Source organism: Narcine bancroftii, chromosome 3 (assembly GCF_036971445.1).
Source record: "Narcine bancroftii isolate sNarBan1 chromosome 3, sNarBan1.hap1, whole genome shotgun sequence".
In the NCBI taxonomy this organism is placed as follows: Eukaryota; Metazoa; Chordata; class Chondrichthyes; order Torpediniformes; family Narcinidae; genus Narcine; species Narcine bancroftii.
Window position 1 is genome coordinate 194,348,677 of NC_091471.1, and position 72,089 is coordinate 194,420,765.

Sequence of the window (72,089 nt, forward strand, 5' to 3'; positions counted from 1 at the left end):
TTCTACATCTGCACTGGGGGGCCACAACACATTTAAGTAAAAGCTTGTTTCTTTTCACCTGATGTAACATATTTTTTTTTAATGTAGTCAGTTGGAGAGAAGTATGGAAGAAACCAAAACTTGACTAATTCACAGGGAAGAGGGTCCATAAAGTGTAAGCAGAGTCCTAGGGGAGCCATAGCTGAAAAATGGTTGAGAATGGCTGAAGTAGATCATCTTTCCTTGATAAAGGTATTCTCTGCAGGAAGAAAAAACTTTAAAGATTGGCTTTTAAATTTTCACATAAAAATAATGGAAAATTACAATTACCCACCACAGAAAAATGTTGCAGGGAATGACCATTTCAAATTTCCAGCAATGGGAATGGTCATTTTATATTGATAAGGAAATAAAAATTGGTAGCTGAAATTGTAAAATTTAATGATAATCTAAGTGAATATAATAACTGTATTCACTATTGATGCTAAAACCACAACAATAAAGCACTAAGGCAGTTGCAAGTCTGGTGCACACATCTCCCAAACTATACCTAGGATATAATCATTCTATGATTTCCTTGCCTCTGCTGGACACTCAAGAGAGGAAGGGCTCCAGCCTGAAATGTCATAATATATCTTTACCTCCAAGGACCTACAAGAACAACTGAGTTCCTCCAGCATTTCTGTGTTTTAACTCAAGGGGTGAAAGTCAGTCAGGAAAAAGCATATTACTCTTGTTTTAAGGATCCTATTTCAAATTTTAAATTCTATTCAAAAATATTACATGCCATATATTTACAGTCATCTCTATAACTTTTTTTAATTTCTGCTAGTTATTAATTAGACTCAAAGAAAATGGAAGCCTCTTTGTGCTAATGCATTTCTGACACTTTCTGTGACAGTAAGTGGAAATCCCCAGGAAGGGTTTTACAGGAAATATATCAAGTGATTTATTTGAAAGTGGTGTTGATAATTTTCAGTATGATGGGCCGGGAAAGTTTCAGATTTATCTTCAACAGGATATTCTCTCTTCATTCTGTCAGGTCCCTGCAACCATCCTCCTTATTGCCCATCACTCAGTGCAAGCTGTTTTTTTCCTTCGGTATTCCACATTTTAATTCTTACACCTAGGCAGCAGAGCAAGTATCTGTTAGGAAATTGTCGTTGTGTACTTACTATGGGTGAGTGGAAATTAATCCTGCTACTGGACTGCAGTTAAAGCCTGTGAAGCTGGACTAAACAGGTCATTAGTTGGTCCCAGCAAGTACCATTTCTTCAAAAGAAAATGTGCCTTCTTACTTCACTGGATGAGAATTATCCATTATATTTTTGCAGACCTAGGCTAGATAATGTTGCTTCTTCATAATAATTAAAAATGAAATTTTATTCAATATTTTTTTCACATTTCCTTGAATTTCCTTTATTTCCTTACAATGTAGAAGGAGGTACTTTGGACCATCAAATCTCAGTCTGTTCTCAAAATGATTCCATTCCCACACTAACCTCTCCATTCTCTCTCACTTGCCTATCAACTCTCCCCTGAATTTTCTGCTGCTTCCCTACATTAAGGGGAATTTAACAGTAGCCAATTAACCTTCCAGCATGCCTTTAAGATGTGGAAAGAAACTAGAACTCCAAGGGGAAACCCACATGCATGCTTCTCATCACAGCCTCCTTACTGAAGTTGAGCAACTACAACACTCACCAGGAAAACATTTTGAATAATTGCACAGCAATTGTCGAGGCAGTATTGCACTGGAGACACTACCTAGCCGGATTTACCTTGCTGGCTGATCAATGTGCAGTTACTTTCATATTCAACAAGCAGCAGTGAGGTAAAATTAAAAATGACAAGATATTGAGATAGAGAATTGAACTTTCCACCTACAATTATGATATCATGTACCGGCCCAGGAAACTCAATAAGCCTCCAAATGCTCTATCCCACAGAACATGTGCCAGCGCTATATCCAGAGTGACCGGGGGGGTCCTCGTTTATGTGATGAGCTGCCTCAGTACCTGTTGACCAGAGGCATCACCATAAGCAGGACCAGTTATATCCCCTGAGGGAGCAGGCAGGTGGAAAGGGAGAATGCTACAGTTTAGAAGGCCACCCTCCTGCCCCTGCAGTCTAGAGGCCTTCCAGTCTCCTGCTGGCAAGATGTCCTTACAGAGGTCCTCCATTCAATGTTCTCCCACCAGTGCCACTCCACATGAATGAATGTTTTCCTTCCCTAGGAAGTCCGCTTCAGGAGTCATGCCGCCTGCCTGGCTGATGTCCCCAGGGCCAGTTCTGGAAGAATGTGAGGAGCCATATGTGTGACCCATTGATCGAAAGGGTCCACCTCCTCCATGCCAACCCCAAATAGTCCTATGTGGCATATCCTGATGGGCACTAGAACATGTTCTTTGTTAGGAACCTGGCATCCTCAGGGATTCCTAAAACCATTACTGATCATCCCACACCCCCTCTGTCTATCGCTACCCATGATACACTAGGGCCCCAGTGGATGGCATGCCAGGATCATCACCATATATCCACCAAGCCAACACCAACCGCTACATACAGACTTTCCAGGACTCAACACCCGCACCGCAGCTGGTACGACGATGGTCGCAACAGCAGACCAGACCACCTGGAAGACTTAATTTGTAATAAAACCTAATTCACTTCACCCCGCCAGACATTCTCTAAAACGAGGGGTGAATGTGGTAAACCATTCTCTGGACATATTCCTTTGGCTGACTGTACCTGCGACTCCTCCCACAGACTCCTGAATAAAGGTGACTGTCCCAGTTCAAGACAGTCAACCAGCATGGACGTACCTCCATTCTATTGCTAATGAAAGCCTGTCAGTTTTACCTAACTTCTAGTCTTTGGGAAATATTGATCAGTCCCCTGTGCTAGTCCTATGCTTCCCCAAAGTCTGCAACCCCTCAAGGTTACTGCCAGCACTGCCATTTAGGGCCCAGTCCTGCATGGTCACAGGATTTTAAAATAAAATGCTGTTGGCTCCTTTAACAGGCCATTTAAAGCTTGTACGGAGCCATCAGTAGCAGCACTATGGAGGAACGTTGTGTCTCCTCTCCTTGGTCCGCTCAAGGGACAGCGCTCCGGCAGCACCACCATTTTTTCTTCAATACAAATTCTAACCATTACAGATCCTCATAGGCAGAGGTGGAAACATAAATTGTACTTGTTTTCTGCATGCTGTTTTATTAAGAGGAGATGTTGCAGCTTGAATCTTCAACATTCCATGTGTTGTAAATGATTGATGGATCTTCAAGAAACTTAGAAATTAAAAGTCACTGCAATTAATTCATAAAACTTTCCATTTTGAATTTAAGTCGTAACTTTTGTGGAAACTAATTCGTTCTGGCAAAAATGATAATGTGCTCTAATAGGGTCATTATTAAATAACTTTCATCTTAAATGTCCATTTTAAGCCAAATGATTAATATTCTGTGCTATGTAAAATCTTACATTTCATCTCACGAACTGGAGGAGTTAGATTACATTACCATCCGTCAATGTTCAGAAAGTAATCCACTTTAAATAGCTTCCAGATTAAGAAAAAGGGGGAAAAATTTTGATTTGGATCTCTTCAGTTGTGCTCTAAATTTGAGAGAAAAATAAACCCAAAAACATACTGCTGAAATCTTTTTCACTTTTTCAAACAATTCCTTCAGGAATCCTCCAAAATTATCATCAGTAGAATTAACTAGAGAAGCTACACGTGACGACACAGTTGAGGGGGTTCTTTTGGCCTTGATGACTGACTGGCAATTAATTACAGTCCCATCTGGAATGCCTAAGCTTTGGGTAGAGAGTAACAATATTTGTGCCTGGTACTACAGCTGATGCCACCTTTGATTTCTGCCCATATTTACCTCTATTTTTTTTGGTAATGAAAAGAGCCCTGCTGAAGGCATCACTGCATCAAGCACGCTCAGAAAGATTTGCCTCCCAGGTTACAAGAGTGACCTCTAGTGTTAATTTGAATGCATCAAACAAACTGGTTATTTTCAACTCCCATGCTGGCTGGCTCTTTGCAAGCATTCACTTGAATATAAGTTCACACCCGTTGGCAAATGACTTCATCTGTTGGAGTGAAATTACTTATAACTCTACCTCTCTGGCTGCGGTCCCAGGACTGATAAAAGGAACTAGATTTTTGAACCAGGCTCAGTTAGACTTTGGTGACTGGCAAGATTATGTGATGAGTGCAACTGCAGGGAGGGAACTGAACTAAACAAAGTATTATTGTGAGTTATACAGATTTTTTTTTTAAAGTGGGAGGAACTCTCACCGTTCTGATCTCAGGGGGAAAATAAAGAAGAAAAGGAGGTCAAGGTAGAACAGAAATAAAAGGGTTGATCACTGACAAAGCTGATCATTGTGACAAAGAAGGCAAGCAAAGTGATTCCGGAATGTTCCATGCTCCCATTATCTCACCCACCCAGGTGTTTCTTTAACATAAACGCAAGTGTTCTGACAACATTTATGAGTCAATTAACCCTTTATTCAAAGCAAATGTATCGAAGAATGAATGGGATAAGCTTTGTCAATGTTACTGGGGTTTATTCTGAAGATTCTGAAACAGGAGGTGCAGGAAACATTTTTGAAAATACATTTGAGAAGGGAAGAATCAAGGAAAAAGAAAGACAGGCATATTGTACAGCTAAACAGCAACATTAAAAATTACTGCAATACCTGCATTAAATTAAATGAAAAAGATAATAAATACAATAAATTAGCACAATCAAGAGTCCCACATGATTTAGGAACAGTTGTTACCCCTCAACCATTTAACTCTTAAACAACAGACTCAATTAGAGACTCAGTTAAGGACTTCTACTTTGCCAACTATTTATTACTGCATATTTTTTTTGTATTTGCACAGTTGTTTACATTTCTTTTTATATTTTTTATTCTTGAGTACACTTTGCAGTTCCCAATAATTAGGAATTCTGCCTAGGGCTGCGGGAAAAAAAAATCTGTGTTTTATGTGATGTCATGTATGTACTCTGACAATAAATTTGAACTTTGACTTTTGACTGTGATATACAGTCTTCCTGTTGCCAAAGGATGGGAATCTCGGGTCCATATCACCATAAGTGCAGCACGGTTGGCGTAGCTGGGCAACATGGTTGACATAGCGGTTAGCGCAACGCCTTTACAGTGCCAGCGTTCAGGGCCGGGATTCAAATCCCACGTATGTTCTCCCCGCGTCTGCATGCATTTTCCCCAGGGGCTCCAGTTTCCACCCACTGTTCAAAACGTATCAGGGGTGTAGGTTAATTGGGTGTAAATTGGGACTTGTAGGTTGAAATGGCCTTTTACCATGCCATACATCTAAAAAAAAATCCATATTACATAGGAACAGAATTAGGCCTTTTGGCCCATTGAGTCATCTCCACCATTCGATCATGGCTGATTTGATTTTCCTTCTCAACCCCATTCTCCTGCCTTCTCTCCATAACCAGTAACACCCTTGTAAATCTCCTCTAGACTCTCTCCAACACCAGCATATCCATCTTTTGATATGGGGCCAAAAATCACTCACAATGTGGTCTGAATATTGCCTTAGAAAGCCTCAGTATTACATCCTTGCTTTTATATTCTAGCCCTCTCGAAATAAATGCTAACATTGCATTTGTCTTTTACTATTAATCCGACCTGCAGATTAACCTTCAGGGAATCCTGCACCAGGACTTTTAAATCCCTCATCAATTTCAGAATTCTCTCCCTTCTTAGAAAATAGACTTCAGCTTTATTCCCTCCGCCAAAATGCCTGACCATAAAACGTCCCCAAGTTCTTTCCACCTGCTACTTCTTTGCCCGTTCTACCAACCTACCCAAGTCCCTCTACAGACTCCCTACTTCCTTAAAACTACACGTCCCTCCTCCCATCTTTGTATCATCCACAAACATGGTCACAAGACCATTAATTCTGTCTTTTGCATACAGTGGGAAAATCAGCGGGCCCAACACCAACCCCTACGGAGTGCCACTAGTCACAGGCAGCTATCCAGGAAAGGTTCCTTTTATCTCCACCCTTTGCCTCCTGCCAATAAGTCTGTTTATCCATACTAAAGTCTTTCCTGTAATACCCTGAGCTCTTATCTTGCATAGCAGCCTTATGTACGGAACTTTTTCAAAAGCTTTCTGAAAATCGAAGTGAACTACGCCCACTTACTCTCCTTTGTCTATCTTGTTTGCTACTTCCTCAAAAAAATCCAACAGATTTGTCAAGCAAGACCTCTCCTGAAGGAAACCATGCTGACTACAGCCTACCTCATCATGTGATTTCAAATATCCTTCCACCTCAATTTTATTCATGAACACCCAAATCTTACCAACTCCTGAAGAAAGGCTCCCACAAACTGTACTCAAAATATAATTTAACAGCAATCTAGAGAGCATTCTACCACTCAATTATAGCGAACAACATGTTGTAGGAATGTGTGTACATTTTTAAGTAATGAAATGAGGCACTATGCAGTCGCCACAGAGACCTATCCCGCAGATTGAAGCTCGACCTCGCCTGATCCTGTCTCAAGGGCTGTTCATCATTTAACCATGTAGATGACATTGAGGTATTAATGCTAGAAGTACTCACAGCACTATGTAAATCGTGGAGACTATTAAAATGGACATAAGGGTAGATATTGGAGAGAATTTAGCTGCCCTCAAGTCAAAGCTACATAGTCGAAAAAACAATCACAGCTGAAAGAGCGACCATAGACACCAGTCTGAAATAAATTAAAAATACTATAGGTGAGATAGAACGTTCACTCTCTGGGTGACCCAATGACATCTTCTCGACGCAAATGAAAATTAAAACTCTTGCCACCAATAAGATAAAGCTAAAAAAACAGATGTGAAGATTTGAAAGGAGGTGTCAACGCAATAACATCAGAATAATGGATATTCCTAAGGAACCATGTGAGTACAAGCACAGTATTGGTTTTATTAAAAGGGGTGTTCAGCCTGGATAAAGAGCCACTGGTAGACTGGGCACACTGCACCCTATGGCCATTAGCGAGACCGGGGAGCACCTTCAGGCCATAGTGGCCAGACTTCATTATTACACCAAGTGCATGGATGTCCTACGCCTTGTCAGAGAACACCGAGAGGTAAAACCAAAGAGGATGAAGATCTCAGTTTTCCCCAACCTGACTACGAAAGTGGCCCAAGCCTGAGTGACATTCAACAATGTCAGACAGATGCTAGAATAATGAGATTAAAATTATAATTTTTTTTTGTTTTGAATTCTCCAAACCAGTGAAGTTTTCTCTAAATGAGTAATAGTTTTTGGAAAAATGCTTTTTTTGGGATCCTTGAGCATCATCTGAAGAAATCCAAATTAATATACAGTTATGTTATTGTGTATTTTATTTTTAGATTTTAGTTATTGGGATTAGTTTAGATTAGGGGGAGAGGGTTTTTAAGGGTTTTTTTAGTTTTAGTAGTTTTTTCAGTAGATTATTAGTTTTTTAAATTTATTTTTCTTTCTTTTCCTTTCTATATTATCACACAGACACTGCAGGATTCAGTCATGGTTTGGACTTCTTGGATGGTGAACAGGAGGTTCCAGGACTTAATGAAGTGGTACAGGTGCGTGTCTTTTTTTTTCCAAAGTTCATAATACATACTCTTTTTGGATGGCTCTCTCAATCTATGCATAGTTTCTTTGGATTATTCTAGTATAGTGATCTCTGATCACTCACTATTATTATCAGACTTTCAACTACCCAATCATCCCATTAACCCATCATGTTGGAGATCTAACTCTCTCTTTCTGGCAGATAAAAAAATGTTGTGAATTTTTATCAGACTCTATTAGTGATTTCCGTTGTCTAATCAAAATGAGTCGAACTTCTATTCCCTACTTTGGAACTTATTGAAGTTCTATTTGAGGGGTCAAATAATTTCATATTCAACTTCATTTAATAAGGAATGTATTGCATGGATCAAGGAACTGACCTCTGCCTCAGTGAAATGGATCAATGCTACACAAGTGATCCATCTCCAGAATTATACAAGCAGCGTCTTGATTTACAAGAGGAGTTTGATCTCCTGGTGTAAACTGGAAGAGTAGTTTTGCAAATCTTTAGCCACCATGATGTATTCTTCATTGCCCATAAAACGTTCTAACCACACCGACAATTCAGTGGCGCTCAATATGTTAAAGGTTTGGCACCAAATTAGATCTCATTTTAAGTGGACAGCTGCATCAGTTCAGGGTCCCTTTGGGCTTCACAGTTGGCATAGCAGTTAGCACAACACCTGTACAGCACCAGCGATCACGACAGGGGTTCGAATCCTGCGCTATCTGCAAGGAGTATGTACGTACTGCATGGGTTTTTGCCAGGGGCTCTAGTTTCCTCCCACCATTCAAACCGAACTAGGGTGTAGGTTAATTGTGAGTAAATTGGGTGGCACGGACTCGTGGGCCAAAATGGGTACTGTGCTGTAACTCTAAATTTAAATTTAAATAAAAATCACTTATTCTCATCAACAGTTACCGATCCTTTTTTTTAATGTATGTCAAGCTAAAGGTATTAAATATCTTCAAGGCTTTTATGCGGATGGAGTGTTTAGCAGCTTCACTTCTTTTCATACATCAAAACATTTACTTTGCTACTTTCAGATTCAACATTTTATTTCAAAGTCTTTCTGAAACTTCCCTCAGTTATCTGCCGAACAACCCTGAGAAGAGCTAGTATCAGTTAACTCAGGAGTGAGATGAACAATTTCAAAAATGTATAGCTCTATTCTGTCAATCAAAAGACAATTAATTTCCAAATTGAAGTCAGAATGGGAGCAAGAACTAGAATCAGAAATTGAGGGGAAACGGTGGGAAGAAGATATTGATAGAATTTGATCCACCAACTCCTGCACTCAGTTGGGACTTATTCAATTAAAAGTGCTGCACGGGGTCTACCTTTCTAAATCCAAACTGGCGGCCATTTATCCTGAAATCGAGGACAAATGCAAAAGATGTATTGGTTCCCCCGCCACCCAAGTCACATATTGCGCCAAAATACATGGGTTCTGGAGTGGAGTCTTTATCACATTATCCAAAATGTTTAAAGTTAATTTGCAACCCTGCCCATTGACTGCAATATTTGGAATCTCTAACAACTCCCTAAATTCTCTACAGAAAGAGATGGTAGCGTTTGCATCATTATTAGCCAGCATCTAATCTTGTTGGACCAGAAGTCTGATAAATGTCCTTCTATGGATTAAGGACGTCAGTTTCTTTATTAAACTGGAGAAAATCATATATAAATTAAGAGGGTCCGCTGGAATTTCTTTCCATAAATGACAACCTTTTAGGTGCTATTTTGCTAAATGACGAATGCTTACAGAACAAATGTCTAATTGCGAGATGGTTGTACTGGTACAATCGAGAATATACCAAAAATACTGCCAGCAAAGGTAGTCAGGGAGTGGGGAACCTGGGTTTGTACCTGAGGGAATGTTTGAACATTTATATATGTGTGCGTTGGTTTTTCTGTAAAAAAAAGGGAATAATGTAGAGGCCAACTTTATAATGCAAGCAAAGTTGTTTTTGATGCTCAATAAATATTTTTTAGATTTTAAAAAAATCATGGAACTCTCAGATTCTCCTCCTCCATTCCAACATGGATGTGTTTTTCTGCTGCCCTGCCAGCCCTTTAATGACAGATCTGAATGCTACATACTAATGTGTTGGCAGGTGCATTGAATTAATCTATTAGAGGAGACCCAACTTAATATTATTGCCACATGCATGTCAAAGAAAGAGCAATTCACTCCATGGCAAATACTTTGAGCAGAGTACATGATGTACCCTTGAGTTGGCTGTGGATTCTGCTAGAGTTGTTTTTTTAACATTTTTTTTTATTTAAATTTAGACATACAGTACAGTAACATCCAGCCCAGGAGCCCATTCTGCCCAATTACACTCAATCCTTGGATATTTTTGAAGGGTGGGAGGAAACCAGAGCATCCAAAGGAAACCCACGCACTCAAGTAGAACTCCTTACACACAGCACTGGATTAGAACCCGGTCGCTGGCACAGTAACAACGTTGTGCTAGCCATGGCACCTGTGTTCTACAGTATTTATAAGAGGATCTTAATAGAAAGTACAATAAGCACCTGTGCATAACTTCTGCTGTACTAGATATGATGCTCATGTTTATTTCTTTGTTTTATAATTTTTCTAATCTTTATTGCAAATTGTACTTCATTCAAATGTGGACCCTGGATTCTGAAGGTTTGCACTAAGTTTTATCCACAACTGTTAAATCAAACACAGGGTATTTTGGGCCTCACATAAATCTGTCTCTGAATCCACAATCTAAAAGCTCTTCAAAGATGGTAAAGCTTAAGAGGCCTTTAAGTGCAATGATATAATGACTTAGTTTCTCCATTTTTGGTTGCATGTGGCAAAGATAGACCTCTCCTACATTTCAAATAGCTGTGGGTTATAGCATTCTTCTAAATCCAAACCATCCGTTCAAATGAGATGTCTGTAGCTTTCTGGGAACTACCCAGGGAACAAAAGTGTGATTCATTTCAGTACATTTTTCCATAATAATATGGCTTTATTACATTCCCTGGCTCACTTATTCAATGCCTGCACACTCTCAATATTCTCTTTTAGCTCAAAAACATTACTGCCCTTGAACAACACCTCAGTCCTTTCCAAATAGAGTGTGAGTACTTCACCCAGTTTTTTTTTCTAATATGCCCATGCAGTCTGTTGGAGATTGTATCCAGTTTCTTTCTTTTCCCACCAAAATAATGATGATGATTATTGAGTTTATTGTCATGCACATTGTACAATGTACATATGCACCAAAATCCTTATTTGCCGCAGCTGAACAGATACTTCATTAAAAAAAGGCCACAATAATCTACATTCAATTACCTTGCAGAGATAATAAATGCAAAAGATAGATAGATAATAAATATTCACAGTTCCCAAAATGCAACAACAGAAGTGGATTTACAACCATGCAGCCAGTCCATTGGAGCTGTCGAATGGGATGTTTGAGAGCCCGATAGTTGTTCTTGAACCGCGGTGGTGCTAGTCTTCAGGCTTCTGTACCTTTTAACCAAGGGTAGCAGTGAGAAGCAGTTGTGACCAGGATGATGGAGGTCCTTTGTGATGTTGGCTGCATTCTTGAGGCAGCCCCTCACGTAGATGCCTTCAATGGATGGGAGGTCAGAGCCTGTGATGGACTTGCCTATGTTTGCTGCCTTTTCCAGCCTTCTGCATTCTTGGGCAGTTGAATTCCCAAACTAGACTGTGATGCTGCCGATCAGTATACTTTCCACAATGCCCCTTTTTCCACAAGTTTGATAGAGTATTCAAATATTGTTGCCGTACAACACATATTTTGTACTGTCTTGGTTGCCTCAAATATACTTCAAAAATCAGTTGGACAGCTTTAAAATTGAGATCTGCTTATTCAGAGTGAAAGACAACTGTCAGGAGTGGGTTAGTACAGGATACTATCACCAATGTATATATTTGTATATATTTACATATAGTGTTGTGATTGGCTGAGAGCCATAGCCACGCCTACTGGCAGGTCATAAAGGGCTGCTCCTAATCAGACTGAGGTCAGTCTGGATTGGTTGACCTCGATGTACTACGCTCCAGTCTTTTGCTAATAAAAGCCTTGGTTTGAGTCATCAAGTCTTTGAGTCATTTGACGTGCTACAATTTTATTAGCAAAAATTTCAATGGATGGAGTGAATGCTGTGACCAGAACACCTCAGCATCGACCCGCAGTCAGCTATTGCCCAGAGTGATTTCAGGCACTCTGTGAGATGCTTCGAGGCATACCTGCAGCAATCAGACCCCATCATGGAGGAAGACACAGATAAACTACTAGTCCTGATGTCCATGGTGACAACGAGGGTCTATGAGAACATCCAGGATGCGACCTCCTACATGTTTGCCATGAACGTGCTTTGGGGACTCTACGAGCAGCCTGTGAACAAGGTCTATGCCAGGCACATGCTAGCAACCAGAAGGCAGCAGCCCAGTGAGTATTGCAGAGCCTTCCTCTTGGCACTGAAGATACTGGGTAGAGCTTGTGCGTGCACCGACAAGTCGGCAGCCGGGATCACCGACGACCTGATTCGGGATGCTTATGTGGCAGGGGTCTGTTCCAATGAAGTGAGGCAACGAATGCTGGAGCATGGGGGAGACAGCCTGACAGAGACCATTCAAATCACTGAAACGATGGAAGCTGCAGACCTAAGCATTAACATCTATACACAGGGCTGGGCCCCACATTATGATGTGAGTAGAATGCCTTCATTTAACCCAGCCTCCCCACACCCCGTCAATGGCCTCACTGCCGCTGCCACACTACCCAATGCGGCCCCGAAGTGCTACTTCTGTGGGAGAGAGAAGCACAGTTGATCCCTGTGCCCTGCGAGGAAGGCCCGATGCAAGAAATGCGGAAAGAATGGCCACTTCGCCACCATCTGCCAGTCCAAAATGGCCACCGCTAAGCACAGTGCCTCATGCAAGGCCCAACCACCTTCTCCAAATTCAAATCACTCATCCTCAGATCTCTCATCCAATGAGAGCGAGGAATCGATCACGTGGTAATGCTTGACCCTCGCAACGCTCCACCCTTACCACTATGAATGCTCCACCCTCTCTGCTGTGACACTGATCCCCAACGTGGCCCGCTGCCCAACGGGACTTTCAAGCCAACAGGCCCCGTGGACTGCCTGCACAGCAACGACCGCCACCTCCACAGCCTGCCGCTGCCGCCAACTCCGACCGGGTCCCGGCACCAGAAGACCTTGTCGATCTGCCTGCACTGAGAGTATCACAGCCTCCACAGCTCACCGCTGACTCCAGTCAAACACTGCCGCCTCTGCAACTCACCGCCGACGGCCCACCCACGCTTATGATGTCACCGTGCGAGCGTAGCAAGCACCACACCAAGGCTCCACAACACACCGCCCCTACTCCAGCGATGCAAGATCCACCGGACGGCCCACCCAGCGACAAGTGACGTCAACACACCAGCCTCTACAGTCACCAATACAGGCAGCAGCCCCCCACTACATGTATCGGTTGCTGCATCAGTGACATTAAGCTAGAACCAGCCACACCCCCTAGTTAAGGCCATGGAAATGATTAAGGTGAAGAGCCAATATACTGTCTGTTTGATTCAGGTTCGATGGAGAGTTTCATTCACCTGGGCCTGGTCCATCGATGTGTGCTGGCAGATCACCCGATAGACCAGAAGATCTCACTGGCTACAAGAGCCCACTCCATGAGCGTCAAGGGGTATTGTGTGGTGACCTTGAAAGTTCAGGGCATCAAATTTAAGTTGTTGGTCTTATCTCAATTATGTGCACCTGTGTTGTTGGGATTGGATTTCCAATGTAATTTTAAATCAGTGTTACTGCATTGCAGGGGTCCCCACTCTCCACTCTCTGTCTGCCACCACTCTATCCCGGAGACGTCCTGCCAGTGACAACCCACACCAGTCCCCATGCCCCGACTCTCCACTTGCAGCCTCTCCACCCTCCGGGTTGCTCCTCCAGCTCTCTTCTCCAACTTCACCCCTGGCTGGAAACCGATGACCACTAAAAGCCAGCAGTACAGCTTCGGGGACAGGAAATTTATTAAAAGTGAGCTGCGCAGACTGCTGGATGAGGGCATCATCAAGCCCAGTGCAAGTCCCCGGAGGACACAGGTCGTAGTGGTGAAGAACGGGGAGAAGCTACGGATGGTGGTTGACTAAGCCAAACGGTCAACCGCTTCATGCTCTTGAATGCTTACCCTCTTCTGCAAATCACAGATGTGGTGAATTAGATCACCCAATATCATGTGTTTTCCACCATCGACCTCCGATCAGCCTACCACCAGCTCCCGATCTGCACGGAAGACTGCCCTTTCATGGCCTTCGAAGCAAACGGGCATTTGTATCAATTCCTCAGGGTCCTCTTAGGTGTCACAAATGGTGTCGCGGTCTTTCAGCGAGAGATGGACTGAATGGGAGACCAGAACAGCCTAACAGCCACATTCCTGTATCTAGACAATGTCACCATCTGTGGCCACTACCCGTAGGACCACAAAGCCAACATTGAGAAATTCTTCCAAACAGCGAAACAGCTGAATCTGACCTACAATTTCAAGAAGTATGTCTTCCGGACCACTCACCTCACTATTCTAGGTTGTGTGGTGGAAAACAGGGTGGAAAAGCCAGACCCCAACCACATGCACCCTCTCATGGACCTTCCACCGCCCAAAACCCAGAAGGCTCTCAAAAGCCGCCTGGGATTTTTTCCCTATTACGCCCAATGGGTCCCATAGTATGCTGGCAAGGCTTGGCCACTCATTAACCCAACTTCCTTCCCCCTGTCAACAGAAGCCAGAGAGGCCTTCAACCGCTTCAAGTCAGACATCGTCGTAACCACTCTGCACACCGTCAACGAATCCATACCCTTCCAGGTGGAGAGTGATGCATCCAACTTTGCACTGGCAGCCACCTTAAACCAGGTCGGTAGGGCTGTCGTCTTCTTTTCTAGGAACCCCCAAGGCACAGAAAGCCGACACTCGTCTGTTGAGAAGGAGGCCCAGGCCATTGTAGAGACCGTACATCATTGGAGACACTACCTCGCTGGCAGGTGCTTTACAATGCTGACCGACCAACGCACTGTCTCATTTATGTTTAGCAGCAACCAGCGGGGTAAGATCAAAACCGACAAGATCACCAGGTGGAGAATCGAGATCTCTACCTTCAACTACAAAATTCTGTACCGGCCTGGCAAACTCATTGACCCGCCCGACGCCCTTTCCCATGTGATGTGCACCAGTGTACAACTGGACAGGCTGCAGAGACTCCATGAGGAGCTCTGTCATCCAGGGGTCACCAGGTTCGCCCACTTTGTAAAGGCCCGCAACCTGCCCTCTATGGTCGAGGAGATACACTCCATGACCTGATTCTGTCCAGTATGAGCTGAGTGCAAGCCTAACTTCTTCCGGCCTGAGAAGACCCACGTAATTAAAGCCACCTGGCTCTTCGAGCGTCTCAGTGTGGACTTGAAGGGGCCCCTACCGTCGACGAAGTGTAACAATTACATTCTCAAGGTGATCGACGAGTACTCCCACTCCCGTTTGCTATCCCCTGCTCAGACATGACCGCCTCCTCAGTTATAGATGCACTGTACAGCATCTTCAACATTTTTGGGCACCCCAGTTACATCCACAGTGACCAGGGGATCCTCGTTTATGAGTGCAGAGCCGAGGCAGTACCTTCTGGAGTACGGTATTGCTTCGAGCAGGACCACTAGCTACAACCTGCGCAGTTATGGGCAGGTCGAAAGGGAGAATGCCACCATCTGGAAAGTGGTCACGCTATCCCTCTGGTCCAAAGGTTTCTCCACGACTCGTTGGCAGGACATCCTCCAAACGCCCTACACTCCATCAGGTCCCTGTTATGCACTGCCACCAACGCTACCCTGCACAAACGTATGTTCTCGTTCCCACGGAATTCAGAATTGGGAACGACCACACCGGCTTGGCTGACGGTCCTTGAACCTGTCCTGCTGAGACGCTATGTCTGCTACTCGAAAAACGACCTCATAGCCGACTGGGTAACGCAGTTACACACGAACCCGCACTATGTCTATATCGAGTACCCAGACAGGCGGGAGGACACGGTCTCAATAAGGGATCTGGCCCAAACCGGGACTAACATTGTCACGTTCCAACCCCAATCTTCCCTTAGGTTACATGCCGGGACAGCGGGACCAGCAGCAGCTCACGATTGACAACGGCACCAGATTGGACCAGCCCACGGCCAATGACAACTGTGGACTAGGCAAAACTGCACCCATACCCAGTGGCCCAAGCAACAATACTCTGCCAGCTACACCGATTCAGGCGCCACGATGATCACATCGGACAATCAGCTGACCACTACAGCGCGTGAACACTGCATGCTACAACCCCCCCCCCCCCCATTTTTTCTTTCTTTTTCTCTTTCTTTCCCTTTTACTCACCCCGGGGTCAATTCCTAAAGAAGGGGTGAATGTGATAGTATAGGATACTATCACCAATGTATAGATTTGTATATATTTACATATAGTGGTAGTGATTGGCTGAGAGCCGTAGCCACACCTACTGGCAGGTCATAAAGGGCTGCACCTAACCAGACCCAGGTCAGTCTGGACTGGTCGACCTCGATGTACTACGCTCCAGTCTTTGGCTAATAAAAGCCTTGGTTTAAGTCAACAAGTCTTTGCGTCATTCGACGCACTACAAGTAGTTCTTGCCACTTCCCTTTTACCTGATCTATGCAAAAGGAGAGGATGAACAGATAATGATGGGGAAAAGATCAAGGCTGGTGTGCCAAGATTAAAACTGGTATGTAGAATCTAATTGCTGGGGAAGAGACTGGATGACTAGCAACACAATGTATACATGGATCACTATTCAAATTCCCCAGGGCAGGTGAACCATGGGGTGTTTATTCTGATTTGTCAATCATGTTTTTTCATTCACACTGTGCAGCAAACAACTAAATATGCACATTCTATTCCACCTGGCAATATTGGGATCTTCCCCAAATAAATGTTTCAGGCAGTGAAAGTAAATACACTGTTCAAAAGTTGGGCCCTCATGGTTCATCTGTACATTGATGAGATCATACTGAGTATACTGTAAACACACTGTGATATGCTGTGGCGCAGCAAGCAAACATAAAACACAAGAAGATTGTACTACAGGCTGTAATCAGCTCAAACTCTGTACACACCAGTTTTAATATCTTTGCTGGCTCCGCATGTCCGATTGACCTTAGCAGGGGCCTGCTCGAGTTTATATACAGGCCAGTGATTAACAGCCAGCCAGATGGGCCCAGCCTCCCTGGTTGCCTACTTGCAGATACTGTGGTTGCCCCCCTGCAGTGGGCTGGTGGGAGTGCGGCCAGTGTCGTGATTGAATCACCAGAAACACAATGCTGGAGAAACTCAACCGATTAAACAGTGTGCTTTATGTAGCAAAGCTAAAGATACAAAACCAGGCTTGAGCCCTTCTTTAAGGTGTGATGACGGGTTCGAGTCTGAAATGTTGGTTCTGTATATCATAAAGAACACTGCTGAGTTTCTGCAGCATTGTGTTTTTACTTCAATCACAGTGTCTGCAGACTTTTGTACTTTACTCCCAAGAATACTGTGTGCCGATCTGCGTCACCCAGTTCTAGGAAGCACAGATCAATAATTTGAAAGGATTCGCCAGGAGGTTTGGTGGGATGAGAGGACTTGGAATATTGGGAGAGGCTAGTTAGGTTCGGTCTTTATTTCAAAGAGCATAGGTGGATGAGAGATGACTTCATAGAGGTTTATAAAACTAGAAAGGCCATGTTCACAGATTTTTTTTTCCACAATAGACAGTTTTTAGATTTAGATTTAAAGTGAGAGGGGAAAAATTTAAGAGAGACAACTTTTTCACTCAAAGGATGGTCTGTATCAGGAACAAGCAGCTGGATGAAACTAGAAACAGACAAAATTCTGACATTCAAAAAGACATTTAGTCAGGTTCATGGCTAGGAAGGCTTTAGAAGGAGATGGATCAAATGCAGGCAAATGGAACTTAGTTGCTATGGATGGGATTGGCCACAGAGCCTGTTCTGTTCTGTATGACACCACAATTCTATGACTCTATTTCAAAATTATCTTGAATTAAAGCCAAAATTTGCTCTGCTATACATAAAGCTTAATGTACAAATACTTCATTACAGGCATGAGTAAGGCCTTTTTTGGTCTAAGGCCAACCTGGCTTCCGACCTAACCTGCCAGAAGTGGCAATGATTGAGCAATATTTTCAAGTCAAAGACAGCTCTGTAAGAAACACATCTTTATCTAATTTAAAGTATTTTACTTAAACATTTTTAAAGAACGGAAAAGGGTGGAAAAACTACAGCATGCTGTTGTGCAGAGGGACTTGGGAGTGCTTGTGCATGAATCGCAAAAAGTTAGTTGCAGGTGCAGCAGGTTATTAAGAAGGCAAATGGAATGTTGGCCTTCATCGCTAGAGGAATTGAATTCAGGAGTAGGGAGTTAATGTTGCAACTGTATAAGGTACTGGAGAGACCGCACCTGGAGTACTATGTCCAGTTCTGGTCTCCATATTTGAGGAAGGATATACTGGCTTTGGAGACGGTCCAGAGGAGGTTTACTAGGTTGATTCCTGGGATGAAGGGGTTGACTTATGATGAAAGATTAAATCGTCTAGGATTGTATTCGCTCGAGTTCAGAAGAATGAGAGGAGATCTTATAGAAACATATAGGATTATGAAGGGTATGGATAGGATAGATGTAGGAAGGTTTTTTGAGCTGGCCGGGGAAACTAAAATGAGAGGACACAGTCTCAAGATTCGGGGGAGTAGATTTAGGACAGAGATGAAGAAAAATAGTTTTTCCCAGAGAGTAGTGAATGTTTAGAATTCTCTAACCAGGGAAGTGGTTGAGGCTGCCTCATTAAACATATTTAAAATTCGGTTAGATAAATTTTTCCATGATTGAGGAATTAGGGGATATGGGGAGAAGGCAGGTAGGTGGAGTTAGGTCATAAATTAGATCAGCCATGATCGTATTGAATGGCGTAGCAGGCTCGATGGGCCATTTTTGGCCTACTCCTGTTCCTACTTCCTATGTTCCTATGTTCCTAAACACTGCAACTCCCAATAAAATTCAAAGCTCAAGCCATTTTAACGAGACCACTATTGTTGAAGTTTCTTCACCGGTTTCCACATCCTTGGTTCTGTTATAGTTAATGCACATCTGAGATCTGCCTCAAATTAAATGTGGTTTTGTGCCTTTGTCTTCAACTGCAACCGCATTGAAAAGTCTGATTCACAGTGGTCGTGAAGGGCAGGCTATTTTGAAGACACTCCTTCACAATGTTGGGATAACTATCTGTCACTTTTGGCCAAAACTCAGAGGCAGACGGAATTTCAAACACATTTCTGCATCCTGAATTGTTTTTGAAGGTCCATGAGTTCATTTTGCAGATCATCAGGAACTTCATTGGCTTTAACCAGAAAGGGGTTTCTCAGCAGTGCCAGTCCTTCTCAGCTGATTTCTGGGAAGTAATGCAGGAATTTTTCTCGGAGACAGCCGAGATGCGAGACAACTTCCTTTACAACATCAGCATCCATTCTTTTGGCAGCTAATGCTGAAAGAGTTTCAAACATGGCAAAGTGTCCTCCCTCAGCCTGGAGTTTCCTGTTTTAAAGCTTTTGTACAAATGCATTGAGAGCATCAACCAAAGGGATGACAGTTGTGTCCTTGCCTGGAATTCAATTGATCAAAAATATCACAAGGTAGGCAAGGCAAAATACCCATAGCTTTTCATCGAAGCAGGTTTCCAGATCATACTTATTTAGTAGTTTCAAGAACAATTGCAACTCCTCTCGTAGATCAAATGCTTGCACCACATTTCCTGTTGATAGTCAAAGTAGCTTTTTCTAAAATCTAAAAAAGGGCATTATCTAAAAAAAATAAGTAACAACTGGAGGAAATTAATATAGAAATCATAATAAATACAAAAGTAATGTAACAAAACACTAATTTTATTGCAATTTATGAAGAATTCATCTTCCGAATAATTATCATACATAAATACAAGATCCGTTAGTTTATGTTTAATTATTTTCTATAGTGTCAGGATGTTTCCTTAACCATTAAAGGTTATTCATTTGCATGCAATAGCCAAGCAAACTTGTAACATTTTCTACCGTTACACAATCTTGTCCAGGGTAAACCTTTGATTTTTTTTCCAAAAGTAATTTATATCCAATTTTAGAGGAGAAATATATCATGTGTCTTGCCTTATAAACAGAAGCCTCTTGAGTCTTGTTTGAAGTGAAGAATAACAAGCAGTAAGAAGACAGAAAATGCACACTTCTGAATCAATCTGAATCTGTCTTGTGTAGAGGTCTAATAGAAACTGTGACAGAGCTGAGTACCAATTAACTTATATTGAGAGACAGCGGGTGACCTCACTGACCGACCGCAGTGGCAGATTTCTCGCCACTACACCCAAGGTCACCTAGGAGGACTGAGACTTGACCTCAAATCCACCCCGACCTCAGTGGGTTGGGAAGCTTCTATGGCCCACAAGCCTCACTGCTTGGGAACCATTGCTCTAAGACATGGCAGGTAATCAACATTACAAGTTATAAAGTGATTTGCCTGTGTCATTCAATGAATTAAAAAAAATATATTTTGTGATTTCACTTCAGTTTTGTTGAAGGTTTTCTGGCCAATATGGAGAATAACCAAACTGAATGCTTGTTCTTGCCACCCTGAGGTCTAAGAATTTTGAAGCCCAGGCTTCATCTTTATGGAGATGCTGTATCTTCAGCAGACAGAGAAGCTGAGGGAATCAGCAAATCCAGCAGTATCCTTGCATCTCGACAAAGAGCCCCAGATGGAACACTGACTGACCCTGTCAATTCATGGATGCTGCCTGACTTATTGAGTCCCTCCAGCTTTCTCTCGATTGCTCACTCTTTTGGTCCGATAGGAGAGTTGAGAAAAACAGACCAGATCACCAGTGGACCAGAATATTTTTGAGGGCTTTTAAAGCCTCAGTACAAAAGTGGAATCAGGGTGTTATGCAGATCATGGAACTTAGATTTGCATATTACAACACAGCTCTTCCCAAGAACTGGCAGACCTTCTCACCATCCCCTGCTCAGAATCAGAGGCAGAATTTAATGCCATGAGCAAATCACGAAATTTGTTGTTTTCCGGCAGCATCACAGGGCAAACATTCATACATAGATGGCTGTGAAGCTTCGTTATCCGATGAGCTGAACACCTTCTATGCCCGATTTGAGAAGGAAAACCAAACAGGGTGTAGCATAGATAAAAGCTCCCACACGACTGGAGGGAGAACAAACGCTTTGATTAGCTTTCAACAATGGGTAGGGTTCACTAGTAGGCTTCAGAAGGTGTCTGGGTTTAGGTGGGAAACAAGGGTTATATCTGGGTAAACGGCGGTGGAGCCGGGAGGCAGGGACAGTCATCAGTACAACACTCTCCCAGTGAATCCCAGTTCACTGCACAGTGCCTAATGGAATCCCTGCAAAGGCTGAGGACCCTATGATATCTGTCTCTGAGGATGACATCAGAACATCATTCAAGAGGGTGAACCCTCACAAGGTGTCAGGCCCTGATGGTGTACCTGGAAGGGTACAGAAAATCTGGGCAAACCAACTAGCTGGAGTGTTGACGGACGTTTTCAAACTCTCATTGCTGCAGTCAGAGGGTCCCACCTGCTTCAAAAAGGCATCAATCATCCTGGTACCCATGAAGAGTAGTGTGAGCTACCTCAATGACTATTGCCCAGTAGCACTCGCTTCTAGTCAGATGAAGTGCTTTGAGAGGCTGGTCATGGCCAGAATTAACATGTACCTAAGCAAAGGTCTGGACCAACTGCAATTCCCCTATCGTCACAATGGCTCGATAGAAGACGTAATATCACTGGTTCTCCACTCAGCTCTGGATCATCTCGAAAACTGCAATTCATACATATGGCTGCTCTTCATCAACTACAGCTCAGCCTTCAATACTATTATTCCCTCAGTGCTGGTCAAGAAGCTCAAACTCTGGGTCTCTGAATCCCCCCTCTGCAACTGGACCCTTGACTTGCTCATCAGAAGACCACAGTCAGTACGAATTGGAAACAATGTCTCCTCCTCACTGATTACCAACACAGGCGCACCCCAAGGCTGCGTGTTTAGCCTACTGCTCTACTCATTATACACCCATGACTGTGTAACCAGGCACAATTCCAATGCTATCTACAAGTTTGCTGATGACACCATAGTTATCGGCAAAATCACAAACAGCGATGAGGAAGCGTTCAGCAGGGAGATAGATCAGCTCATTGAGTGGTGCTCAACATCAGCAAAAGCAAGGAGTAGATTGTGGACTTCAGGAGGAAGTTAGAGGAACACAGCCCAGTCCTCATTGAGGGCTCAATAGTGGAGAGGGTCAAGAACTTCAAATTCCTGGGTGTCAACATCTCCAAGGATCTGTACTGGAGCCTCCACATTGATGCGATCACAAAGAAGGCTCGCCAGTGGCTATACATTGTGAGGTGTCTGAGGCAGTTTGGTATGTCTTCAAAGACTCTCATAAATGTCTACAGATGGAGAGCATTGTGGCTGGTTGTATCACTGTCTGGTAGGGAGGTGCCAACCCTCAGGACAAGAGGGTTGCTAACTTGGCCTGCGACATCACAGGCACCAGACTTCACTCCATTGAGGACATCCACATGAAGCGTCTAAAAAAAGCAGCTTCTATCCTCAAAGAGCAGCAGCTCCCAGGGCCATGCCCTTTTCACTCTGCTACCATCAGGGAAAAGGCACAGGAACCTAAAGATGAGCACTCAGCGGCACAAGGACAGCTTCTTCCCCGCTGCCATCAGATTCCTGAATAATCAATGAACCAAAGGCACTGCCTTACTTTTTGTGCAGTCTTTTTTGTTATTTATTGTTGTAAGGTGGTGTATATGAATGTTTGCACTACAATGCTGCTACAGAACACTGAATTTCATGACTCGTTCATGACAATAAATTCTGATCCTGATTCTGACAAAACTGCTTAATAGCAATAAATAAAAAATAGTGCATGAGAAGTGTCTTTGGTTCATTGATTATTCAGGAACCTGTTGACAGTGGGAAAGAAGCTGCCCTTGTGCTGTTGAGTGCTCATCTTTAAATTCCTGTTCCTTTTATCTGATGGTAGAAGAGTGAAGAGGGCATGGCCTGGGTGATGGAAGTCCTTGAGGATAGAGCTGTTTTCTTAAGTCACCGTCTCTTGTAAATGTCCTCAATGGAGTGAAGTCTGAGGCCTGTGATGTCACTGGCCAAGTAAACAACCCTCTTGAGTTTTTTTCTTGTACCGAGTGTTGGCACCTCTGTACCAGACGGTAATGCAGCCAGCCAGAGTGCTCTCCGTGGAACATCTGTAGAAGTTTTCAAGGGTCTTCGGTGACATACTGAATCTCCTCAAACACCTCACCAAGTGTAGCCGCTGATGATCCTTCTTCATGATTGCATCAACAGGGAGGTTCCATGTCTGGCCGTGCCATCATCATCTCACGGTGGTGAAATATGGGTTTCAAACAAATAAGCGCCATTTTGAAGCCTTTGCTGTTCACTGTACACTGAAATGAGGAAGAATACATTTTAATCAGTCTAAGAAAAATGTAGCCAGATTATTCTGACCAATTCCACCCCATTCTCCCGTGCCCTCCCCCCCTCCCCCCATTTTTCCCACACCCTTTCTAGAACTTCTGAGATTGGATGTTGATCTTGACTCCCAATGTTGATCAGTAAACCCTGAAGTCCACATTGGACAGCACATATGTGAAAGATGGGTTCCTATGCAATAATAAAATGGGCCAATTGGTCAGCAGGATCCATTTGGAGTTTTCACCTTTATTTTGTTAAAGGATTCCAGCCTCTGTACTTAATGTCTGTGGTTTGTGTTTATGATCCAGTGTTAAATCAGTGCAATAAAAAGAACCCAATCTCTTCTTATTTGCAATCCTTCCAGTCACTCCTTGGTGTTAAAACTCTGCTAGAATATGCCTGTTTGGACAGTACCAATATTTTTCGAGTCATGTTGAGGTTAAAGGATAAGAATATTTTTTTTATGTTTTCCAATGGGATTATTGAACAGAAATGGCATGAGTGACACGTGATCAAAGTGCAATATTTAGGGTGGGTAACAAGAATTCTGGGTACTCCCTTCTCTTTGTCATCACCATAACACTCGATTCAAAACCATGAAGGATCGCTTTAGACATGATTTAAACATCAAAGGAAAAGATCACAAATATTGTGTCACTCCATGAAACTAAACTGAGAGTTTTAGGTTAAAGTAAAATCTCGTTTGCTGAAATTATAAAATAAATTTGCAAGAAATACACATCAGCAGTTGAATTAAAGAAGATCAAGATCTTTCATTAGTTCTGAGACTCATCACTATGTTTATTTTGGCTTTCTTTTAATATGGGTTTGAGTAAATGGTGGGTAGTTGACAATAATCTCTTTATGGTATTTAATCTGTTTTGTTTTAACAAGTTGGATGAATGTACAATTTATAATGTTTCCACCCTATTAAATTTACTGCTGTAACTTATGACTGCTTCCACCTGCGCATCTTGCTATTCTTTGCATTGTTAAGCTAACAGAGCATAACTGCATATGGGTTGGATCAAAAGGCGAAGCAGGAATCCTAACTATATATTTGTGAGACTCTGAAGTAACTGCACCAGATATGCCATTTTATGTAATTTGAACAATCCCTGTTGAATTTAGATATTTCATCCCTACTCCAGTGGACCCAAGAGCCAATAACTGAAGTATAAATACTCCGGAGACGCTAACTGTAATTATGTATTTTCTTATGCCAGATGTTCATCATTTAATGCTGCTGGTTCCATCAGTATCATGACCAACCAAACTTGAATCTTACTGCATCTAAATTCTTGTTTGTTTAAATAAGCAGAAGCCTCCCAGAGCACTAATTAAAGTAAACCATTGAAAGGGCTAATAAAATATGTACTTGCTGATTTGGAGGTGAACGGCAATGGCATATTAAAAGTAAACGAGAAATACACATTACTTATGATTTAAAAGAGCTCCTTTTGAGCCATTGTTTAAATAAGGGATTAAACCTGAGGCAACCTATCATTAAGGAATGGGAAAAAAAACTTTGTTTCAACAAAACAATAATGATCTTATCTACCCAAAGACTGCTAAGTCCCAAATGATCTAAATTTCTAGATGAGTTAATTTGAAGTGTGCATTCTAAAGCTCAAAATATTCCAATTAGATTTTTTTTTGGTTTTCAATTTAAGTCCTACTTGCCTGTTTAAATATTGAAAAAAGACTCTGGATTCTTAAAGTCCTGTGGAGAATATGTTGGAATGTCAGCTGTGTGTCTGAATGCCTGCTTTTTTTGTTCATCCTCCACTGGAAGGAGCACTAATAAAATTTACACAGACAGCATAATAACCATCTCAAGCATTTTGAGTTGTCAATTCTTCTTTAAATCTTAATTCCCCAGCATTGACAAATAATTACAAAATGAGTTCTGAAAAATAAATCCCAGTGGGATCTCCATTATATTTTTTTCCAATTATCCTTCCTAATTATCTGCCAAAATATGTTCAATGCCAGAGTAGCCTATTGTCTAAGATAGAGCAATCTCCCAACATAGATTAAATTGAATCTACATTCTATATTCTATGTTTGTCTCTGCTGTTGTGCCCAGGATTTCACTGTGACATGTTTAGGCCCCATATTGCTGAGCCAGATACTTGCCCTGTTGACAATCTGCTTATCCTCTTGTTAGAAATAAGCCCTTGTGTCAATTGCTGGCAATAGGCACACGTTTTTTGAAGCTGGTGTCTCAGGCTCCACTTGGCCAAAATATCCCTGGATGCTTGTGGGAAAACATCTAAAAGAAACAGAAATTGACCAAACATGTGAAGCAACTATTTCACTTTAATATCCTTCACAAGTGGCCTTCAGTCAGATTAATGATTGTCACAACCTATTTGCAATCCTTGTTTTTTTTTAACAATGTGGCCTAATTTCCAGTAGTTAACTGCAGGAGGTTTCGCTTTGAAGTCAAATTTGATTTATGACCTGCTTGTATGGAGAATGCAGAAATCAAATCCACCATAGTTGACATGAAAGTGTTTCTCTCATTTAGAGTAAGAACTACATTTAAACTGCATTAGTTTATTCTCAATAAACATATATTACAAATACAATTAGGTTTGAATTTTGTCGCACAAAAGTGGGAAGAAGAGACAAAAGAGCAAGGTCATCTGTTGAAAGAAACCTATTAAACAGTACTTAAACTGATAAAAGTGAGATACACACTAGTAACTGTGGTAATTGTCTGTGCCTCTTCCATCCACAGCAAGTTTCATAAGAGCAAATATGCAATCAATATAAATACAGCATGTACAATAGAACTTAACTATTTGTTCATTATGTTATAGTAACCAATGATGGCCTTGTAGTGTATGCAGACTTTTGAATGCCCTAATAAAAGTGCTGTTTGTGATATTATATTCTGAGACTTTTATCAACAAATTTGAATCACTAACCAGGGGAAAGATCCAATTAAATTCATTTTGTAGCTGCAGATAAAAGGGTCAATCTTTATCTTGGGCTGGGATGTAATATTTATAGTCTTAGGTCTGCAGTACACTATTGACTACCCTTAGGTGTTCCTTTCAAGATTCAAGATTCTTTTATTGTCATGTACACAAGATACACCAAAGATGTTCTCATTTGTTTGCCCTGTAAAGACAAAGAGGTGCCCCTAGTCCAGTGCCATTATCAAGAGAAGAGAGAGAAGCAAAAGGCACCTCTTTTGATGCCACCAACTCCTTCACTCTCATGACCTCCAAAGCCTCACAGCCTCCTTTGCAGTCCAAAGGTAAGCCAGAGCTTGAGGCATCCAAGTCACCCTACTCAGCCCCAGGTTCCGCAAGGTCCTTTGGGTGCCCTTCCTGCCATTGACACCCTCACCAATCCCACTCCTGATATCTGGTCCTCAGAAGTCAGTCGCCAGCAGCAGAGTGTATCCTCCAACCACTGAGCCCTGTGCTGGCCCGACCTTGTGGACTCCTCTCCCAGGCTTATCCTTCTTAGAGGAGATGGTGTGTTCTTATCTTTTCCATTGCTTTAACGGTCCCCACACCCTCAAAGTCTGGGCTGCCTAGCATGGGCACTCCCATTTTGTTTATGGCCATCTATGGGTCTTCTATGCATTCCTGTGGCATAAGGTGATATGTAAACAGGAAAGGATAAAATTACTTCAAGAGGTTTGGTTCAGTATTTTTAAGTATGAATGATAAACTAATAGTGAGTGAATTTCAATGCTAATCTGGGGGCAGTATTGAAAACATTTCAAAAATCTAACTTTACCTTGCTTACAGATTTACTGCCCTTTCCTGAACCATGTTCTCAGCGGACCCCCTCCATTATTAACAGCAATGGGGAGAAGTTCAAAGTCTGAGAGTGTGCCAAGCAGGAAAAAACAGATAGACTTGCTGCTATATAGTTATGAAGTCAACACAAAAGAAAGCGTGGGCACTAAACTATGCGATCAATCTGAATATATACTGAGTGAGGCATATGTTATCACCTGGATTTGAGAATTATCATCAAGGTCTGTGACACAGAGAGAACAAACATGAAATAACTAGATCTATTTAAAATATCCCTAACTTTCCATCTTAACAAAGAATTTGTAATCCTTGTTCTTTATTTATTAACAAATTCTAGTTAATTCTAACTGTAGGGCATCAAGGTCATACAAAATATTAATGTATCTGGAACAAATGGAACTTTGCACCCCCAAAAATGAAGAAAAAAATGTAGCATTAACATTTACAGTTATAAATGTTGCCACATATCAAACTCTCATCAAGGACTTCTTAATATCAGGTCAATAAATTAGAGAAGTTTAACAGCTTAGTTTTCTTCACCTAGGCCTTATTATGTTTTTAATTTAATTTAATTTTAATAATATAACATAGTAGAAGGTCCTTCCTGTCAATGAAATCTGTGTTGCCCAATTAACGTACTGACCCCTTACTTTTTAGAGGAAACTGGAGCACCTAGAGAAAGCTTACACCAATCACAGGGAGAACTTATAAACTCCTTACAGACAGTGCCAGAATCAACCCAGGTCGCTGACACTGTGATAGAGTTGTGCTAACCATTACTCCAAGCATGCCGCCCAGTTTTATTAGTTAATTGTGGGGTGGACGCAGTTTTTTTTTAACCTTCATCTGATTTATCATAGAAAATTAACTATTAAGAAATATTAATTTTGATGCTTTATTTTCCATAGGGTTGTCAGGTGTTTCCCATTTAACCAGTAAGTGCCCAGATTATTTGGTGGAACAGAGGTAGGAACCACAGAAACCCTGGCATGGGAAGATTGTCTCATCAGCCTTGCTTCCAGTGAAGTCGCAGACCACGTAGAGTCATGGAGAGATGCAGCACGTAAATAGGCCCTTCAGCCCATTCCCACGCCCATGCCAACCATCCACTATTTTACAGCAATCCATTTTATTCATCTCATATTCCCTGCTCGTTCTCATCCCAAGAAAAGTTCTTGTGTGTCTTCCCAGAAAAAGAACTGACATTTTGTCTTTTCAAGACCTAGTCTATTTAGAAATCTCTCTCAAATGTACATCCATCTCCTGATTGCAATATGCACAACGTCAAATTAAATGAAAGGGAAAATTGTGATTAATCCAGTTAGCAAATATCCATTATTTTCTGAGAGGTGAGGGCTATCTTAAAATAAGAATAAAGATTTGGACAATGTTTCAAAATTTTTCTTGGATTCTCCAAAAATGGACATACAAAGGATATTATTACAATCATCAGCGGAGAATAATCTTAAGGACAAAAAATTCCCGAGTCCAATTACAACCTTTCTTATTGAAGGAAGATAGAGGTGAACTACTAAAGACTTTGATATTTTACCAATAATTGAATATGATTGGCAGAGGAGAGTGCCATGGGGATGAGAGAAGAAGCAGCGTAAGGGTTAGGATCACGAAAAAAAAGCATGATGATCTGATGGCCTCCTTCTCTGTCCTGTTATTCCAGGGCATCATTCCTAGGCAGAGAGTAGGCTGCACAATGCAAGTATTACATATTTCTAGACAAATAAATGCACAAGCAATTTTACTTCCTTAGAAGCTGAAAGAAATTTGGCACATTAACAATAACTCTTTCCAATTTTATAGATGCACCAGATAAGTGAGACCTTACTTGGAGAATTGTGAGCTGTTTCAGACCCCTCATTTAAGAAAAGATAGACTGAAGGTTGAGAGGGCTCAAAGGAGGGTCACTAGTATGATTCCGAAAATGAAAAGATAATCGTTTGAGGAGCACCTTACAGCTTTTGGCCTGTATTCATTGGAATTTAGGAGAATTGCTGGGGGCCGGGGGGGATCTCATTCAAACATTTGGAAAGTTGAAAGGCATGGACAGAATAGATTTAGAAAGGTTGTTTCCCATGGTTGGAGTGTCCAAGATAAGAGGGCACAACTTCAGTATTAAAGGGTGTTCACTTAGAAAAAAAATGCATAAGAATTTCTTCAGACAGAGTTTGATAAAGCTATGAAATTTGTTGCCACAGGTGGCTGTGGAGGCCAGGTCAATGGGTGCATTTAAGACAAAAATTGATAGGTTCTTGCTTAGCCAAAGCATCATAGGTTATGGGGAAAAGGCCAGGCAATAAGACTGAACAGGAAAATGGATCAGCTCATGATTAAATGGCAGGAAGACTCACGGGCTGAATGCCCTACTTCTACTCCTATGTGTTATGGTCTAATGGTATCAGGTCCAGCTGCATCACTGCTTGGTACAGGAATTGCTCTGTCCAAGACCACAAGAAATTGTAGAGAGTTGTGAACACATGTTCTATTCCTTCTCCCATTTTTTTTTTGTGGAACTCCAAATCCAATGGCCTCACCAATCCTTCCCAGAGCATTTCCTGTGCCCTTTCTGAAGCAGCCACCAAGAGCTCCTTAAACAAATGAAGCTACTTCACTACAATTAGAAAATGTGAAACACAGGCAGGTAGGTCAACCAACTTAGTAAGTGGTCAGTAAAATAGAATAATCTAGATTCTGGCAATTTCAACATTCATCAGCTCAAGTATCAGTGCTCCAAATTTAACCAAAAGTATAGTCAGGCAACCAGAGGTAAATAGTATAGATGTAGCATGAAGGATTGTCTGCAGGGAATCACTTTAAAAAGAAAAGGACACATTGCAACTTGAGCTCATTGTTTAATCTCTTCAACCTGAAGAGGAAGGCAAGCTGTCACATTCTGGTACCTTCTTTGTGTGGTTGGAACACCAACCATCCCAGTTAATTTAGGGCAAGTTTCAGCAGGTTTCAGCAAACTTTCCATTCTGAAGGCTTGAGAGTATTCAGATTCATTCTTGGTAACCAAACACTACCTCTGGTTTCCTGATCAATTCATAGTGCAGTTGACTACAAATTTGAGTTCTGATCTGTAAGTATTTGTCCATTCAGGTTGCCTGAGAAATGTAATGTGGCAACAGGTATACCAGTCATGTACTGTGTGCTATTATGTCTGTTTCTCGAGGACCAAGGCATCACTGTGCATTCAGTAAATGACTAACAAGACTTTGAAATTTCCGGTTAACATGTGCTCCTTTAAACACTGAGGCCATTCAATAGAACTTGTGTATTTCCAGATCCAAATCCATTTGAAGGGATTCATCTGAAGGTATTTAATTCACTGTTAGATGCATAGAACAGTACAACCCCTTTGGTCAACTATGTTGTGTTGACAGGTGTAAAGCAAAACCACAATCAATCCAAATTTTCCCTATTTTCTTGCATACATGTGCCTATCCAAGAGTCCTTTAAATGTACCACTTGTATCTCCCTCAACCATTACTCCCAGCTGTGAATTCCAGATAAAGACCACTCTCTATGTAAAAAACTTAACCAACCTCTGACTATCTACCCAGCAACTCATCAAAAAATTAAGAAAATGATCTCTGGTATTGGCCATTGCCACCCTGGGAAAATTGGCAGCTGTGCACTCTATCTACATCTACATCTCTATCAAGTCACCTCACCTCTCCATCACTTCAAAGAGAAAAACCTTAATTCTCTCAACATTTCATCATAAGATATGTTCTCTAATTCCAGCCAATATCCCAATATATCTTCTCTGCGCCATTTCTAAAACTTCACATCCTACCTATAATGAGGCAACGGAAACTGAGCACAATACTCTGAAGTGTGGTCTAATCAATGTTTTAGAGAGTTGCAACGTTACCTGATGGCACTTAAACTCAATCCCCCAACAAATGAAGGCCAGCACACCACAATCCTTCTTAACCACCCTAACAATTTGCATGGTAAATGGACCTATGGAATTGCACCCAAGATCTCACTGTTCCTCCAAACTGCTAAGAATTCTGTCATTAACCTTGTACTCCACCTTTGGGTTCTATCTACCAAAGTCTATCACTTCCCGCTTAACAGATTGAACTCTATCTGCCACTTCTGTACCCAACTCTACATCACATTGTAGCCTATGACAATCCTCCACATTATGCACAACAGATGCAAACTTACAAACCCACATCGACTTTCTTATCCAAGTCATTTATTAAAATCACAAAGAGCAGAGTCCCAGAACAAATCCCTGCAAAACACTACTTGTCATCAACTTCCAGTCAGAATACACTGCATCTACTGCCACGCTCTACTTGTCTGGGCCAGCCAATTCTGAATCCGAAACTATTATACCTACAAATAGTATTACATCTTGTCATGTCATCCAACCTATATGAAAAATAACAAAAGAATGAAAATCAATTACTTATAGAATGGATCAGGGATTTCTGATTCCTGATGTGACTGCTGTATTGAATTACTAAGCAGTTAAATGGATTTTGATCTGAAAATACAGAACTTAATTTTATCGAATTAACTTAAGTTTTTTGCAGAATGTTTTTAATACTTTATTTAAAATTTAAAACATGATGCATAAAATTAATAAACAATACAAATTATAAAATATTAATAGATATACATGACCTATAACAAAAGCCCCTCTAATCCCCCCTTACTAAGAAAAAACCCTCCCCTTTTATATACCCCTTACCTAAAACCACCCTCAAACACCCTCTCCCCAACCACCCCTTAAAAAGAAGAAAGAAGAAAGGAGATGTAAACTATAATGACATAGATAAATATCATGGATTGAGACATTTCACCACATCAGAGTAGAAGTATTCAAAATTTTAAATCCATATAATCCAAATAAGGGCTTTTCTGCAGAAGGTTAACCTATTTTCTTTTAATTCTTGCTGTGAGGATGCATTGAGGATGATAGAGTAGTAGTGGAGCACAGCCTGGAATTTTGTCTGCAGTGAAGATTTTCTTGTCAGCCACAAGTTGGTCCTCTGGGAGCTGACTCCCAACATACCTTTAAAAGAACCTTTATGAGGGGCCAGCCCAGTGATCCTTAATTTATCTACTTTTGGCTTATCCTTCAGACAACCCCCCTCTCCCACACCACCACCCCACCCACTAAACCCCTGGCCTTAACCAACCTATGTCCCATTGCACCAAACTCCACTTCTTCCCTCCACTGTCCACAGCCCTGGCCTGATTTATATTTTCTTGTGACATAAAGGGAACACCAATAAGTCTGTGCATTACCATCAGTCCTGTTCACCCATATATTTCTTTGTAGTTCAATCTCTCTCACAAACCCATTAACCCCTGCCATTAATCTAGACTAGAGGCAAATTACAGTAGCCAATTAATCTACCAGCATATATATGTGGGATATGAGAGGGAAAAGCATACTTGAATCTTTTACTCAAGATCCTTTTCGGTCTCAGCGCAAGAATAATTAAAATCCTGAAGAACCACATTCCTGGGTGATTGCACCTTTGATAATTCTATTGCCCCAGCTCGCCAGGCTGTCTGTAACCATTAACTCCTTTCACCGCACAACCCTTCTCAAGCAGAGCACCTCTGTTACCCAGGTCAACTGCTTGCTGACACTGGGGCCAAATTAGCTCCACCAACGACTTCTTCTTTCGTTCATATCATCGCCAAGTCTCTCAAGGATTCACCCTCAGCCTGACTGCCTTGCTCAAATTCACCTTGGCAGCATCATCCAAAGCTAGGTCCACATGTTCATTTACTTCTATGACTTAATCCACTATTAACCCTCAAGAGGTGTCTAACTCTGTAACCTCTTCACATGATATCCAGCGCATTTCCCACCCACCTCAACCCTGAAATCCTTATCCTTGCCTTGATTCCTGCTCCTTAACACTGTACTGACAATAACCACACCAGCGGTGCGAGTATAAGACAGCTTTAATAAACTATGTTCACTAAGAGGTCTTGTCTCTCTGCAAGACGAACCTGGAAGGCTAGACTGTAGCTCAGGACTGCTTTATATACAAGGTCACCGGGTTGACCCTTGGTGACCTAGTGATGAAATTACATATCACCGCAAACACATCAACCCTGATCCAGCATTTTCATGTCCAACTATCTATCTTCCTTCCTCAATAAACTTCAAGACAGCCATAAGCACTGCTCTAGGTATCCTGCCCTGCAACAGTTCAAGATTATACAAAATCAGATTAAACTTGATACATATTCCATTTTATTACAGTTCCATTTTTTTAATCACTGTTTTCAGGTTCTCCTCCTCAAAATCACTGGAAATGCTTCACTATAACAATGGCTTACATTAAAGCAGCATAACATCCTTAGGCACATCAGGAGAGGAATTATTAAATAGAATTTGACACTGAGTAGCATTAGGACAGATGACGAGAAACCTGATCACAGATTTTAAGAACCATCTCACAGGAGGAGAGAGGGCGGAAAGAATGAATTTCAGAGCTGAAGGATTAGTTGTGCAATTGCTATTCTTGCTGATGTGCCCAATGTTGAAATGGAACAAGCCACCCACGAGGTACATCAGGCTTGATAGTCGAAACCAATTCAGACTCACTATCGTCAGAAGCAAGTACTCCCTGCAGAGGTCACTGACCTTGATAATGCTGAGGCATCTGGCTGCTTTGTCTAATTCCAAAAGGCGACGAACAGATTTACTGAAAATTACTGGTTTCTATAGCCCAGCTCCACACAATCAAATAGATTAATTCAACCATTGGAAAACAGTTTGAATCAAAAACACTGTCACATGACTAAATAGAGTTATAGTGTTTCTGCAAAGGCACTGTGATCTTGATGAAAAATCAATGGAACCAGTCTGCATTCATGTCTCTACCAATGACCCCTTATCCTGTCATCAGAAGACATGTGAGAGAAACAATGTGAATCTACCCACAGTCACAAAATTCAAAAATGCCTTCTTCTCCTTTCTCAACAGAATGAATTGGAAAATTAAAATAAGCTTCTACGAACAAGGAAGCAGTTGAGGCTGCCTCATTAAATATGTTTAAGATGCTGATACATGGATGTTTTCATCGTAGGGGAATCAAAGGTTATGGGGAGAAAGCAGGTAAGTTGAGTTGAGTCCAAGGCCAGATCAGCCATGACAGGTTCGACAGGCCATCTCCTGCTCCTACGGCTTTTGTTCTTATAAGACCACCTATGGAAATTGTTGTAGGAGTCAAGGTAACTGAAGAAATATATTTTTTTATTATTATTATTCATTTACAGCAGGTTGTCCTACAGTTTCCTACTCTGAGTACACAGTCCTCTTTAAAATATTCAAGTTTGAAAGAAATCTTCATGCTGTGTCTTAATATTTGGACATAACATATAAGAGAGTTGGGAATTTATGAGAATGGAAATAACTAAAAGAAATACTAATTAAAGTGTCTAATAAAAACATTAAAAAAAAGAGCAGAGTTTATTAGACAGGCTTTACTAAGCTTGAAGGTTAACCCCATTATATTCCATGATTCAGGGAACATTTCCCTACTTCATTCTCACTTCTTTTGATCCCAAATCTATATTCCTTTCTTATCTCCAAACTCCATGTCACTGAAGACAATTCCCTGCCTTATCTAGATCTAATTTCATCCTGAGAGCCTCCCTTGCTTTATGTGCCCTTTCCGTGATTTTCCCTAACATCCACATCTCCTTGATTCAGGGACCCTTTTCTGCATTATGGTTCTTGTATTCTCAGAAATGTAGTGGCCTCGTGTGATAATAGACAATCTGTCTGATTTTCCCATATTAGAGGGGAATGAGTGTGGGACTATGTGGCCATTTTAAGTCAGTACTTGGAGAATCATCATTGAAGTGGGAATGGTCAGTGAGAGGGAGGAGGATCAGTGGATACTCCTTGCTCTATCCCCATTTCCTGTGATCTCAGGGATTTCCTCACTTTAATCTTTCCTCCACCCGTTCAGGGGACAATCTCCTGTTTATTCGCACATCCTTTATTTTCAAGATCATATTTCTTTTTTATTTCTACATCCTTGATTCTAGGTTCACTGCCCTACATTATCCTAACTTTAATTCAGATAACATTTCTGTGTTTTATTCTCACCTCTCTTGATTCTCGGCAACCTTCGTTAATGTATTCCTACCTTTAATTATCGTGGAATCGCTACCCTACTTTACCCCAACTTCTTTGTTCTTGGGGACATCCCTTGGATACATTTGAAGAGAAGAGTGGTCCCACTCTTTCTCAGTGTGAAAATAAAAAAAATGTTTTGTTGTTATTCCTCTCCAAGAAATCCGAAGAGAAGAATGATCCATCTTCATTTTATTCCACTGAGGGACAGGGACCTTCTCCTTCATCCTTTGGCCCACTGCTTGCTTTGGTGCACTGCTTGCTTTGGAGCACTGCTTGAGTCAATCACCAACAGACAGCATCTATGCATATATGTTCTTGTGTTCTCAGAAATGTAGGGGCCATATACGATCATGTTTTGCAGTAACATTGCACACTGAAGCACTGAATGGTTGCATTAAAGGCAACCATCAACTGACAACCTCTGGTCCTTGGATGTTTCATGCTGCCATTTCCTAATGTAACAGTTCTTAAATTGAATTGAATTGTTTATTGTCCTGGGTACTCTTAATCAAGGAACAGCTTTGTTTTCTGTGCTATTTATGGAAGAACAACTCATCTTTAAGTACAGAGATTGTTGCAATTATAGAACAAAAATGTATGGTATAGTGTTACAGCAAATTAAACCATGCAGGGTCAAAGAAAGTTACAAAGACAAAGGTCTATATATAGGGGAAAGTACAGTTAAAATAGTCTAAGGGTGTCGTCTTTTACCAAATGAGAGGTCCTTTTAAGGATCAGATAGCAGCAGGAAAGAAAATGGCCTTGAATCTGGAATTATTTTCAGCTCACATATCTTCTGCCCAACAGAAGTAAGATAAAGAGAGTATGAACAGGATGGGTTGTGTCTTTAATATGTTGGCAGCTTTCCCAGAACAACAGGAGATATTGATGGAGTCTGGAGGGAAGGTTCGTTTACCTGATGGCCTGGGCTGCCTTTGCAACTCTCTGTGTTTTTTTTTTCTTGTGGATTTGGGCAAAGCAGTTCCCACTGTTCAAAACATACTGGAGTTGTAAGTTAATTGGGTATAATTGGGCGGCTCAGGCCTATGGGCCAAAATGGCCTATTACTGTGTTGTACGTATTTCTAAATGTCTACCAACCTGTGATTTATCCAGACAGAATACTTTTTATGATGTACCTGCCAACATACATGCTCCCATTTTTCAGACCATTTTCATTTGTGTGAGACTGTCACTTTAAGAGAACAAATTTAATAAAACCCTGCACGCTTTGGGGAGTGACTGTGAATTGACAGCAGGCTGAAAACAGTGTGTTCCTAAATTGGATACATTTGAAGAGAAACAAGACAGTGTCCCTAGAACACAGGTGCAGAGACTATGTGACCAGTGTGTTGAACACACCGTGCACTGTTTTGCTGAGGGGCCATTTTAAGGAACAGCACTTGAAGCATCTTTTGAAGGGATGGTGTGCTGAAGTGGCCTCGTGTGATATTAGACTATCTGTCTGATTTTACCATGTTAGAGGGGAATGAGTGTGGGACTATGTGGCCATTTTAAGTCAGTACTTGGAGAATCATTGTTTGAAGGGATACTGTGCTGAATAGCACCTCGTGTGTGGTTATGGACAATCTGTCTGATTTATCCATGTTATAGGAGAACAAGAATACCACTCTGTGGCCAAAAGGTGAAGGTCACTTTGATCAGCTTACTCATGGAGAGGGTTCTGGAAGCAGAAAAAATACTGCATTTGGATTGTGACCATTGTGAAGGTCACTTGAATTTGGCTGATCCGCAAAAGGGGTTTTGGAAGCTTTGTGAGCATCACTCACTTTGTGTCAAATAAGAGGTGAGTTTTGGTCTAAAAAGGACTTTTTGCCGGAAGCAGCTCGACAAGGATTTTGTGAGTTTATAAATAATTTGTCACCCTGGTCTTTCTCACCTACTTTGTGAACTGCTTCACATCCATCTAAAGCCTGCGTGTCACATCCATCTAAAGCCTGTGTGTAATATCCATCGAAAGCCCATGTGTCTCATCGATTTAAAACCTGTGTGTCAACGTTGGATGTTCTGAGGCTGAACTTTGAACTTTGAGCTTCATTTCATGAATTGTGCCTCGAGTTATGGTGGCTTGGGATATTCCACACACACACACACACACACACACACACACACACACACACACACACACACACACACACACACACACACACACACACACACACATAAGTGTATTTGTGCAAAGTTGGGGGATAAGTTTAGATAAGTTAGATAAATTAGATAAAGTGCTATATTATTGTTTATTAATAATTAAAAATATTATTTTAGAAATAACACTGACTAAGCTCATTTCCATTGCTGCTGTCTGGTACATAACAGTTAGAAACCTTAGAGATATGCTGAATTTCCCTTTGGCTCCTAAAGAAGTAAAGTAATTGGTGTGCTTTCTTCATTGTAGCATCAATTTGATGGGACCAAGGCATGTTTTTAGTGATATTTAATTCTAAAAGCTTAAAGCTCTCTTCCATCTCCACCTCAGCATCCTTTACTTTATATATTCAGAGCTGTGTGCTCCCTACTATTTCCTGAAATCAGTGGCATTGTGGGAAAGTTTGTTACCCCGACCTCGTGCCACCAGACTCTCTATCTCCTTCCTATATTCCATCTCATAATTAATTGACATCCAGCCAATTTTAGAAATGAATCAGCTGAGAATGTTCAGTGTATTAGAGCAGATTAAATGGGGTAAAATTTATCTTTCCATCTTCTTTGCTTTCATTAGTTACCATAACAGTTAGTGCAACGCTATAACAGCACCAGCGACCGAGGTTCGAATCCAGCGCTGTCTGTGAGAAGCTTGCATGTTATCTCCATGATCTGCATGGATTTACTCCAGGGGCTCCCATTTCCTCCCACCCTCCAAAATGTACGTGGTTAGTAGCTTAATTGGGTCTAATTGGGTGGCACAGATTTCATGGGCCGGAAAATCCTTTTACTGTGCTGTATCATTTTTTTTTAAATATGTTTTCCTTTTCCATGAATTCCTTACAATGGCTTTGCATCAAACATAAGTTGCTAACCGTAGGTCTAACTACAAAACACACGTCTCATAAGAAAAAGTCAGGAGGGTTTGAGAGTATCATCCAGAATAGATTATTGAAATGTCACTGATAAAGTATAGAGTCAATTCAGATTGCTTATAAAAATAATATCTCATTCATCATAGTCTTCTTACAATCCTTCACAGGTAATTTACTCTGGCGGCACTGTAAATATAATTTAAATTCATAGCTAATGTTGCTTTTAAATAAGATGAAAGCCACATGAGATGCATGGATCAGTGTAACAGCAAGTGCTGTCGTTCCCTGACAGGCAGTCTCAACACACAGTACAAAAATGGAAAACAACGGCATAAAATATCATTGAAACTTCATCTCCCATTCTGTCTGCAAGCTCTGTCTACCCAAGCATATTCACTGGGGTGGTGTTGGGTGGGGTGGGGTCAGAGTTGGCTAACGTAGCCATTATACCCTATCGATGTGACCAAGATAATCCATTCCTCCTCACTCTTCATCAGCCTTTGATGTGGTTGACTAAATCTTCCACCACCCCAAAGCCAAATAGGACCATATGAGGTTGCGACCTCATTTATCGATTTCTACCTGTTCATGCTTTCGTTTGATAACATTCCTTTGAAGCAACTTGGGCTAGTTTTGCTCTCTTAAATGTACCTTTGTTCATCGTTAGAGTGCCATCCCGTACCTGCACTATCGTCTCTTGTTCAATGGCTGGACCAATCCTATGTCTTATCAACAACATCCCTCAGAAGCTCAGCACCAGTTTCCACAAAGTACACAGACACCCACTCCCAACTCAGTACCACAGCCTGACCTGTCCCTGCTTTTAATTTGTCAGACCTCTTGTCGACACCCTATATTGAAATAGAGAAATGTTCTCCAATTAGGAACAAGGGCAGGTAAAGTTATTGTATTTGATCAGCTTGCACCTGAGCCGGATTGTGGATGAGCTGGGATTCGTGTTTACCTCTGAGATGCATTTTGGGCCTTAAATTAGCAGCATCATTTTAGCTGCCTATTTCCACCCCAATAATCCTAATCCAACAGCTCATGTGTTCTGCAAACCACATGCATAGCCTCATACTTCCATTCCAGTGGTGTTCCTGCCTCGCCTCACCCTCAGTAAATCGAGGCTGCCCCAAAACTTGATCAACCCTATCCTAATTTGCAGCAGTATCCCTAACTACCGTGCTCACATTTTAAGCATCCATTTTAAAATTCTTATTGTTTTTAAATCCTTTCATAATCTTTTACATTACAATTTTAAATTCCACCAACTCAAACACCTGCAAGATTGTGCTCTTCTAATTCAGGCTCTTCTTTCCTAACTAAAATCTTCCCTCCATTGGGAGCCTTTCCTCAGCTGCCAAATCTCCAAACTCTGGATTTCCTTCTTTAAACTTCACCTCCTGTCCACTTTTCCTCAATTAAGAAGGTCCTTAACCTTTGGACTTTGACCAAGTTTTAGGCTCATTTAGTGTGACAATATTCCTTGACAGTTTAAAGATTCAAGATGCATTTGTTTGATTAGTTACCATCACTATGATGGCTGAAAATTAAGGAATTGCTTCAATTTAAGGGATGAATTTTCTCTCCAATCATACAGCCAAAATAAGATAACTTAAAAGAGAATTTGACTGCTGATGGGCTGATTGGAACTTATTTTTTTCTGACACTTTTAATCCAGAAGGATACTGATGATCTCAACAGGTGTGTTCAGACACTTTGCCCTTTTGTTCACCAAGCAGGATATTGCATGTTCAATGGGATTCTGGTCTTTGGCTGAACTTTCATCAGTCAGAATCATCCAACCTACATCTATACAAATGGAAAAATATTATAACCTGTCAGCTCATTCACTCAAACTGGGAGTCAGCCAGAAAATCCACCTCAAATAAAGCCTTCCAGTGTGATTTGAATTTATATCTGTTCCAAGCAAATCTAAAAATCTCACTTCAGACATGAAAAGTAACCACACGTTTTCTTTGAAATATGACTTCTGGGTTCAATGAACTGTGCAAAATTTCTCTGATTCCAACAGAGGTGAGATCATTGCACTATGGCAATGGGAAGGCCTGTGTTGCTTGCTTTGGAAGAAAGAGGATGTGAGGAGGCTTAACTGAGGTATTTAAAATAATGAAGGGCTAGAATATTATATAGGAAAGACTCTACAGAGGGGTCAAAACCAGAGGACTTATGATAAATGACAGTCAGATTAGAATTCAGGTGAAGGAAGTGCTTTTCACCCAGAGAGCGTTAGGGTTTGGGAGCTCCTTAATTGTATGATTGAGGGTGGCATCATGTTTAAACAGTGCTGGGATATGTGCTTGAAGAATCATGATTAGTGTAATGAAGGAGCAAATGGTGGAAGGTGAGATTGGTTCTTCAAAAACCAATGAAAACTTAGTGGCATGTGGTCTCCTTCTGTGCTGACAATTTTTTTTTTCTGATTCTCGTACACGGTTGTTACTTTCTACAAAATAACAGTCGCACATAGAATGTATTCAGTGGGAAGAAGTTGAGGGCTAGGGATGGGGAACTAAACTCAAGCATATAAGTAGCATATTATTCCATTCCACCATTACATTTATAAAAACAACACCTCCCTGACTGCCTTCACACGAGCTGTTTGACCTCAAAGGATGTGATTATGACGACTTAAACTCATTATTAGAATGGTAACTCGTGTCAATTTCACTTGTCATTTGCAGAAGAGCCAACATCAATGCAGAGAAAAGAAGGTTCTGATTGGTGATATTTAATTAGATTTTTAAAAGTGCCAAAGGCAAGAAAAAAAGCAAAGAGAGAAGGAAAAGGAAAGCTCACCCATGATATAATGGAAGGGAGAAATTATTTCATGAGAATCGAGTATTTTAAATTAAATGTAGACATACAGCACAGTAACAGGCCTTTTCAGACCATGAGCCCATATTGCCCAATTGACCAATATGTTTGGAACGGTGAGGGGAAACCGGAGTAACCAGAGGAAACCACGTAGACACAGGGAGAACATACAAACTCCTTACAGACTGCATGGGATTCAAACCCTGATCACTGGCACTGTAACAGTGTTGCACTAACCATGCCACCCTAAATGTGAGTGGAATAAAATGGGATTAATGTTGGATTGATGTAAATGGGTACTGGCATGCATTCAATGGCCAAAGAATCAGTTTCCATGAGAGAAAATTAGGCATGTAAGATTATGAGGCGCTGAGATAAGTTGGACACACCACCATTTTTTTCCTTGGCAGTAATAGTAAATACCAGAGGATAAAGTTGAGGCGGGGGGGGAGGAGTGGGGGGGCTGCCAGAGGTAAGTCTTTTACACAGAGAGTGGTGGGTGCCTGGGACACACTGCCTGGGGTGAGGGTGGAGGCTGGCACATACAAAAAATTCTTAGATAGACACATGGATGTAAGAAAAATAGAGGGTCATGGGTGTGAGGTAAGGAAAAATTAAATTGTTGTGGAGTAGATTTACATAAGTCAGCATAACAATGTGGGCTGAAGAGCCTGTACTGTGCTGCACAGTTTGATGTTCTATCTCCCATTTAAAAGTTGAAAACTGCTCCAGCATGCAAAGAGATCTAAATGTCCATGTGTATGATTCACAAAAGGCTTACTGTATCAGAATCAGAATCAAAATTTATTGTCATAAACATGTCACGAAATTTGTTGTTTTGCGGCAATGTCACAATGTAAACATTCATATAAACCACCTTGCAAAATAAATAAAAATAGTTCACAAAAAGACAAAGTAAGGCAGTGTCTTTGGTTTATTGATCATTCAGGAGTCTGTTGGCAGCGGGGATAAAGCTGTCTTTGAGCCGCAGAGTTCTTGTCTTTAGGCTCCCGATGGTAGCAGAGTGAAGAGGGCATGGGGTGGTGATGATCCTTGAGGAGAGAGCTTCTTCCTTAAGACACTGCCTCTTGTGGATGTCCTTGATGCAATGAAGTTTGGTGACTGTGATGTCGCAGGCCGAATTTACAACCCTCTGGAGCTTTTTCTTGACCTGAAAACTGGCACCTCTGTACCGGACAGTGTTGCAACCAGCCAGAAAGCTCTCCATGGTACATCTGTAACCTGATGGTAATAGGAAAACCCAGAAGAAAATATAATTTATTGCTACGGAACTTAACTGAAAATTAAATGAGATTATGTCTTTTTCTATGCATTTTTGTGGGTAGCTTGCTTCCACTCCAGTTCTGCAGGTTCTGGAGAGACTGACAAAGCCAATATGGAAGTTGTAAACCATCCCACATGTGGAACAGGAGATATCTGATAAGGCAGGCAATTGTGAGCTGATGCATTCCTTCCATTATTTAGTGCTGGGTTTTTGTGTGCTGCCGTTCTGTAGACTGCAGGTTCTCAATAACTTCCTGAATGGTCATCTCAATTTTGTGTGACAGGTGATTCCCTTAATATGGGAAGTGTTTCACATTTTTCAGTGTAAAAAGGAAGGTATGTCTGCAACATTGGCATAGCTTTATCAGTACATCCTTACTAATGTATCTTTTAATTGTCATTTAACAACTTCTTTCACAAAAAAATGTAATTGCTGTAAGTTTTCCCGCAGGACTTAATTGTTGGAGATCTTAAACATTTGAAAAATATATATATATTTTTATTTCCTAACTTTTTGCTATTACTGAATCCTTGCATTATTTTATACCTGGCTTGTCATTTATTTCTCTGATTACATTTCCTTCACAATTCCACTTCAGTGATGAAGGAGAAATATAGTTGCCCTATTCCCTGTGGTTCCAGATGTCAGTATCCATTTTCAGCAAAGTCTTATGAACCTGAATATGCAAGAGCAAACCCAGTTAACAGAGACACCTTGAAGTGTTAAATTACGATATGCTAAATTCTTCATTCACTGTACTAGTCTGGATGTTATTAGTCGTAAATGATAGCCCGTATAACTGTGCCATTTGGAACATTCCCTTCTCCGTCTCTCTGCGACGTAATAGCATAAGAAAATAGGAACACAGCCTCTCAAGCCTGCCATGCCATTCATATGATCATGAGTGATCTACTCAAGCCTCATCTCATTCTCTGTGCCAGTTCCCCATGGCCCTCAATTCCTGATCTTACAAAAATGAAGTACGCTCCTTCATCTTTAAACGCCTCCAATAGTCTCCACAACCTTCCAGGGTAGAAGATTCAAGAGATTCACCACTGTCCACCAAAGTTTTGACACAGTTGGCTATGACATCCCCCTCCAACATCTCTTAAATGGCATTTAACTGACTATTCTCATCAGTCAATCGTCAAATGAGAAAGATCATTTTGTGAGCAGTCCAGGTTTAAAGTACAGAATTTTGATATATTGCCACGGAACCATTTATCGCCACATCCTTAATACTACATAGCTTCAGCTAATCTGTTAATGCAGGCATTGCTATCCACAGCCATGCTCCGCTGGGCATTCACCCATCTTCTAAACTCCACAAGCGAGCTCATCAAAAACCTCTTTATTTGTTCTCACTTTCCCTATTATTCAGCTTCCCCCCCCCCCCCCCACAAGGTTAACCTACTCAATTACTTTCTGTGGATCATAAACCAGCAACTTCATTCCACCCAAAATTATGAGCATTTGAAAAATTTTTTTAATTATTCCTTTCAAGGTGAATAACCTCACTTGTCCTCTCATTGTAATTACTTGCCACATTCCTGTCCACTCATTACCCAGTCCATATCCCATTGCAGACCATTTGCCTCCTCTTCTTAACTCTCTTTCCTAGCTGGCTTTACATTATCAAAAGGCCTAGATTCATTGCAAGTTGTTAGTAAGACACGAAAGTCTTCAGACATCGAGGTTGTAGTAAATACACAAAGCTGGAGAAACTCAGCAGATCAAACAGTATCCTTTATATAGCAAAGATAAAGATACATGACCAATATTTCAGGCTTGAGCCTTACCTTGATGAAGGGCTCATCCCAATGAGTTTATTGTCATATACATTGTACAATGTACAAATGCACTAATATTCTTACTTTCTGCAGCCAAACAGGTACTGAAAACAAAATAATCATAAACTTAATTGAATTAAAAAATATATAAATACAACAGATCGATAATAAATATTCACAATGATCCTATTGCACAATAGGTGATTTGCTGTCCATGATTAACGTTAGGAGTTTCAAGAGTCTGATAACTGTTGGAAATAAATTATTCTTGAACCTAGAAGTGCTGGTTTTCAGGCTTCTATGCCTTCTTCCTGAAGGTAATGGTGAGAAAATGTTGTGACCAAGGTATTGGAGGTGCTTTATGATGTTGGCTGCCATCTTGAGGCAGTAACTCACACAGATGTCTTCAATGGACAGGAGGTTAGATGGACCTTCTGCATTTGAATGACCAAACCAGATTGTGATGCAACTAGTCAGTATATTTTCTGCAGTGCAGATGTAGAGGTCTGAAAGAGTACCCAAAAACATACCAGATCTCCTCAGATTCCATTGAAACCAGACTCACTGGTGTGCCTTCTTCATGGTTACCTCGATGTGCTGGCTCCATGAACGGTCCTCTGAAATATGGCTTGCCAGGAACTTGAAGCAACATGGTGGAGCACTGCTGACAAAATTTGGAAGAATCCTAAGGGAAGGAAAGTGAGGCTGAACACTGCAGCCTTCATGGAGAGGGGAGTCCAGGCACAAATGCTCAGCTCAAGGTCTTCCTGCACCATTCCTTGTCACTCTGTAATGTCTGATTGTGAAATCCTGAATTTCCAGAAACTTGCTCATCAGAGAGGTTTTCTTGAGTAGTTTGTTTATTTCTTATGAAATACCTAGTACAGTGAGAAGGGTTCTTCAAAAAGCAGTCCAACAGCCAAGTAAAGAGCAGTTTACAATACAGGATAACAATGAAAAAGAAGATCACCAAGCAAGGACTCCATGAAAGCACTGCTACAGGGGTCATTTAGGAGCTTAGCAGCTGCAGGAAATAAACTGGTGCATGCTTTCACACTCTTAAAACCTCTACTTGGTCGGAGAAGGAAAAGACGGTGTTTCTGAATGTTCTGTCTTTTATAAAGCACTTTAAGGTCCACTGCCCTCTCCAGTCATGCCCATAATAATTCCTACCATCATAGAATATAGAACATGGAACATTACAGGACAGTACTGGCCTCTCAGCCCACGATGTTGTGTTGGTCTGCTCTATAACATTGGGATTTTCCCCTACCTCACAGCCAAAATCCTCTACTTTTCTTACAACCATGTGCCTATTTAAGAGTCTTTTGAATGTCCCTATTGCACCAGGTTCCACCAACACTCCAGAAGACTAATTGAGGTAGATATTCATGAAAGATTTTGTTCCAAGGTTAATCATGATGGTGGTCTGGGTTATGACATTTTCACTCCCATAAACTTCGGCAGGACCTTTGCTCCAAAGAAAATTCATTACAACCTTCATTGCTCAGTTGGGCTTCTCTCCAATTTGCCATCCCCTCAAGAAATGGAATAACAGCTTTATCAAATCCATCTCCAGCCATTTCAACTATCTCAAGATCTGTGCCCCCACTATTCTCTTGATTTGAAATTTGAGAGACAGCAGCTTGCATTTTGCATTTTCTCTATGAAACTGCCTGCTGACAGGTCGGTTAATGTCAGAAGAGTGTTCATTAGTTAATTAGTTAATGAAAGAAGCAACAAGCCAGCACTAGTTCTGTCTAAACTCCTCCGTGATGGCTGGAGGTTGGAATTGAAAGCTCCAATTTATCATGAGAATGGAAACATCCAGTGCATAACCAGTGACAAAGTTATCTGCAGGATGGGCACCAGAAGATGATCAGATGTACTCAGGTGAATTGCACAAGGAAGTGCCTCAGTCAATTTTCTGATAAGTGTGCTTTCACCCAGAAACCACCTCTAATATGATCCTTATTAAATCATTTTATGCCCTTATGGCTCATATTTACAGGACACAGAAACCCTGTCCCAACTTAACTTTGTAAATCAGTTACAAGGATGTATTTGAGGGAGAGGTCTATCCATGAAAGGAGTCAAGTAATGAATTCAAATTCCTATTTTGTAACCATTGCCTCTCTGAAATTATTTATCAACATTTATTTCACTCTAGTGAACTTGTTAGCAATCTTTGAAAAGCAATACCTCAGGTGATATGAAAAGGAGGACAATTATTACCCAAAAATGTTTCCAATATGTTTTTCAACATACCAGAGCAGTAGGATTTGTTACTTTGACCTGACAATGTATATGTTTAGCAGGTATTATGCACTTTTAAATTTTACTACTATTTAATGTCTTTATTTGGAAAGAAACCCCTCAGCGAAGTGCAGCTTCTAAGGAAAGAAGAATCAAGGGATTACATAACAAAACTAATTGCCCAAATCAATTAAAAACACTTCTTTTTTTTTCCCCTTCCTTGGACAGAAGACTAATTGAGATATACATGAAAGATTTTGCTCCAAGGTGGTCTGGGTAATGGCATTTTCACTCCCATAAACTTCAGCAGGATCTTTGCTCCAAAGAAAATTCATTACAACCTTCATTGCTCAGTTGGGCTTCTCTCCAATTTGCCATCCCCTCAAGAAAGGGAATGACAGCTTTATCAAATCCATCTCCAGCCATTTCAACTGTCTCAGGATCTGTGCCCCCATTATTCTCTTGATTTGAAATTTGAGAGACAGCAGCTTGCATTTTGCATTTTCCTTATGAAATTGGCAATGCAGAATAATAGAGGGGTCAATTGTCATAGAGACAAATATGGAAATGGGCTCTTTACTCAAAGGATTTCTTTTTTTAATATTTTATTTAAAATTTAATATCACATAACAATATTAGTTACTATATATTGATACAAACATAGTATGATTAATAAATTTTAAATAAAAAACACCCCTAACCTCCCCAACCACCCTATTAATACCCTCCCTCCTCCCTTCCCCACCTACAAAAGAAAGAAAAAGGAGATCATCATCTACTACAATCATATTTAAACTTTTCGACTGCAGGAACGGTGGCCTCCCCCAAGAGGTCAAATTTTAACACCAATAATTTTCAGATAAGGGCTCCAAACTTTAATAAAGAAAAAATATTTGTCTCTTAAATTATATGTAATATTTACTAAAGGGATACAAGCTCTCCTTTCATTATGCCATCTTTTCATACTTAAAATCATATCAGATATCCATGTGATAGCTAAATACTTTTTTGAAACAGCCAGGGCCAAACACAAAAATTCAATTTGATACCTTGTCAATCTCAATCTTAGAGCTATCGACTTAATATCTCCCAGTAAAATCAACATTGGATCTAAAGGTAAATTCACTTTTAATATTCGTTCTAAAAACAATTTAATTAGTAACCAAAAACTTTTAACCTTAGGACAAGACCAAGTCAAATAAAAAAAAAGTACCTATTTCTTGACCACATCTAAAACATAAATCTGAAGAGCTAAGTTGGAAGTTTTTCAACTTCTGCGGAGTTAAATACAATTAATGTAAACAATGATACTGCACCATGCTATAGCGTACATTTATTACTGTAGTCCTACCATCTCTACTTAAATTTCTCCAAACATTTTCATCAATCTTTCTATCCACTTCCCATTTCATTCTTGATTTAGGCATTTTAGGGATGAACATCAAGCATCCATTTACCCACGTGGCAGCACGGTCAGTGTAGTGGTTAGCTCAACGCTATTACAATGCCACCGACCGGGGTTCCAATCCTGCGCTGTCTATAAGGAGCTTGTTCTCACCATTTCTGCGTGGCTTTGCTCTGAGTGCTCCAGTTTCCTCTCACCATTCAAAACGTATCAGGAATGTCGATTAATTGGGTGTAATTGGATGACATGGGCTGATGGGCTGAAAGGGCCTGTCACTGTGCTGTATATCTAATTTTTCTTTTAAAAATACATTAATCCTCCGATAATCCCATTTTATTCTTCCCACAGTTCCATTCAGCTCCCCCCAGATTCTCTAGTCACCCACACTGAGCACAGACAGAGTGGACTCCTCCATATTCACTTGGGGAGTTTTGTGCTTTCATGGCAATACTTTGAAACCCTTGTGCTTGGTAAAAGGAATATTTAAAGAATTATAATTTTCAATTCTGTTGAAATAGGATGTGACTGACCCTCTGTCCATAAAAACCTCCATGACCATAAGATATAGGAACAGAAGTAGGCCGTTCGAACTGCCATTCCATCATGATCCATTCTTCCACTCAGACTGACTCCTCTTGCTTCTCCCTATAACCTTTGATACCTTGACTATTCAGAAACAGTCAAACTGATTGTTTGAACTGGATTCTGTGTGGCTGTGGGGGCTCCAGAAGCACTGGAGGTGAATCCATGGACACTCAGAGACTCTGAGGGGACTCTTTTGCTTCTCTTTCTCTGACTGTGAGGTACTTCAGGCAATTTCTGCCAATGGCGAATCTGTCTGCCTTACTGCAAACAAAAACTAATTCTTTATTATGTGACAATAAATTGAATTATCAATCCTGAATCTTGAATCTCTGCTTTAAAAACACCCAATGACCTGGCCTCCACAGACGTACTGTAGTAGCAAATTCCAGAGGTTAACCACTGTCTGGCTAAAGAAATTCCTCCGCATCACTGTTTTCAATGGGTGCCCTTCAATCCTGAAGTTGTGTCCTCTTGTCGTTGACTCTCACACCATGGGAAACAACTTTGTTACATCTACTCTGTCCAGGCCTTTTTCGAATGCTTCTATGAGGTTTCCCCCCACCACCACCACCCCCCCACCCCCCCCTCATCATTCTTCTGAATTCCAAGGAATACAGACCAAGAGCTCTCAAACGTTCCTTATATGTTAAGCCCTTCATTCCAGGAAACATTCTTGTGAATCTTCTCTGAACTCTCTCCAAGACTATACTCCTCCACTTCTCTTCAACCACAGATTAATATTTTATGGAAATACTAAAAGAATTAGGAGGTCTTTATCGTTCAGAAACCCCTTTGCACAACAATTGGAGACTCCTGCCTCAGCCTCTCATGGTAAATGGCTAATGCCGCTCACTTTACTCAAAATGGTTTGAAATTCCCTACCTAAACAGGTCATTAGTGATGGAAAATGATGGCATATGATGATGACCTGTGATTGGAAGTTGGTGTTAAAAGAAGAAAAACATGGCTGCAAAACCCCCATCTCACAGTTTTTAATGTTGCATGTTATAACATAACATAACATAACAATTACAGCACGGAAACAGGCCATTAGGCCCTTCTAGTCCGCACCGAACCAAACAATATTTTTGTGTGAGTGAGTAAGTGAATAGAGGAAGAATAATGAAAAACAGATGATACCAGGGCAATAATTTCTGTTCATCCTCCCCCCATTCCCTCTAAACATTTTGTTCCCAGGATTTTCAGCATTAATGGGCTTAAAGTGAAGGTTGGAGTTTGGCAGCTTTCCAAACCTTTTCTTTCTCTCTGAACTCAGCACTTCTCTGAGTTTAACATGGAGAATTAATTCTTTCCATGGAATCTTCTTTTAAATGCCAAGCAGGGAACATCTTCTTGTGCCAATTATTCTGTGCAACTTCACAGAAAACCTCAATGAATAGAGTTTCTCTGTGGTGTTTCTTCATCGGTTCTTCTTCATCACAGCAAAAGAAAAAATCAACTTGACTTTGAATTCCAGTTTTCGATCTTTGATTACAGCTTCTGCTCAGGACTCCCCATCTCTGACCCTCATCCTCCCAACATGCATCTTTATTGAATTCAAACACTCACAATTAAGCTAACACATAAGCACCCAACAGAGTTCATGTCATTTTTTTAATGAAAATCTTTTTTGAAGAATTCAAACTCTTTGATGAACAATTCATGAATTAAACACTATAAATATGACTCTTTCGTCCATCATATGAATTGGACAGCGTGCAACAACAGGTGTTTCATTGTTGCAGCTCCAATCCATCCATCTTGCGGTTCTTGCTGATCAATCAGCCCAAAATGATGCCTGTTTCTCTTTCCATAGACGCTGCCTGACCTGCTGAGTTTTTCCAGTATTTTTTGTGGCTGTTTCAGATCATCAGAATCTGGAGCTTTTTATTTTTTTTTTGCTTATCTACATTGACTTCCAAGTGAAAACATCTCAATTTTAAGAATTTTTTTCCCTACTTCTGCAGCTTCTCGAACGCTTTGAAATGCTTGCGATCCACCAAGTCTGTCCCTTTATCCCTTAATTTCATTGTCATCATGTTTCCTTTGCTTGGTGTTAACTTCTGAGCAATGGCACTTCTATGAAGTACAGTGGGGCATTTTGCACAACATAAATGGAAGCCTTGTGGCTGTTTGACAGCTTGATCCTTTGTTGACAGAACATTTTTTCCCCCTTGCATCATTCTGTTGCTCCCTTCCCATCTTCTCCACTCTTCCAATACTATCTGTTTGCAGTCACCTGAATGAAATTGCTCTGCCATTGGTGGTCATGCAGCAGGCTTCAGCATGAGTGTTGGATCCCTCTCTCTTTAAAGCTCTCCATCTCCCTAACCTCTCTCTCTTCTGTTATGATAGTCCTTAAGGAATTTCTTATTGCCCAAGCCTTTGGTTATCTGCCCTGATATCTCACTTTGTGCCTTGCTGTCAAATTTGGTTCATGTTTGATTCAGCCATTTAAATGTTTCATGCCATTAAAGGCACAAATTATTCCAGTTATTGCTTTACTCTGGCATTATGTCCAAGTTGTATTTTGCAAGAAACTAAAAATATATTCCACATTTGACTAAATATCAGTTCAGATGCAAACCAGATGTATTCGTAGACTCAGTTCTTCATCTAATGTTAGTCATTAAGTAATTATGATTTGATTACTTTATATGAGAATCTAAACTTCCATAATGATATGATCAATGTTAGTACAGGTTCCTTACATATTTAACACTTCAAATGGATGGAATTATCACAATGCTGAATTTCAGGGTTTTTTTAATAACTATAAAAAAAACTACGGGTCTTTTAGATTCAGATATTGCGCATGTATTTGGATATTGCAATAAATATGCCATTCCACCAATTATTGGAGCTAGTTTTTATCCTGGTGCAATATTCCAATATTGGTATGTGCGACAGAGGGGAATTCTATACATCACATCACTGATGGATACCTACAGTGTAATCAGAGGGCTCATGATTACTCAGTAGCTGATGTCATAGCATCATGTGCTTTTGATTGATAGCATAGAATAATTTCAATGCTTGACTGATGCTGATTCTGGAAGACTTTGAGGTTACTATATAATGAACTTTTAAGACTTTAAGAATGCATCCTCCTGAGGTGCATCATCTATTTTTTTTAATTTTCCTCGTTGGCTCTGGTTTAACAAATAGATCAGGAGAATCACTTGGTGGTTTTCTTTCACTATTTTCTCCCTCAGTTATGTTTGGCCCTTCCTCTGTCCTTTTTTTTTTTAATTTATTTTATTTGTACTCATACACAGCACTCCAGGTGACATTCCTTTTCTCTAATCCCACAGGAGGGATGAGTAGAAAGTAGTGATGCCAGGCAGCAAGAAGCAGAAGAATTCAGTCATCAGTGTATGGAAGCCTTTGACCAACTGCACATATGCATTGGTGCCACTAATTCCCCAGGAGTCTCCAACAAACCACTGTAGCAATCCAGGAGGAAAAGTAGAGAGGAATTAAAAATACACTTACCGAGAAATTCCAGAGAATCGTTAACCCTTGAAACGTGGTAAAATTACCCTCTGAGGGTTGGACACTCAACTAATGGTCAAGACTATTTCAACTGGGGAGGTCGAGACAATGCCTGGGGAATGTACCATCCAGTTCTCCTCTTGGATTTATGATGAATGCAGTGCAAATATTGAGTTGATATTAAAAGTGATGGGGTAAATAGACTGGCGGTCAGGTTATTTTTCATTGTTTCTGTAATCCCATTGCTTTAAAAAAGCTTTTCTGGATGTAAGCAAAGAATCATATATTAAAAAATGAATAAGAAGAGAAAATTCAAATTAGTTGTTCCATATTTATCTTCAGTCATTTCATCCATCACTTTTGCTGGTCTGATTGATTATGTGATCCTAGCAACCAGATTTGCAGCCAACGTGATACTGAAGAGATCTTTTGAAGCCTTCAGACACTGTGGCAGCAGTTCTGTACGAAATCCAACATGTGGTAAGGCTAGAATTTGTCAGTTTATTCACAGAATACAACCAATGAAATATATTCCATGTGTTATTCATTGAGTCAAATTTTCCAAACATCTGTAATCCATCTTGAATTTCATGGATTTTGGGATAGCCATTGAACCACCAACATAACAGTACTTAAATACAAGTTGAAGCATAATAAAATTTCTCACAGTCAGTTCAGACAGGTAAAGCCTAGTTTCAAAGAAACACCTTTTCTGTGGTTTGTCTGAGATGAATTTAAAAGATCAAGGAATCATCAATTAAGTCTATGCATTAGAGCATTTTATTTTAAGAATTACTCATCACTTCAAAACATTCTGTTACATATACAAAGTCAAAAATATGTCAACACAAATAAGTAAATCAGATGTTTTTTTCTTATTTGTGACTGTGTATATGCGAGTTTCCTTTCTTTAAACAGTGAATTCTTATTTGAACGCTAGCATTGTCAGAAGATTGTTTCTTACCCCGTTGTTAAAATTAGGCAGCAGAGTTTGAAACTAAAGCTACTAGGAAATCTTGCAAGACCAGTTGCCAAAACTTGCACCAACAACTTGAGTTACTCTAAGCACAGCATTCCCTTTTTGTTGTGTGTTTGATGCTTCATTTCATAACAGGAAGTAAAGTTTTCACAGGCTCCACTCCTGGTTGTAAAACATGTTGCATTACCAGCATAGTATTGTGCTTGACAGCTTCAAATACCATGGAGCAGGCACTTTTCCCAGCTCTCAGCCCTCCCATCATTTATTTTAAAATGGCAAACTGGTCAGACATGGATCCATGCTCTTACTGTACAAAGCTTCACAACAGAACAGAATTCTCAGATATTCTTCCGGGAAGGTACTGGTGATATCTGTTTGAAGTATTCCACCAACTTGACACATTTGTTTATAAAATGCTGTTAATTTCTTCTCCAAAGGCTATGAACTAATGGACGAGCTATCATGTACCAGAAGTATTACTACCAGAAATGATTCAACTTGTATTCCAAAGACTGGGACTAATAATCCCTATAATTTTAGTTCAAATCCCACCCTGAGAGTTTGAATATCTGAATGCAGAATTTTTTTTTAAGATCTAGAAGTAGAATTCTGGCATCAGTCTAAATTATGCACTTGATGGAAGAATTATTGTGTTACTTTGTTATGGTTTTACCAGACTGATATATAAGTGACTCTTGACCCTAACCAAAGTCATAGGAAAGATAAGAAAATGAACTTATTTCAAGCCAATATTCCTTGAGGCCCAAATTTATTCAGTAAGCCATGTTGAACTGATCATATCAATCCCTTGCCCATTACCAGACCCTTGAAAATGTTATCGTGTTCTGTGATCTGTCATGAGAAGAATGTGCACAAAGTAAAAGGTGTAACGTTCCCACTGATGTCTGGAAATCTTTGATCGTTGATCACTCAAAATTAAGAAGGAGTATGAGGGCTGGTTGTGAGGACTTCATATTCCTACATCAGGAATACCCCGAAGCCTTATTTAAATGGACAGGGATGTGTGCCATGTCACAAATTGCGCACCCACCCATTCTCTCATCCACCACCTGCTCCATCTCTCTGGAGTTTCTACAATGCTCTCATCTCAGAACTTACAGGACCAGAATTAAAGCAAGTCACCCTCGATCCTGACAGAATGTCCAAGAAGAAAATACCTAAGTGATTATGACTAATTAAGTAAAGTCAAACCAGAGAGAGCAAATTACAGTATATAGTTTATTGTATATCCCTGCTGGACAAGGTTGATTTGTACATGCTAGCGTAAAATATCTTTCTACTTTGTCACTATTAATTGATATATAAAATTCTTCCAATTGTTTTCTTGCTGTCTTTTAACTTTTGCAAAAATGTCATCATAAGTAACACGGTTTCATTGAGCTTTCTGAAGAAAACAATGTGGAGATTATTGAGAAATTTTCTTTTATTTAATTCTTAATAGCTTATATTCTCACAATTGCTCCAAACTTGATGTTACAGAAGAGGCAGATTGATGAATTCATACTCCTATATTAGGTGTAATGTCAATTTAAATTAACATAATTGATTTGTTCTGGAGCTTTAGGGACCAGCTTACTTAGCGGCTGGAAGAGAATGCCTGCTTATTTCCCTAATGGTCTTTATAGTAAACAAAAACAGTTTAGAAGTCAGTGGATGCAAAAGGTGTAGACTGATGTTTCAGGTCAAGATCCTGTATTTTGGTAAAAGAGAGAATAAAGATCACCTGTACAAGGCAGTATGGAGGGGATGAGATCGAGGCTGGTAAAAGTTAGGAGGAAATGGATGGGGAGGGTGAATGGGCAGATAGAACAAGATTGGAACAAAGGAGCTGAACAAAGGGAGAAGAAAACTGGGTCAATATCACAGTCTTTCCATCCTCCCCTTACTGCTATATACAGGCAATCTTCCTGCTTCATTCAATCCTGATGCAGGGTCTTGAAATGGAAAATTAACTGTCTGGCCTCCACAGATGCTGCTTGACCCACAGAATAGTTCCAGAGCTTTTTTTTATTGTTCCAGATTCCAGCATCTGCAGTCTATTATGTTTTGGTCTTTATATTGGTTGGATTCATCATTTTTCCTTCCTCTGGTTAGAATTTTTTCCATGATGTGATGAAGTCAAATGAGCAAACCATGAGACCAATTCTGGTCAAAAGAGAAAAAAATCATCCAACCAAATTGGAACACTGAACACACAACATCTACTCCTGACAAGATCTCCATTCCACCACAGAGAGGAACGCATCTTCTTGCTGCTGTTGAGAGCCAGGCTATCCCATGAATTAAAGATTATCTTCATGATTACAATTCAGTTGAGACTCATCCAGACATTGCACATTTATGTCTCTTTGCTATCTCAGCTGAATGTCGGCAATTAAGCAGAATAAGTCTAGTAAACTGTGACTATCCAGCAGTTCCCCAGACAGTAAAACCCCTGGTACCCGGCACCCATGGGGATTGATGGACGCCAGATAAGTGAATTTTCCAGTTGCTTGAGATTGGGTGTCGGGTGATTGATGAACTAACTGCGAGGCGTACCAATTTTAAAGTTCCATATTTTTTACCTATTTATTTCCTGCAGTATTCTTTTTTTCGAGACACTTGAAGCTGCCGTTTGCTTGAATTCTGGATAACAGTGGTTTACTGTACCAGAAATGGTGGATTTTTTTTGGGAGGGGGGAGTAAATAGAATAATTGGGATTCTCAGTTCTTTGTCTGTTTTCAGGTTGTTTATAAACCAAGCTAAGGTCATCCTTGACTTACTAGGACAGGTGTGAACTTACTTAGTCAATATCTTACTCAAAAGCCAAGGATTAAACTTTGTCACACAGAGTGGGTACATGGACATAAGAACAAGCTGTCAGAAGAAATAATAGAGGCAGGAACAATTACAATGTTTAAAAGATATTTGGATGGGTACATGGATAGGAATGGTTCAGAGGGATATGAGCCAAAAAAGAAGGGCCTGTTCCCATGCTGTCTAACTATAGCAATCTTTATGAAGTTCTGTGTTACCATGGGCAATGTCTTGATTCTCTCCAATATCATTGCAATTGGCTTGTTGAAGCTAAAAACCCATAAAGGTTTCAGATTCAGATCCAGATTTCAGATTTATTGTCAGATTACATACATGACATACAACCCTGACGTTCTTTTTCCTGCAGGTGAGTCAGAATTACCACTAATTCGTAGTCCAAAAAAAACTGTAAATAGTTAATAAAATGTAAACAAACTGACTGTGCAATATAGAGATAATAAAAAAATAATCAATAAAGTGCAAACGTAAGAGTCCTTAAATGAGTCCCCGATTGAGTTTGTTATTGAGGAGTCTGATGGTGGAGGGGTAGCAACTTTTCCTTAAACTGGTGGTGTGAATCTTGTGGCATCTTTCTTGATGGTAGCAATGAGAACAGAGCATCTGCTGGGTGATGTGGATCCTTGATGATTGCTGCTCCTCTCCGACAGCAGTGTTCCCTGCAGATGTTCTCGAAAATGGGGAGGGTTTTTCCTGTGAAGTCCTGGGCTGTGTCGACTATCTTTTGCAGGGCTTTATGCTCAAGGGTAATGGGGTCCCCATACTAGATTGTGATGCAGCCAGTTACCACCATGCATCTGTAGAAATTTACCAGGGCTTCTGATGGCATACCAAACTTTTGTCTTTTCACATTGTAGTAAAATACAAATCCTACAACAACATTTCTGAAACCAAGGACAGAAATGCACTTTTTTCGTGTCAGCTTCATGTTGCTCTCAAGAAAATTAAATTCCTATCTTCAGCTTATTACACATATTTAAATGGTCTATTTTGAGCTAGCAACACTGAGAAAAAGTCAAAACAGTGACTGATTGATTAATAGATCGATTGACGGTGAGTTTATTGTCATACACTTTGTACAATATACATATACACCAAAATTCATCCTTGCTGCAACCAAACTATAATAGTAAACTAATTGAATTAAATTAAAGGAGACAATAAATACATCAGATAGATTTAAATATTCATAGTAATCCTAGTGCAAAAAAATTGACTTGAAAAAATGCAGACAATCCTTTTGTACCAAAGAGAGATTCAAGAGTCTGATGACTGTTGGAAAGAATTTGTTGTTCAACCTAGCGGTGCTGGTTTTCAGGCCTTGGTACCTTCTGCACAAAGGTAGCAGGGAGAAGAGGTTGAGAAGAGCAGGGAGAAGAGCGTGTCCTTTATGATGATGGCTGCCTTCACCTTACATAGATGTCTGCAATGATGGGAGGTCAGGGCCGTGATGAATTTGGCCATGTTTACTACTTTTTCTGCATTCCTGGGTACCTGAATTGAAAAATCAGACTGTGATGCAACCAGCCTGTATACTTTCCACAGTGCAGATGTGGAAGTTTGATAGAGTATCTGAAGATATGCTAAATCTCCTCAGAAGGTGAAGGCATTGGTATGCCTTCTTCAGAATTGCCTTGATGTGCTGGTTCCAGGAAAGGTCTTCTGAGATATGGACTCCTAGGAACTTGAATGCTCTGATTCTCTCCAACTCCATCCCTTCAATGTAGACAGGTGTGTCTTCGCTCAGCCCCTCCTTTCTCAAATCAACAATAAGTTCCTTGGTCTTGGTAAGAACAAGATTATCACTCTGGTAACAGTCAACCAAGTTCTTGATCTCCATCCTGTATTCAGTTTATCATATCCAGTTATTTCACCATCCACCATGTGTCATCAGCAAATTCAAGATTAAAGATTCAATTTATTGACATGAAATAAAACAGTGTCATATTACACAGAATTGATTTTGCCTGCTGTAAGGCAGACAGGTTTGTCATCGGCAGAAATTGCCTGAAGCACCTCTTGCAGTGAAAGAAAGAGGTTCCCCCCCCCCCCCCCACCCCGAGTCACTGAGTGTCTGTAGATTTGTCTCCAGTGTTTCCGCAGCCTTCACAGCCACACAGAGTCAAGTCCAAATGATTGGCAACCTGAGCTCCAGATCTGAACCTCCGACACAGTCAGGGACCCTTCGGCACCCCCTCACATCCAGGTTCCAATACCTGGTACCCATTCAGCCAGTTTCGAGCCAGTCTCCAGTAGTCCGCCGCCTGGCATGAGTCTCCCAACAGCAATCTCCAGCAACCCACAGCCTCCGTGGGTTCCTCACCTCGAGTTGCCAGCAGCCTGCTGCATACATTGCTCTTTCAGCCACAGAACCCCTCATTGATCCACCGCCGTGGTGACCGTCCCATGGATCATCTCCTCTGCTTCTCCTTCTCAGACAAGGGATGGTCTCCCCGTCTTCTGATTCCCTGTGCCAGTCCTCCGCTCCCTTGGAGTCTGCAACCCCTCGTGGCTGCTGCCAGTCGGAGGTGCAGCCATCTTGGGCGCAGATGTCCCGATAGCGGAATTTTAAATAAACTTACCATACGCTCCTTTAACGGGTCATTTAAAGCCTGTGCAGAGCCATTGTGCTCACTCATGCAATTACATTTTTTAAATTGCCATACAAGATGTCCTTACACTGAAAAATAAAGTAGCAGTGGCAAATCATAAAACGCATGCGGAAAACAAAATGGTGAACACAGACAAATGCTCAAGTATATTAAGAAGGCAGACAGACAGACAAAACACTGGATTGTCAGAAGGAATTGTAATAAAAACGGACCGAAATACTGGAGGAACTCAGCCGATCTTTTCAGTATCCATAAAAAACAAAGATATATTGCCGACGCTTTGGGCCTGAGCCCTTCTTCATCTGCTTATTCCACTGAAGAAAGGCTCAGGCCCGAAGTGTCAGCAATATATCTTTGCTTTTTATGCGCATGGCAAGACCGGCTGAGTTTCTCCAGCATTTTGGTGTGTTTTTACTACAATTACTGCTTCTGCAGAATTTTGTGTTTCACTCAGAAGGAATTGTAAGGCACCTTCCCCATTTAATATGCAAAATATGGTGGTGCTCCTCCCTCAAATCCTCTTAGGGATGTCAATGATAACAATGAATGATTGTAATGTCCTCCAAAGTGATATTTTGTAATATTGGTCATCTACCAATGATTTTGCATTTTTTTCCTTGTACACTATCGCAGCAATTTTCAAATTGCCCCCCTAAACTCACATTCCACCTGAAGCCACAAGTGCTCTGTGATTGTTAAGGGATTGCTGATGGTATGTGAGTGGGAAGTGAAGGTTGAGAACTACTGCTCTAGACCAGTGGTTCTCTCAACCTTTTTCTTTCCACTCACATACCACTTTAAGTAATCCCTAAGGTGGGACGTGAGTGGGAAGGGAGAGAGAATCATTGCTCTAGACCCAATTGTTACTGAAATATTTTGCTTGAGAAAAAATTGTCATTGGTCCATTTCCTTTGGAGTTATGAAACCGTGCACATAATGAGTCAATTAGGTATGATTAAAACTTTTTATTTCCACTCAAATACTACCTTAAGCAATCCCCTGCTAATCACAGAGCACATAGGGATTGCTTAAGGTGGAATGTGAGTTTGAGGGGCATTTTGAAAATCACGAAGGTATTACGTACTATTTCTTCTTAAAAGCTCAGTCTACTAGTTGTGTCAATAATGTTCTAGGGTGCTTATTTAAGTTCGTTAAAATTCAAAATAAATAAATTAAATAAGTAGACTGAAGTGCAAGAGTGATTTAATTAATTAATTAGTCGGAGCGATTCCAAGTAAAGTTGTGTTTGCTCATATATACATTTTTCATTCCATTCCTGAATGTTTCTTTAACCTTTTTTTTAAAAAAACAATTTACCTTTGCGACCAACCTCAATCAGATAAAAATCAAAATAAATCAGTGTCACTTTGACTGTCAACACAAGCAATTACGAAGCTGTGAGCTTGGCAGTGCCCCAGAAGATTACAAAATATGACCTTTCAGAAAGAAGGAGATAGCTTGATCCCTTTACTTTTTTTATGTGATGTCTACTGAAAATTGAGCTGGAGTGACAAGCATTTATTTTCACATGATGTTTAAGGGAGACAGGACCGATTGTCGAAAGCAGGCAGGTTTCTTGCTCTGCTGACATACATTTCATACAGAAACAATAAAAAAAGCAGTGAACAAAAATCCTCTAATAATATCATTAATGGAATTAAGTCTCAGTGGCTTTTGGCAGGTGTGGTCTAATTGATAGATGGAGCGTCACTACCATGTAGTAAGTCTGGGATTGGTGTCTCCAGGCAATCACTACTGTACAAAGGCATCCAGTGCTGAATGAGATGGAATGAATAGCTTTCAGAAATGTAGGCACTGAGGAAAAGTCTAAAATGTTCTCTCTAAGTCTGCCCATATTTACTCTGCCTTGATCTTTCCTGCCACTAAATACGAAACATTAAATGATTCCTGATGGAGGTTCTTGTGCTTTGCAAAGGACAATTTGCAACTAGAGAGAGAAAAAGAGAGGAAGGAAAGAGAAAGAAAGTGAGAGTGAGAGAGAGGGAGAGAAGTATGGTATGTTTAGAGATTTCTTAAAGCAGGAACCTGCTGTCACCATGAAGAGTGAGCATTAAGGACAGCGATGTCAAAAGAGCAAATGTCCAATGTTTGCACACCTCTCAAAAGAAGGAAAACTGCTGATGGGTAAAATATTGACTAGGCTTATTAATGCATTCAGTCATACATAACATCTGTTCCAGGCGCAGTTTTGATGCATAAAAATGCCTTGCCCCTTGAGGCCACCCAACATCTCCAGCATAATAAGCATTGAGGGAGAAGGTGCGAACATTTATTTACAAAGAGGTTAAGAAGAATGTCAGCTTCCACATATCAGTCTCTCTGACTTCTGAGGATCATGCTCATATTCCTGAACAGAAAAAATATCTAAATAAACAGGGGGAACCAAGATGTCAGGACCTACCTAATTCTTGCTATCTACCTCTTGAAGAAGGCAAAGTTTAGTCAGGCGGCTCTAAAAAAAACCTGAAGTTAGTGCGTTCATGAAGATCCCAGTACAACTTCAATTTCTCCATGACATAGTTAGAGGCCTTGGAGACAGCTTTTGATTGTATACCTTCTTGAGGTCAATGTACAGAGCCCTAATAACAGCAGCTGGTTTGTGGACCTTGCTCTCTGACGATAGGTTTCATTACTGACCAACAGTGGTAGTATAATGAATGGGACACTTGGGAACTTTTCAAATTGACATAGCCAATTTCAACTGGCACATGCTCTTGTAAACAGGTTCAGATGCGCTAATTTGTTGTTACTTTCAAGTGGTAGTTCAGATGCTTAACTACATCCTAATTGTGGGTCACACCTGAGCAACAGGTTGAACAGCAATTTCCTTCTCATTGATTGTGCATTGTCCAAGCAGGGAAATGTGAAAGTTGCTCCCCAGATGGAAAATCAGGACACCCGTGTCAGATGATTGTTCATCAACTACGACTCCACCTTCACTGTCATTCCCAAACTTTATGATTGAGTCTTCAGTGCCCTCCACTGCCACTGGGTCCTTGACTTCTTATCTAACAGACCACAATCTGTAAAGATAACCAGCAACACTTCCTCCATGATGTTAGGTCTGCTTTGTTCATGAATGAGTGAGACAAACACCAGGCTGAGTCGAAATCAGGGTTCTTTGTTCTTTATTACCGGATTGTAACACTTGCGACCAACCATGTTAGTCGGAGAATGCATTCTGCCGTTATCAGCAAAATGGTGATTTTTTATACCCTTGGATATGTGCTTAGAACATCATCATATCATTACTTGTCCAATGACTAAAACTGTTGCTATCCTTTCCCTGCTAGCTTCCTGCCTCTCAATCCATCAATGTCTCTCTTATCTTGTAAGTACAAGGATGCATTTACATCTTGTTACAGCCCCGTACATTCCCATCTCATGATGTTTTACCTAACAATGATCACACTCAATACCAGCACTCCTCAAGGATGTGTACTCAGTCCTCTTCTATATTCCCTCTACACACGACTGTACAGCTCCACCTTCAAATTCACTCTCAACACGTATAGGTTGGGTATCAAATAATCACGAGAATGAACACAGGAAGGAGACTGAGAGTGGTGTTGTGGCATGGTGCCATAGCCTGGTCTGGTTAATGTAGCGGTTAGTGCTAAGTTATTACAGCGGCAGTAACCAGGGTTCGAATCCGGTGCTCTCTGTAAGGAGTTTATACATTCTCTGCGTGTCTGTATGGGGTTTTCCCCCAAGGTACTTTGGTTTCCTTCCATGCTTCAAAACGTGCGGGGATTGTAAATTGATTGGCGTATTTAGGTGACACAGGCTCGTGGGCTGGAAGGGCCTGTTATTGTGCTGAATGTCTAATTTAATAACAATATCTCTCTCAACATCAGGAAGTCAAAGAGATAATCATAGATTTCAGAGAGAAAATAGAAACCATACCCCTATTCAGATTAATGGCGCTGAACTGAACAACATGTTCTTTGGAGTAAATATCTCCAATGTCCTGACCTGGAACAACCAATTTGATGCCACAGTTAAAATTCAAGATTCAAGATTCAATTTGTTATCACAGTAATAAAAGAGTGTCGTATTATAAGAAATTTCTTTTTGCCTGCTGCAAGGCAGATTCGCCACCAGCAGGGATTGCCAAAGGGCCTCTTACTGTCTTACAGTCAGAGAGAGATAAGCAAAAGAGAGGTCCCCCAAGAGCCACTGAATGTCCGTAGATTCTCCTCCATCGCTTCCACAGCCCCTGCAGCCACACAGAGTCCAATCCAAACCACTGGCAACCCAAGCTCTGGATCCAAACCACCGACATGGTCAGTGCCTTCGGCACCTCCTCACATCCTGGTTTTGATAGCAGGTACCCCTCCAGCCAGTTCAAGCCAGGCTGCAGCAGACTGCAGCCTGGCACGAGTCTCCTGACAGCAGCCTCCAGCAGCCCACAGCCTCCACAGGTTCCTCAACTCAAATCGCCGCATGCACTGTTTCCTCAGTCGCAGAGCCCAGCTCTGGTCTGCCACCGTGGTCACTGTCCCCAAGGGTCGTCTCCTCCACTTCTCCTGCACAGATGAAGTCTGATCTTCCTGCCTCTAGTGACCTGCTCCAGTCCTCTGCTTCCCTGGAGTCATGGCTGCTGCCGATTGATCTTGGGCACAGACCCACAGTCACAGGATTTCAACTAAAACCACCATCAGCTCCCTCAACAGACAGTTCAAAGCCCGTGCAGAGCCAACAGCAGTCAGCTGGGCACCTGGGCCCTGCGGGAGCCCTGCATCTCTGCTCCCTTGCTCCCTGCTCGTCCGCCCCAGCAGCAGCATTGCTACAGTGGCTCCAACAGCACTGCCGCCATCTTCATCAAGGAAGTGCTCAATTCCTCTGCTTTCTTAGAAGATTAAAGAAGTTCATCAAGCCTCCTCTGCCACCCCCTCCCCCCCCCAAACTCCATTCCTTAAGAATTTCCACAGATGCATGACCGAAATCATACTTGCTGGATGGTAAGGGACCTCTTCGGCCCAAGACTGAAAGAAACTGCAGAAAGCAGTGAATGGAGCTCAGAAAATCGCATGTCCCTATCCCCTCAATGGACTCCATCTACATCTCCCGCTGCCTGGAAAAGGTAGCCAACCGTGCTGTATGTCTATGTCTATGAAGCTCCCATTCACATCCCAGACACCTCCCTACTCTCAATGGGGGGAAGGTTCAAGAATGTGAAATCACCACAGGCCTGCATCCATCAGGCTCCTGAATGAACCCCACAACAGTGCCCTCATGCTGCACTTGCCTTTGTAAGAATTTTTATAATTGTCCTCTTAATGGGGATGTTTTAATTTGTCCGTTATTTGTCCATTAAGGACAAACATTGTATCAGTTCAGTCTTTCCTCCTTTGTTGAATGGCAGCATCACTCCAGTATCATTTTTTTAAACAAAATTAAACTTTATTCACAATTTAAAAATATATGCAAAGAAATGCACAGTGTGGTCTCTTTATAGAGTTTGTTAGTATCATTTGCTTGTCCATTCCCATACATTCTATACATTCAGGTTCTGTCCATATTAGTGTTAGCAGTTCACTTTCATGTATAGCACTGCCACTCAACTGGGTTCCTGGGGTGATGCTGACTTCTGTTATTTGAGAGGCTTTGCAATTGGTCTCAGCCCCTTAAGGTCCACAAGCTCCAATGTCAGTTGTGCCTGACAACATGACAAATTCACACAGGTTTCTGGGCCTTTCTTACGTATGCAGTTGGTGGACAATAGCATCTATTGCATTACCAGTTGCATCATCTCGGTCATAACTGCAGGGAGGTAAAATACATCTGATCAACTGAACCACAGGGGATCACAACTTCACTTGTCAGCAGAAGTCCCTCTGGCTTTCTCAGTGCTTTCTTTCTTTGGCTTGGTTTCGCGGATGAAGATTTATGGAGGGGTATGTCCATGTCTGCTGCAGGCTCATTGGTGACTGACAAGTCCGATGCGGGACAAGCAGGCACGGTTGCAACGTTTGCAAGGGAAAATTTGTTGGTTGGGGTTGGGTGTTGGGTTTTTCCTCCTTTGTCTTTTGTCAGTGAGGTGGGCTCTGCGGTCTTCTTCAAAGGAGGTTGCTGCCCGCCGAACTGTGAGGCGCCAAGATGCACGGTTGGAGGCGATATCAGCCCACTGGCAGTGGTCAATGTGGCAGGCACCAAAAGATTTCTTTAAGCAGTCCTTGTACCTCTTCTTTGGTGCACCTCTGTCTCGGTGGCCAGTGGAGAGCTCGCCATAGAACATGATCTTGGGAAGGCGATGGTCCACCATTCTGGAGAAGTGACCCACCCAGCACAGTTGGGTCTTCAGCAGCATGGATTCAATGCTTGCGGACTCTGCCAGCTCGAATACTTCGATCTTGGTGATGAAGTCATTCCAATGAATGTTGAGGATGGAGCGGAGACAGCGCTGATGGAAGCGTTCTAGGAGCCGTAGGTGATGCCGGTAGAGGACTCATGATTCGGAGCCAAACAGGAGTGTGGGTATGACAATGGCTCTGTACACGCTGATCTTTGTGTGTTTCTTCAGGTGGTTGTTTTTCCAGACTCTTTTGTGTAGTCTTCCAAAGGCAGAATTTGCCTTGGCGAGTCTGTTGTCTATCTCTTTGTCGATCCTTGCATCAGATGAAATGGTGCAGCCGAGGTAGGTAAACTGGCTGACCGTTTTGAGTTCACTGTGCCCGATGGATTATAAGGGGGGGCTGGTGGTCATGGTGGGGAGCTGGCTGATGGAGGACCTCAGTTTTCTTCAGGCTGACTTCCAGGCCAAACATTTTGGCATTTTCTGCAAAACAGGATGTCATGCGCTGGAGAGCTGGCTCTGAATGGGCAACTAAAGCGGCATTGTCTGCAAAGAGTAGTTCACGGACAAGTTCCTCTTGTGTCTTGGTGTGAGCTTGCAGGCATCTCAGATTGAAGAGACTGCCATCCGTGCGGTACCGGATGTAAAAACTGTCTTCATTGTTGAGGTCTTTATTGGCTTGTTTCAGCATCATGCTGAAGAAGATAGTAAAGAGGATTGGTGCGAGGACGCAGCCTTGCTTCACGCCGTTGTCAATGGAGAAAGGTTCGGAGAGCTCATTGCTGTATCTGACCCGACCTTGTTGGTTTTCGTGCAGTTGGATAACCACGTTGAGGAACTTTGGGGGGCATCCGAGGCACTCTAGTATTTGCCAAAGCCCTTTCCTGCTCACAGTGTCAAAGGATTTGGTGAGATCAACAAAGGTGATGTAGAATCCTTTGTTTTGTTCTTTGCACTTTTCTTGGAGCTGTCTGAGGGCAAAGACCATGTCAGTAGTTCCTCTGTTTGCGTGAAAGCCACACTGTTAATTCTGAGAGGACATTTTCGGCCACACTAGATATTAGTCTTTTAAGGAGAATCCTAGCGAAGATTTTGCCTGCAATGGAGAGCAGCGTGATTCCCCTGTAGTTTGAGCAGTCTGATTTCTCGCCTTTGTTTTTATACAAGGTGATGATGATGGCATCACAAAGGTCCTGAGGCAGCAGAGCATGAAAATCTCATGCAGTTTGGTATGCAGAGCTTTGCCGCCAGCCTTCCAGCGAGATGCTAAATAGGATGTACAACACCTTTGTGGAGGCCACAGTTAAATATAAATAAAAGACTTGCAATTTAGGAATGGCAGTGATCTGAAATCCTATAGTCTACAAGACTTAAAGATTAATCTTGTGAGCAATGTAGCTGGTAATGAAAACTACAACAAAGCAGGTCAGAAATTCTCCCAAGTAGCACTTAGTCAAGAACCCCAGCCTATTGCTCAATTCTCATTGTAAATTACATTTATTTCACCTCATGTATGGTGGCATTTAAAGTTGTGAATTGCACAATTTGGCATAATTTGTGCAAAATTCATTTCTGTACACCTAGTCTATGACTGCAGAAGTAGACTTTCATGAGATGAGTGTTCAAACTTAAAATCAAAAAGCTCCAGCTTGATATGATTTACTGTATACCCATAAGGTCCAATGTATGGATCCGCCTCTAAGATTTTTGCAGGAAATCTTCACTTTTCCCCTCTCTGTAGGTCTCTCTGAATCCTACACCACTGGATCCTTTGCACAAATCTCCAACCATAAGGTTACCCCATTTCCTGCTCCGGTACCTTTCCACCTTAACCAGTTCAGGGTCCACCACTATATCTTACCAAGATCCAGATTTATTTCCTCCTCAAGCCAAGTGAAGCTGCAACTCTCTATAACCTGTGCCCTTCCTAACCCAGGCACCCGCCCACTGAAGCACCCCACCTTTGGCAGCCCAGTAACCACATAACTTCCAACACTGGCTATATTTAGCAAATAGAGATGGGCAAATAATATTCCATTGCACCTTTGGTCTTGTACACAACAAATTATTCCTTCAGAAGCCCTACAAACAAAACTCAAATATTTATTAGATATATTTTCAAGAAAAGTAGTGTACCAATTTAAGAAATTTTTCAACAGGTCCCTAAATCAATCACATAAATTTTTCAGGAGCGAATGGCATCAGTAGCACTTTCAATTGCTCGAGGTACGTTCCCTTTCTGGAATATTATCAAACTCCTTTTTGAATAGTCCCTTATAATTCTAGACCAGAGTGATGTGTGTTGTAACCTTTTAAATGGAAAACATGGGTAACACTGAGTATGTCAGGTTGCATCACTGTAAAGAGAAACAGTTAACTTTATAAAGATAATATTCCCTGTCTGAAATATTGATCAGTGAAAATGCATCAAGTGAGATAAACAAAAACTTATTTAAAAATGATCGAGGAATTAGAACAGGCTATAACATGTGAAAACAAGGAAAATTAATATAATCTAAATGAACAGAATTATAAACTGGAAGGAAAAATTGAGCAAGTTTTAAGAAACATTGGAATAAGGGGAAATGCTCTGTAAAATCTATTGTAGTAGGTTTTGATGGATATTAGGAAAGGTATAAATTAGAACAGTTGAAACTAGAGAACAATATTACCTAAATTAGCAGTGATGTTTAAACAAATTCAGTCCAGAAGAGTTTCATTATTAGGCTCAAGAGGAAAGGGAAATTAAATTTTAGAAATCAGCACTTTTAATATAAACAGAATGAACAAGCAACTGCCTTATTTCAATGAAGGACCAGTCTACATAATATATGCAAGTGCCTTTGTGACTGTAACTTCAAATAGCAGCAAGATGCAAAGCATACTAATCTCTATTTATAATCAGAAGTGTACTTTTGATGTGTGGATGTGTGGATATTAAAATGATTCCAACGATCGTACAACATAAGGTAAGTTAAACATCAGTGAAATGAGGCTGGATTTTTGTTTGGCCAGCAAAAGGATATTGCAAAAATTGTCATGACAAGTCCCTCAATCAAAACCAGTAATGTCATGAGATTTTTGGCAGGAGAATAATTTTAAGTGGTCGTGTCAGTGGGTAATACAAAGATGTTTTCAATAGCTGGGAATGAATCATGAAATACTGACATTTGGCTGTTCATCGTCAATCGACAGTGCTACTTCACAAAAGTTGGACAATAGTGAAGGTTATTGCAACTTGATAGCAATTTTATCATCAATCAAGAGTATTGATCTGACTCAGATGTTATCTGCCAGAACCTCATAGAGTTCCTGTGATGGAAAACAGAAAGAGAATATTTGCTTCTGAAATACATTCAGCATGCTTTTCATTTCATTGCATCATCCTCGGAATTAAGCCATCTGAAAAGTGAGGAAGCTGAACAAAATAATGGTCAAAATGTGTGTGAATCAATTAAATACTCAAAATGCATGCAACACATACCTCCTGGCTATAGATGTGCTACGGTGTTTGTGAAGCATTGATCTATTAGTATAAATACCTTGACATATACTATATTAAATCATTGATCAGGTGAAAGCCATCTTTATCTATTCTAGTTACATGGCTACACAAAAAAGTGCATCGCAGTTACAGCAGAGAAAGGGATCAGAGGTCAATCCACAAGTCCATAAGAGTGGCAGGGAGGACCACTGGAGTCTCCATTCCCCCTCCCCCATCAACATTATCTACTGGGATCGTTGTCTGAAGAGAGCACGAAAAAATATCGAGGACTTTTTCCACTCCGCGCACAGCTCCCATTGTAAAAGAGATGCAGGAGTATCAGAGCCAGCATCACCAGGCTAAGAAACACCAGGCAGTGGGGATGCTGAATGACCAAAGGACCTGCTCATACTAACCATCCGAGACCCTCATATTCAGGAAACTATTTATTTATTTATTTGTGTATATAGATGAAAACTTTCCCTGCATATATATTGTTTGTCTATATGTGTGCTATGTCTGGTTGTGTATTTTGCATGTTTTGCACCAAGGACCAGAGAAAGTTGTTTTGTTGGGTTGTACAACCAGATGACAATAAACTTGACTTGAAAGAAAGAAAAATGCTAAATACATTTACTTGACAAAAAAAAATGAGCTTAGCATTCCACAGGCCTTGATAAAAATAGAGCAGAAAACAAGTTGCTGTAGGAACTTAGCAGGTCAGCAGCATCTGTAAAGGGAAAGAAAACATTTCAGAATGAGACATATCCACAACTCTTGAGACATTGTGAAAAATGGATGGAACATTGGCACCGTTAGTAAGGATACTGCCTCACAGCTCCAGCACTGGGATGGGGAGAATAATGTAGAACATCTCTCTGCATCTCCTCCCAAATCAGGAAGACCTCAGGCCCCTCCTCTTCCTCACTGAACAAAGGCCCAACCAGTTCCCCCACCCAACAACACATCTGGATGAACTCATCCTGTCCCGATCCAACCATGTTGTCGCTACAGCCAAGAAAATACATCTCTACTTTCTCGGCAGCATCCACATATCAGAAGACCTGCTCTGAGACTAACACGTTGAGGCAACTGTGAAGAAAGGACATCAAAGCCTCTACTGTCTAAGGAGTCTGAGGAGATTCTGCATGTTGTCAAATACTCAATTGAATTTCTACAGTACACTGGGTTGGAAACGCAAGTGCCCAGGAATGCAGAGGTTTGCAGAAGGTAGTAAGCCTGGCTAAGTCCACCATTCGCACTGACTTCCCATCCATTGAAAACATCTATGTGAGGTGCTGCCTCCAACAAAGCAGCCAACGTCATGAAACCCCAACACCCAGGTCATGCTCACTTCTCGTTGCTACCTTCGGGCAGAAAGGAAGGAAGCCTGAAATCCAACACATCGAGAGACGAGAACAATTTTTTTTTCCAACTTCTATCAGGCTCTTGAACCCATACAACCTTAATCATAATGGCACTCCAAGGCCATAGATCTATCTGCACTATTTTTGTAATAACTGTGACTGTTAATATTTATCCATCCTTTTACATTTATAATTTTTTTCCTCTTGTGTGATGATTTAATTTATCCTTGTTGTTTGTTAGTGTTTTAGTTACCTGCGTAGCTGAAGCAAACAAGAAGACTTTCAGTGCATTTGTACATTGTATGATGTGTTCAACAGTAAATTCAAGTCCCATTTGTATCAGACCTACAAAGCTATTGTTGATTCAATAGAACAGGGAATTTGTTTCTATTCTCACTGTCTCTTTTTAATAGTCATGCTGGGATCAAAAATCACATGTTTTGATTTGCTGAAATGTCATTGTTTAATAATATGGCCTGAAAGAGCCAGCCTCAGTTGAGGTGATTGATCCACATATTCTCTAAAAAGGATAGAGAACGTAGAGGTAAAAGGAAAAATAATTTGTAGCAATTTTTGCACCTGTTATGCACAAAGCTGCTGCCGCAAAACAACAAATTTTGTGACACGTTCATGACAATAAATGTGATTCTGATTTAACTTCAGCTCTCATGGATCTCAACCTGTTTAATGTCATTTACTTAATTGTTGCTCTGGGAAGCTTATTCAACTCTGAATGTCCACAGAAACATCAGTTTTTCAATAGCTTCAGTTGGGTGCGAGATTTCTGTTAGATATCAATGAATAATTTGATGACTATCTTGTTTCCTGGTGCAAATGCACAGGACGATAAATGTAATTTGGTTCATTTTAATTCATTGAAGTCCACCTTTTTCCCAAAACAGCACCTATTTGGTCCCAGTTATAGAGGAGTAAATTCAGACACTGGAATGGAAATTCATACTCACTGCCTGTGCTAAATGGACAGTCAGCATGTTGAACACTGCTTCAGAAATGTAATTTAATTAAGTTTAGAAGAACAAAATTTCAAGCATATAGTTCAATTCATCGGGAGATAGCAGTCCAGTTGAAGATGATATATTTAATATATTACATCAGGTTGAGACAATAGGATACATTTACCAGCCATATTTTGGAGGCCAACTCCATAAAAGCCAGGTAAGCCTAAACAGAGAGATGGGGAGAAAGACAAAACAGGCAGGTATCTGGTATCTGGTCATGTTATAATTCTGTAAACAGAGTTGAGTAAAGATGCATTGTAGATAAGCAATCATTTCAATTGGTAAAAATTAAAATTTGGTCAATGGTGGCTCATATTATTTAATCATCCTGGCCCTGAGCAGATTAAAGCCAACTCATGTCAGAGTGTCAACTGATCCTGGTCATTTAAGTAAAAACACAATGTTGAAGAAGAAAGTTAGCATTGTATTTTTACTTCAATCACTGCTTCTGCAGACATTTGAGTTTTATTCCCCCTGATCCTGGACCTCTTGACTCATCTGTTCTGATCCTTGGTTGGCTAATTACTTACACCTCTATTTATGCAAATTATTTTCATGCATACATGATTCAGAAAATAACTAATTCTGTTATCTTATTAAGCATATTTCATCCTCTCTAAACAGCAGGTGTGCTTTTTCAAAATGGCATCATATATTAATTTTAATCAATAATTTTTATCCAAACCATGCAGAAACATGTTAACGTAACTGTTTACGACATCTTTATCTGTCCAATCAATTTAGTGTCTCAACTTCTATCCTATATTATTTTGTAGATATAGGTATCAGGCCAAAATAAATTGCAATGTCCTTCACAACCTCAGAATACTGGAAGTGATTTGACAGCTAATGAGATATTTCTGAAGCACAATATACTGTAAGGAGGCTTGCAGACAGCAAGCTGCCACAGTTACCAGCAAATTGAAGGAACAGCTCTTAATATTCTGCTGAGCACTCTCCAACCAGATGGCATTAACATCGACTTCTCCAGTTTCCATTAGGCCCCGGCCCCTATTTTCCCTGCCCTTCTATCTCCTTTCCTCCACCCCCTTCCCAGTCAACTCAGAGAGATGTCCCCTCCCTTATTCACATGGCTACATTTTTTGCATCTGTCCTCCACCCCTATCAAAATTTGACCTCTTGACTATTGGCCTGTGCTGCTTCCCCTTCCCCTTCTTCCCTATTCACCTCTCCTTTCCCCACATTTTTGATTCAGATGCCTGTCTGAATTTTTGCTCAAACCTTGATGGAGCTCAAGCCAAAATCTTGGTTAACCTTTGCTTCCTATAGATGCTGCATGACCTGCATGGCACTCTTGTGTATTGTACTACAATCACAGCGTCTGCAGACAGTAGTTTAACAGCAGTTTTCGAATGGTGCTGATTACCAAATAACTTGAGCCTCACTGTTGTTGCTGGTTGACTAGGCCAGAAATCAGTCTCCTGCCCTTCACTGAAGCAGATTCTTTCCATCTATTAGGGAGGACAGGTTCATAGATTTTAGCCTCATCCAAGAGATGCAATAAATTTCTTTGCACTGAAAACAGTAACACCTAATTAAAGGCTTTGTTCACAGCATTTAGTCCCTCATGCATGAATATAAACAGCTGCTA

At 40.9% G+C, this 72,089-nt stretch overlaps 1 long non-coding RNA gene across 1 annotated transcript; it reads left to right on the forward strand.

Annotated features, from left to right (window-relative positions):
• Positions 1-16,198: 16,198 nt before the first annotated feature.
• Positions 16,199-52,050, forward strand: LOC138756344 (uncharacterized). The gene is made up of 3 exons (XR_011353011.1): positions 16,199-16,386; positions 34,007-34,138; positions 51,681-52,050. It is a non-coding gene; the product is annotated as an uncharacterized lncRNA (long non-coding RNA).
• The last annotated feature ends 20,039 nt before the right edge of the window (positions 52,051-72,089 follow it).